This window comes from Nicotiana tomentosiformis, chromosome 8 (assembly GCF_000390325.3).
Source record: "Nicotiana tomentosiformis chromosome 8, ASM39032v3, whole genome shotgun sequence".
Lineage (NCBI taxonomy): Eukaryota > Viridiplantae > Streptophyta > Magnoliopsida > Solanales > Solanaceae > Nicotiana > Nicotiana tomentosiformis.
Window position 1 is genome coordinate 41,256,662 of NC_090819.1, and position 72,089 is coordinate 41,328,750.

Sequence of the window (72,089 nt, forward strand, 5' to 3'; positions counted from 1 at the left end):
TTTATCAACACAAACCAAGACATCTTCAATCACTCCCAAAGGTCTCTTCATAGTATGATCGGCCATTTGCAATCTCATAGAGGTGAGTCTTGGTTGCCTAATTCTCAAGGTCTTAAAAACTGAATAGGGCATCAAATTGATACTTGCCCCAAGATCACAAATTAACTTTTGCAAACTCGGCACTTCCAATTGTATAAGGAATCGTGAAAGCACCGGGATGTTCCAACTTAGGAGCCATTGAATGCACAATTACACTCACTTGATGAGTGCCTTTGATAGTTTCAAAATTCATTGATCGCTTCTTTGTCACGAGATCCTTCATAAACTTTGCATAACTGGGCATTGGCTCCAAAGCTTCACCTAATGGCACATTGATTGAGAGACTCTTCATCATTTAAATGAACTTCTTAAATTGATTCTCGCCATTTTGCTTGGCAAGTCTTTGAGGGTATGGAGGTGGAGGCTTAGGCAATGGTGCCTTAGCCTTTTGCACTATCAGCTCCGGTATGTCAATAATGTGATCCCTAGACGGCTTCACCTCCTCTTGAGTCTCTTCCACACTTTCATAAATATCAATCTGAACTTCATCATTTGATTGCACCACGGTGTTCAGGACCTCTTCTTCTTGTACCACTTGCTCATCATCCACAAGTTGCTTTTGACTTGAGGTGGGTGCATTCCTATATCTTCCACTTCTTGTAGTAACGGCCATGGCATGCCCCGTGTTGTTTCCACCCTTTGGGTTTACTACCGTGTCACTTGGTAGTGCCCCCTTAGGACAAGAATTTAGAGCTTGAGAGATTTGTCCCATTTGAACTTCTAAATTGTGGATCGATGGGTTGTGTGAGGCAAGTGGGGCATCCGAATTGGCATTCTTTTCCATCATTTGTTTGAACATGTTCTCAATACACCCCATCTCATTGTTTGAAGAACTTGGACCATGAGAAGGATAAGGAGGCGGGTTGCTCGTTTATTGATACATCGGGGGCCTTTGAAAACCCGACCCCCGATTTCCTTGATTATTGTTCCATCTACCTTGATTGTTACCCCCCCCCCCATTTCCTTGATTATTGCCACTCCAATTCCCTTGATTGTTGTTGTTATGCCAATTCCCTTGATTGTTGCCACCACTCCAATTTCCTTGGTTGTTAGAATTCCAATTGCCTTGATTGTTTTGAGGTCGCCATTGTTGTTGGTTTGGGCCTTGGAAGTTGTTTCATTGCCCTTGAAAGTTTTTCACATATTGCACCTCCTCTTCTTGTTCATTGTAAGAATCACCTTGATCAAAACCACTATCTTCTTGCACATAATTCTCCACTCGATGTTGCACTTATGGACCCTTGGTCCTTTTGTTCACCATCATGTTCACTCCTTCCATGGCATTGACTTGCTTAGGATTTTGCACTTGTTGAAGTTGAGCCTTTGCTAATTGATTCATGGTGGTAGTCAATTCAGCAATGGCTTGCCCCTGGTCATGCAACTCTTTGTGAAGGTGGATCACGTTCGGATCACCTTGTGGAACATTAGCCCGGGATTGCCACGCCGATGATGTTTCTGCCCTTTCATCTAAAATCTCACACTCCTCCGCATAAAGCATAGTCATGAAGTTTCCACCGGCAATTTGATTCACTACACATTGGTTGGTTGTGTTAATCCCACGATAGAAAGTTTGTTGAATCATATTCTCCGTCATATCGTTGTTCGGATATTTCTTAACCATTGTTCTATAACGTTCTCATATCTCGTGTAGTGGTTCATTCGGCTCTTGCTTGAATGCCAAAATCTCATCCCGAAGTGTAGCCATGTGCCCCGGAGAGAAGAACTTAGAAATAAACTTTTCCGCCAACTCATCACAAGTGTGAATGGAATGGTTCAGCAAACATTCCAATCAATCTAAAGCTTTTCCTCGTAGAGATAAGGGGAAAAGCCTTAGCCTCAATGCATCCTCGGAGACATTTGTTTGTTTGCTCCCCCAACAAGTGTCCATAAACCCCTTCAAATGTTTGTATACATTTTGACTTGGAGCACCGGTGCAGAAACCTTGTTGCTCTAGCAAAGTGAGCATCACATTGGTGATTTGAAAGTTGCCCGCCCTAATACGGGGAGGGACTATTGCACTAGCATATCCTTCATTAGGAAACACCCGGTGTGGAGCCGCTCGTGGTGGAGGTGGAGGTGGAGGGGGGACATTATCATGAGGCATTCGGCCTCTTCTATTGACTTGAGGTTCAAGAGGAACCTCATCAACTTGGTCTTCCTCGACATCTACATCCCCTAAAGGCAAATTTCGGATCTCATTGTTCGCCAGGGTTGTACCTACGATTTCTCAAATAAGTTAGTAACACGGAAGGAAAAGAAGATATTCCAAAAACACACCCAAATATATAGCTAACACCGTTTTTAACTCCCCGGCAACGACGCCAAAAATTAATCACGTCCAAAGCACACCTCAATAGAGATATGAAATGGTCGTATGCAATAATAATTACCCAACTAGGAGTCAGGGTCGAATCCACTGGGAGCTAGGATGGGAGTTATGGGTATATATTTCAGTTGAACAATTGGATTATCTAGATTGCACTTCCACAACAAGGATTTGTTTTCTATTTCTATTGTTAATATAATGATTGCAAGATAAATAAAATAGACTGGAGATAATTGTTTTTAGGGTTTTTCCAAATGGGTAAAATGCCTAGGGCTGTGACCGTAACCTAGGTGTTTGCCTAATGGGATAAAAACGTTAATGCTTGTTTTGTTGATTGGGGTGTATTATAGCTCTCAACTCTACATTACCCACTCAATACCTCTCGGTCAGAGAGTGGTCTTGCCCAATTTGGTTTTCTCAAGACCAAATGAGTATCACCCAAAACAGTTGATAAGAGCTCAAGTCGGGTTATTACTATCTCTAGGTTGAACCCTTTAATTGGGTTAATCAATCTCTCAATTGACCCAATTCCTTGTTAGCCAAGTTATCCTAGACTAGGTCCATCTTTCTCAAGTAGAGACTAAGTCAAATAGGCATGAACTAATGTTTGCAACCATTAATTCTATAATTAAAGCATGAACTAAGCTAAATAATCAACACTCAATCATAAACAAGCACTAAATTAGATACCCATAAGGTTTACATACTAGGGTTGGGTCACAACCCTAGTAAAGGTCTAGCTACTCATAATGGGATTTGAAGAAAATAAGAAAGAAAAATTAATTAAACTCATAATGGAAGCTTAAAATGATTAAATCTAATGTAAATACACCAAAGCAATGTAAAACTTCCTAAAGTAGTAAAGAAAAATGGCTATAGCAATTTCAGATGTTCAAACTTGACCTAATTTTATGAAACTCGTCTATTTATACAAGGCTGGAAATCTCGGACAAAACTTCCCCTCGAGAGGTTCTGTGATCGCACAATTCCATGTGCGGTCCACAAATTTCTTCATCTGGCAGGAACTAGAGTTCTGCGGCCGCACAAATCTGAACTTGCGGCCGTGAGGCAATCTTCTGTTGTCCGCACAATTAGGACTGCGGTTGCAAGGCCACTCTTCTGCGGCCGCACAATTCTTGTGCGGTCCGCAATTCACAGAGACTCCTGGACTTGGTCCTTTTGCATACTCTCTAATCTTCAACTCTTAGCCTAGCTTTGCGGCCCCACAATTCATGTGCGGTCCGCACTTTGCGCACATTTCTGCCAAATTCTTCCTCTTGCTTGCGGCCGCATATGGACTTCTGTGGTCCGTAATTTCTTCTGCGGACCGCACATTTATGCTTCTGTGCCCTTTATTGCCTTGTGTTTCAGACTACTCCTTTTTTAGTCGAATTTTATCTCGGGAGACCAATTTCCATCATTTCTGCAATTTTGCCCAATTTCATTAGTTTCGGGAACACAATTCAATGCTTTTGGACTAAAACAGAAGCTAAAAGGCGCTAATAAGCAGTCAGAATCCCCACTTATCACAAACCCCCACTTCGCCAATCGGAGAACATTGTAAATATCGCCTCATCACTCCAGCAATTGAAGCACTTTGTATAGATTGCACCGTCACTCTGCCACATCGGAGATTCCAAGTAGATAGTTACAAAACTCGTCGCCAACTTCGCCAATCTAAGGACAGACCGTTCAATTTCGTTGCACGTTCCGCCGATCGACGGCCGCTAATTAGTTCTGTAGTCAAGAGTATCTCTTGGGCATGCTCATTTATTTTCTTGATTTATCTTGAATGTTTTGACATTTTATTTATGCAGCTTGCGAACATTTAACATTCAAATTCAACTACTCCCATCGCGTGGAGATACTCCCATCGTGCGGAGATTTTACATTCAAAGTCAATTACTCCCATCGCGTGGAGATACTCCCATCGTGCGGAGATTTTAGATTCAAAGTCAACTACTCCCATCGCGTGGAGATACTCCCATCGTGCGAAGATTTTAAATTAAAAGTCAACTACTCCCATTGCATGGGGATACTCCCATCGCGTGGAGATTTAAATGCTCTGACAGTTGCGGAATGGTATAGCCCGGCTAACAATCAAGTCAGATTCAAAGGCCCATCCCCGGCGTCTCAAATAATGCTCCAGAGCTCTGAGACTTTAGATTCAGACATCCTATCATCCCAAGATCCCAAATAACAGCTAGCCGGCAACCAAGAATCATCATTCTTGTATATTTACATCATATCTTAACATATTTGCATTACGATATATGGGTATGTGCAGATCTTCTTTTTGCAGGTTCAAACACTACAATGTGGAACTTCTTCTAAGCAGCAAACCAAGTTACACCGCAATGGGGGACAACAAACTCATAAGCGAGCCAAGGATCCAAACTCCAGCTCAATCCGATCAGAAGGACTCCAAAATCGTCAAGTCTTTCAAATCTCATAATCAAGCTACAATCCATGAAGTCATTTGGGTTACAAAATCCTTCCATCTTGCAGTATCGTCATAATACGATACTAGAGAAATTCCTGCAAGCCCCACTCTCTCCAAATCATCACTCCATAACTACATGAGGCCTGATTCTCATTAAGCCCGAGGTATGTAGACGATTTAAAGCTAGAATTCAGCCCCTAATCTCACAACTCATGATCTTTCCCAATCCCATATGCCATCTCTGCAATACATGCCTAGAGTCGGGACAAAATTGATCTTTAAATCAATTTCTTTGCCCTCAAACTCTTTCGTCGTTTTTGGTCAAAGAGGGCAGCTGTTGACGACCAATTTTGACCCTCTCTTTTTAAAATTAAATTATTTATGCTTATTGATTAGCAATAAATGTGGTAAAATATTTTTAAATCAATAACACATATTTTTCTAAAATATAAATAATATACTATTTATAAATAATAGCAATTCGGTATTAAATCTTTATAAATTATATTACTCTAATTATTTTGAACTATTAAAATAACTTTTATATTTTAATAAACAAACTTTACAATTAATTTAATAAATTAGTCTTTAAATTTTAATTATATTGCCTTATTTACTTAATTAACCAAAATTAGTTTCACAACTCAATAAATGAAGTGGTACAATAAAGAATTAATTAATTACAGTAATTAATAATATATTTGATGGTTATATTTATATCATCTAATTAAGATTAACTAAGTCCAATTAAGTTAATTTTAAAATGGGTTAAAATCTCAAAAGCCTAAAGTTGCAATTGATTACTTAAACTCAATATGACCATGTTTTAAAACTACCCATGAGTGAAAAAGATTCAATCTTTAATGAAATTAGAAAAAGTCAACAAAAGTCAACCCCTGGCGCGCTTGGTCAAAACCCGAGATTTGGACCAAAACCAGATTACCCATTCACCTTTGAGCCCGGTTATATGATTTATTTCGAAATTCGACCTTAATTAGAGGTCTAAATCTCAAAATCCCTAATTTCTACCTAAAATCCCTAATTTCTACTATGAAATTCATAGATTAAGGTTAAAAATCAATGGGTGATTATGGAAATACATCAAAACTAGTTAAATTTTACTAAGCAATGAAGCTGAGATGAAAATCTCCTCAAAATCCTCTCTAGTCCGAGCTCTAGCTTTCAAAAATGGTGTTGAATGCATAAATTCCGACTTTTAGCTTTTAAATAGCTGGGCGTCAGGTGTTCTTCACGTTCACGAAGCACCTGGCGCGTTCGCGATGAGCACTGGCCCAAAGGCCTACGGGTTCGTGAAGTGCACATCACGTTCGCGAAGGCTTATTCCCCAGCCAGCCTTCGTGTTCGCGTCCCCTGGTCCGCATTCGCGATGAAGACCATCCTGCCTTCCCCAGCCACTCCCCAAAGCAACGCGTTCGCGTGTGGTCAGTCACATTCGTGAAGGGTAATCTCCCCAATGCTTCGCTTTCGTGACCTCCCTCTCGCGTTCGTGAAGAGCAACCAGCCCCAGCCCAAATTTTCCCCTTCGCGATCGCGAAGCACTTGACACCAGAAGCAAAACCAGCAGTTTCAACAAGTTCAAAAATGGTCTGAAACCCAGCCGAGCCCCTCGGGCTCCAAACCGAACATGCACACAAGTGTAATAACATCATATAAACTTGCTCGCTACCTCAAATCATCAAAATAACATCAAATCACAAAAATCGATCATCAAAACTCAAGATTTCAACTTGAAAACTCATTTTTCACAATCTTTCACATAATGCGCCGAAACGCGCTCGGGTCACCCCGAACCCCAACCAAACGTGCGTACAAGTCCAAATATATCATATGAACCTACCGGAATCGTCAAAATACCGATCCGAAATCGTTTACCAAGAATGTTGACCGTGGTCAACTCAAGTCCCATTTTCTTCAAATTTTTACATAAAAACTTTTTGAAAAATGACACAGACCAAGCACGTAAATCAAGAAATATCAAATGAAGCTAATAAAAGTCTCAAAACACGGAAATAAATGCTAGTACTCATAATGACCTATCGGATCGTTACATCACGACTCCTTGGTTTGGTTTATTTCATACTAGCTTTGTAAACTCTAAATCTTAGAAGCTCATGATTTGTACTACCAGTCCTTGGGGATTCTTTGTAAAAGAGTTCGAGTATATTATAATTATTTTCTCAGTAGATCTCATTTAAAATTGGATTATTGTTAAATTGGCTTACCTAACGGGTTGAGTTAGGTGCCATCACGACTAGTTGGATTTTGGATCGTGACAAAACCAAAACTAGAAAATCTACAACTGTAATTATGCATCTCAAGATGCCGGAATACCCCCGGCCCCTCAGGTCCCAAACCAAATATATATATATATATATATATATATATATATATATATATATAAGTCCAAAAATATCATACGAAGTTGTAAAAAATCTCAAATCGTACAACAACACAAATATTTAATACGAATGATTAAGTTATTACACGAACAATCCCTCAACCTTAAGAAGTACACGATATTCTTTTATCTTTTAAAGTTGATTATCTATACCCTTCCATCTTTATAGCACGTCTGGAATATACTAATGGGAAACCGAGCAAAAGAAATAATTGTCCTCATATTGGAGAAACTAGTGCAGCGATGTACATATAAACTTATTCTCGCTAATTTTGTTTTAATTCAAATTCTATAAAATGAGTTTTATTATTTTTCAAGCATAAAATCTTCACAATCTGTTTTGAGTGATCAAATCAGAAAATATGTGAGAAAAGAGAATTTAGTTTGCCTTTATTTTATTTTTCCAGCAAAAGGGGAAAATTTGATCATTTTGTTCAATCTATTGTCATAATATTTTTAAATTATAATAATATGCATAGTTACTATAAGTATGTTTGGTATGGGGAGGAACTCTTCAATTGTCCATGTTTACTTGGCCAAAATATTTTAGAAAATATTTCTCTAGAAAAAACAAGTTCCTTAAAAATTAGAAAAATGACTTCCCTCGTAGGAGTAAGAAAAATAAGTTTTATAAGTGTCTCCTTCCCACCCACCCCTAAACCCTACTTCCTAACAAACCCCAAACCCTTACGCCCATCCCACCCCACTGCCAATCCCATCCATGCTCTTACCCCCTCATCCCACCCCCACCACCACTATCACCAGCACTCCTCACCCCACCCCACCTTTTTCGCTAGGTCCAAAAGCTTCCCAAAAGATCTATTCCACAGAAATCCTATAATGAACTCAAATATATAGAGTAATAGTAACTGAACCTTTCTACTTTATTAATAAGACTGAAATGTAATTACAACTCAAATATCAACATGCAACAACTTAGTTGCAGAATTACAACAGAAATTGCAGGAAGTAAAGTAACTAGGAATAGATAGAATAAAGGGATGAGAAGCTTAGACTCAGAGAAATGGGTTGAGGGGAACAAAAATTTTTCTTCACAATACGCATAATCTCCAAAATAACTGACCACCATCCCTTTTTAACAAAACCTTTCCGCAACTACTCAACCTCGATCCCAAATCAACTTGGCCCTATTGCTTGTTTTCGGCCCAATAGCTTCTCTCAGCCCAATAGCTACTTGTGTGACATTGGGTCGGACCTGATTCATAAAAATACTCCGGTCCTCAACGAGAACCTTGTCCTCAAGATTCGAGTCAAGAATAGTGTTAGAAGCATGCCCCCACCAATTGCAACCCAACCACAATGTCCGAAGTTGCCAAAGAATCGCATGTGATCCAGTATACTTCTTGCAACAATGACCAATATGGAAACAACAATAAATATGTTCTGCTTATTATCAAACCCCTCCCAGACAAATAAGATCTTTTCCGACACAAATGGAGTGTAAATGTTAGCACCCATAGACGGTGTAGCACATGTAAAAATAGTTGCGTATTTGAAAGGAGAATATATGACCCCAATAGCAATATCAAGCCACTGATATGTGCCATGTCCCCCAAGAGAACAATTTCTTGGTTGTTACATAGCTTGCGGATACATGCATAATTATAGAGGCGAGCACAAGCACTTCCCCTAGCAACACGAATATTTGCTGTACAATTCGCATGAGGCTTTAATAAATCAGCGTACAATTGAAAGTTTGCTAGGGTTCCAGTTAACAACTGAGCATTGACTCTCCATGTGGCAAGACCAACTTTTAAAGCTTCTGAATCACGTGCTTGACTTAATCTCTCTGCCATGTCAATGTACTTGTCTCCTTCATAGTATCTTGTATTGAGATGCCCCTCACTGTATGTGATTGTCAATATTGATCTAACTACTGCCACCACCAATACTGATGTAAAATTCGTTGAAGGGATAAGCTCAAGACCCCTCCACTGCCTAGCTTTCTCAAGCTGAATAATGTCAGCACAATTTGGATCCATGTCTTCAAGTAGCGCATTCCACTGCACTATCCCTATATGTCGTACTAGACTAACAAGATTAAGTGCTAAGAGAACCTATAGAGAACTACTAAAATGATCATATGCATCAGTACTTACATATTTCAGCCCAAGGCCACAAACTTGTTCACCCCATAATGCAACTATTAAAATATAAGTAGAAGGAAAACTACTATCTGTAAACATAATCTCGTTGGCGCCATAGGGTAGAGGAATGTCATGTATACCAGGATCAAACAGAAGAGTTGAAAAGGTGAGATAAATAATGAAACTTGCTGAGGAACAAGAATAAGGTTGCAGATTCATGCTCCAAGCAGAATTGTTATTTGGCGAAAGGCTTACTAGAGTCTTTGTGAGTATATTGCACACAAAATAAGCAGGAGAACTCAGAATCATCCAGTTGTGTTGCCTTCACACATCCATCAATTGGTTTCCCAGTGTATGCTCCAAAATATCACGCATAAACTTTGCTAACACGAGAAAATTCGAGATTTTCACCTTGTCATCATCAGAATGAAGTACTTTTACTGGAAGGTCATGCTCATACTCCATAAAAAATTTATACCAGAAACATTCATGAAGATACATGGCATTGAAGGCCTCAACACCAAATTCAACTCCATATAACTGCTCCCTATAAAACAACTTTGCAAATAAACAACCCCATCTTTTTTTGTTTCTTCAAACAGAGTATGGGTACCTGATACATCACTTAAAGGAATATGAGGAAGAGATGCACAACCTGAAGCAATGTTAAGTTCCTGCCCTGTGTCGAACCACTTGACCATATAACTAGAAATCAATATTCTATTATCTCTTGCATCCTTGCTATGCTCTGAATACAGATGACAATCCTTGTTTCGTTTAGCTGTCAATAATAGTGAAACAACTTCATGCGGATCACGCCGCCCAGTAGCAAACCAATTGCAAGTGTGTAAGAAAAAGTCAAGGTAAAGTGACACCATATTTTGATTAGCCCCACCAATTTCTTCAAGGGAAGTACACAAATATGGAACTGTGTGTAACCATAGGGTACCATCAAGTGAAAAGTCTATTGCAGCAAATCGCATACTCGCATTCGACATCACAATTCCTTGATTAGCAAGAGGGACCATAAAACCAGATGTATCTCGTTGAGGAGCTTTGTCAAACACCCGAGGTACAGTAGTATCTTGTGAATTTTCCTCCTCCTCAACATCAGAGTCATTTGTATCATCTAACACCGCATTAGGTACCTTGGTTTTCAAGCTGGCATTTGCACAGAAGCTATCATCGTACACCTTGGATACTGTAGTAACAGAGTTGTCTCCCTCATGGACAATAACATTAAGATCATGAATAAGCTGGAGCTCACTGCGGCGTGTGAAATTTCGTTAAACACCATATCTTCAATAGTGATAGAAGGTTCCTGTACCAATTCCACTACCTCTACTGATTTTTCATTCCCTATTGGAGGTGCTTCTATATCTTTAGGATTTTCAATCTAAGTATTACTGTCGGTAATCAATGTCGAGGAATCTACAGTTTATACTTCACTGGCAATTTATCAAACATATGTTCCACATTCGAGTTTCCTGTATCATAGGCCGATTCAAATGCTAATGACTTCAGAAAAAGGCTTGGAGCAGGAAAGGGAGACACCATAGCTGATTGTGAAACTATAGGGCCAGTATTAATGGAGTTAAAACTAACATGTGAGGAATCAACGAGACGCCTCACCGGACATGTGTCGTTTTACTGTCGAAAATACTGAGCAAATTTCTCTTTGAAATGCGTCCAATTGAAAAATTGATTGTTCCGAAACAACCAAGTGAACCAAGCAAGAGCTTCATCATCAAAGTAGAAGGAAGGAAGAGGTAGCCAGTCCTTCTCGGAGAAGTCAAGGTGGGTGAAGTACCGCTCAGCTTGAAAAATCCAGCTCTCTAGGTTGCCGATGCCGTTAAATCGATCTAGTACCACTGCTGTCATTGGAGTCCGATGGATGAAAGCACCAAAGTAATGAACTCAAATCTAGAGTAATAGTAACTGAACCTCTCTACTCTATTAATAAGACTGAAATGTGATTACAACTCAAATATCAACATGCAACAACTTAGTAACAAAATTACAATAGAAATTGCAGGAAGTAAAGTAATTAGGGATAGATAGAAGAAGTTGATGATAAGCTTAGACTCAAAGAAATGGGTTGAGGGGAACAAATATTTTTCTTCACAATACGCATAATCTCCAAAATAATCGACCAATATCCCTTTTTAACAAAACCTTTGCGCAACTACTCAATCTGGATCCCAAATCAACTTTGCCTTATTGCTTGTTTTCGGCCCAATAGTTTTTCTCAGTCCAATAGCTACTTGTGTGACATTGGGCCGGGCCTGATTCATAACAAATCCCGCATTGAGCCTAGCGATATGCGGCACTCCCACCCCATCCGGCCATCCCAAGCCCCATTCCGATCTTATCCCATACTATTTATTTAAATTATATATAAATGCTATTGGATAATATTTTTGCTTACTTACTAAATATAAAAAAATAAGCAAAAGAGAAATTTATTTTTCAGAAAAAATATATTCAGTAAGAATATTTTTTTTACACCAAACACACCCTATGACACTATCCGATGTTTAAGGAACTACCTTGGTTCTCATGGAAAATTACCTATTTATTCGCATTAATCAAGACCTCGCTCCATTATTTACGTTGTATAATTCTACTTAGTCGAGAGGAAAGAGAAAAAAGAAAAAAGAAAGAAAAAAGAAAACGAAAATGATTAATATTGGACGGAATAACTACAATATATAATTTGTAGTTATATATTGGACGGAATATTGATTAATTATTCTTTACAGTTCATCTCACTGTCTTTTTTTCTCTCTCTTTCCTTTCACCTCCCTTTTCTTCTCTGCCGTTAGTGACAAGCACGCCTGGCAACAAATCATTCCCTCCAACCCCCCGACTTTCTCTCTCTCCCACTCCAACATATATTACCCCCCTAGTGATAACAATACTCTTTCTCTCTCCTCCCCTTTCCCTTTCTCTCTCCAAAGAAAAACAAAAACACTTTCCCTTGTTCCTGTCAGATTTTGCATTTCTGCTTAATTGTGCTGTTGGATTGGATCTGTTGATCTTAAGGCAGTGGATTTGGGTCAATTCACTCGATAAAGCTAGGTAATTTTACTTTTTTTGTTGTTATTTCTGAAATTCGCTTTTATGCGTTGTTTTGGGTCACGAAATACTTTTAGAATTATTAACTGAGAAGATATTTTTGTGTGATCTGAGAATGGAAGTTGCATTATTAACTGATGCTCGAATGTTGGAGCATCAATTTTCGGACCCTCCTTTTTTTTTTGTGGACTGTGCAATCTGAGTTTTTTTTGGTTTATTATGTCTTATTTTGTTTTGTTTTGTTTTGTTCTGTTTTGGTTAGATTTTGAATTCCCAGATCATTGGGAACGCAACACCTCTTTCCTGGGGTTGTGATTTTGGATTTGATATGATATTATTGGTCCCTCTCTTTTTTTCTTTTATTTTCATTTTCTCCTTTCTTAAGTTTGCCGCTGTTCTCTCCGAGTCCTTTTGCTTCTTTTCTCCCACTTCAAAAATTTATTGCCCCCTCCACAGAATTCTCTCTTCCTTTTTGTCTGTTCCTTGGATTCCTCTCCCCGCCCCCACTCCGATAATAGAAATGAAGGAAAAACACTGTTTTCTTTTGGATGCAATTGGGGGAGTGGGGCAGGGGTGGTGTAAGTTGTGATGCCTTCTCTTTTAATTGCTTTTTTAATTTCTCTTTTAGTTGCTTAATAAGCTTTATTGATCAAAATGGAATTAAAAAAAATGCATTCATGAAATGGGACAAGTATTGTAGGCGACGAAGAGAGGGTGGAGGATGATTTTTGAAAATCCAAATGGATGAGTCTACTTGAGAATGAAGCTAAAACCGATGAAATCGGGTTTGGTTAGTAACTGGTAGGTTATAAAAACATTTATATATCACTATGAAACAAATGGCTTCAAGATTTAAAGGGTTCAAGTAAGAATATCTTGCACGTGTTCAATTACAAAGGTGTATTCAAATGACAGTGTGATTATTTGAATCCACCACACGTCCCTTTCTTAGATGATGTGTTATATATCTTGCACGAAGATTGCTTTACCAGCTCCTTTCATGGAAGAGTCACCATTTCCTTTCGTTTTAGTGTTATCTGGAATGCGAGCAGTATCTGAAGTCATGAGAGGCTACCAGGTGATATGTGTTTTGCCTTGGTGATGTACTTTCAAGGTTTTGCACCTCCCAAGCACAAAGAAGAGAGAAAAACAAAAGCATCCTGCTAAAGTTTTTCACAAAACTAGCGAAAGCGTTCTTAAACTCACTTTAGAAGAATGTAAGATGAAAAAAAACCTCTCCCACACGTTCTTCAATCCCGCAAGATTGCAAGAAGCGTTGAATAAAGGAAGAACAATGAAATAAAAAGTAAATCACGTTTTGAAGCAAGAGCTTAGAAAAACTAATCACCAATGTTTATTTTCAGCATATTGAGCCCTTTAAATAGGCCTTACAATGAGTAAAATTGATAAGGTTAAGGAAAACTAATCCTAATTAAACTAGAATAACAATAAAGCTAAGAAAACCTATCCTAACTAAAATGGGAAAAAGAATTCTAGTAGGAATGGACTACCAACTAACAATCCTAGTTTCACTAAACTATAAATATAATCCTATTAAAACAAGAATTAAGAAATCCTAATCGTTAAGGAAAAGAAATCCTAATCTTGAATGGATTCTTGGACTTCTTTAATTTCTTGGATTCTTGGCCTTCTTGATCTTGCATCATTCTCCCCGGGTTGAAAAAGACTCGTCCTCGAGTCTAACAACTTCTATAGATGGTGCAAGATTTGCTATAATAAAGAATGGGGACCCAATACCACTAGGTTTTAAGTTACATTTTGATAACTTATCATAGAGATTTTTTACGTTGTAAGCAAACTTAGAATGTGGTCGAACCAAATCCTACTTTCTAAGTTTCAACTCTCTACCAAGCCTTCTCCATGTATTCTTTCTATGTTGACTCTCAAACTTCAACTTACGATATGAAGTTATTGGTGTAAACTTAACCAACTCCATGTCTAGCTTTGAGTTAAGCATCGAGATCGACGCTCTTCTTGGGAATGCATCAATTGCATCGCTTGTACACCAACAGTCACTTTGATGATAGCCATATATATATTTATGACGTTAAGACATTTTGTTTCTCCAATAAATGGACTCCAACTCTCCATTATCCACTCCTTTATAGGTAATCCTTCCTCTTGTTCATGCATATTTTTATGGACTTTAGGATTAATGCAATATGCAAACTTGTTTGGGATGATAGAGTCAACAATCAAGTCAATATTGTGTTGAGCATCTCTGAAAGGCGAAAAGTCAACGACACGCATGGCTGAATAATCCAATGGATCGCCATAAAACTTTGGTGGTAATAACTCAAGTTTTGGATCCAATGCATGTTTTTCATCTCTTTGATAATGGTCTTCATCAGTTTCGTCCTCTTTACTCCCTTGATTATCCAAAATTTTATCCTATTCGGCGTGGTGCCTTGGTACTCTTATGCCTAGGTCTGATTCAACCTCTTCATCATGCTCAATATATCTTGCTCTACACGGTTGTATTGATGGATATAGAAGTGGTAGCACTAGTATGTTATGTGGTGGTGGAGGTTGTAGGCGTTGTGGTGGATTTGGTAGCTGATTTTGAAGCACCAAACCTTCAACCAATTCAATAAGATGCCTCATTGATTCCGCCAAGCTATCTAGCTGCATTTTAATTTCTTCATTGTCTCGTTCAAGGGCTATAGTTCTTAATATCTGAATTTTTAATTGAAGATCCATTGAAGAGGATCACGAATTTGCTATATTCTTGTTTGGTGACACGATGAACAAGATAGCAAGTCAAGAATTCGAACCTGGAACCTGTGCTCTGATACCAAATTGATGTACTTTCAAGGTTTTGCACCTCTCAAGCACGAAGAAGAGAGAAAACAAAAGCACCCCGCTAAAGTTTTTCACAAAACTAGCGAAAGCATTCTTCAAACTCAAGTTAGAAGAATGTAAGATGAAAAGAAACCTCACCCATACGTTCTTCAATCCCGCAAGATTGCAAGAAGTGTTGAATAAAGGAAGAACAATGAAATAAAAAGTAAATCACTTTTTTTTTGATGAAGTAAGCAGGATATCATTAAAGGCATCAAGAAGATGCAAAAAGATTACAAAGCAAAGTTTATCAGCTCATTTACAATTGAAGTGCTACAAAACTAGAGAGCTGACAAAATCCAAAAATACGTCAGAGTTAGAGTTATTTACAGGAGAGAGATTAGCCCAACTAAAAAGGTTAACCAAACATCTAGCCTTCAGGTAGCCAATTGAAGTTGATACACCATCAAAGCATCTACGATTCCTCTCGGTCCAGATACACCAAAAAATGCTAGCAGGAACCATAATCCATATTCTTTTGATGGTCTTGTCAACTTTCCTTAAGCTCCAACTTACACAGGCATCTCTGACAGATGATGGCATAGTCCATTTCAATCCAAAAATATTGAGAAACAAATTCCAGATGTCTGTGGCCACCGGACAGTGCAGGAGAAGGTGGTTAATGGATTCTGAATTTGACAGACACATGAAACATCTGTTTGCTAGTTGGAAATTTCTTCTGATTAGGTTGTCTTGGGTGAGGCAGGCACCCTTTAGAGCCAACCAGCTGAAGCAGCTTACTTTAGGTGGAAGTTTTGTTTTCCAAACTAGCTTCCAGGGCCAAAGATCAATCATCAAATTGTTAGAGCAAAGATTAGCATACCCTGCCTTAACAGTGTAAAGGCCATCCTTAGAGTTGCCCCATTTCAGTTTGTCCCTTAGCTGAGAGTTGATTGAACATTTCTCCAGTGTTTTCATCATGTCAATGAACTCATCTACCTCCCAGTCATGCAAGTTCCTTCTAAGAATGGGATTCCATGTGTTGACCTCTCTATTGTGAGCAATGAGAGAGTCTGGGTTATCTTCAATAAGCAACAGATTTGGGAATGCTTCCTTTAGTGTAGTATCCCCTAGCCATTTGTCTGTCCAAAACATTATGTTGGTCCCATCTCCAACCTGGAAGTATGTGCTGCTGAAGAAATCTTCCCGTAAGCTATTTATGTGTTTCCACATAGCCCTGTGCCATGGGGTGATCTCACAGGTTTGGTGCACCAGTGGTTAAGTCTCCCATACTTAGCCGTGATAACCTCTTTCCAGAGCAGCATCATCTTGATTGAATCTCCAGTGCCATTTCATCAACATGGCCTTGCTATGCAAGGCTAGATCTTTTACACCAAGTCCACCAAGTGATTTAGGAAGTGTGACCTTGGACCATTTCACCAAGTGGATTTTTGAACTGATGCTGTTGCCATTCCATAGAAAGTTCCTTCTTAATCTGTTTAATTAGGATTAGTTTTCCTTAACCTTATCAATCTTACTCATTGTAAGGCCTATTTAAAGGGCTCAATATGCTGAAAATAAACATTGGTGATTAGTTTTTCTAAGCTCTTGCTTCAAAAACGTGATTAATGTTTATTTTCAGCATATTGAGCCCTTTAAATAGGCCTTACAATGAGTAAGATTGATAAGGTTAAGGAAAACTAATCCTAATTAAACTAGAATAAGAATAAGACTGAGAAAACTTATCCTAACTAAAATGGGAAAAAAAATTGTAGTAGGAATAGACTACCAACTAACAATCCTAGTTTGACTAGAACTATAAATATAATCCTACTCAAACAAGAATTAAGAAATCCTAATCGTTAAGGAAAAGAAATCCTAATCTTGAATGGGTTCTTCTTTAATTTCTTGGATTCTTGGCCTTCTTGATATTGCATCACTTGGTGAAGCATACATTCATTTGATTCGATGTTCGATGGATTTTTTCTGTTCTTCTATGAGTTTCTGTATAATTTGTCCTTTTTCTGCTTAATGTACAGGATTGTGGCAGCTGTTACTTATCTTTCATCTTTGTCTTCTTTTGTTAGGTAGTGCAACCTGCCTCTACCATCTTTTTTCGTCTTTTGGATAATTATGTTTTGGATTATCTTCTGAGAAGTTTATGAGGCTCTTGTGCCATGAGCCTAGTAGAAGGATTTGTTTCGAAACTTCTCCTTTTCTATTGATATTATCCCTGATTATTCATACCCTTCTCTTCAGTTGAAGTACTGAAATCAGAAAGGAACAACTATGGCTGTTTCAATGAGAGATTTGGATCCAGCTTTTCAAGGAGCAGGCCAAAAGGCGTATCCTCATTTTAGGTCATGTAGAAGTGTAACATTGTCGTGAATTGATGTGTATGTTTATTTCCAAATTTAACTTCTAATTTCATTAGCTAACGTTTTAGCTAAAGAAGTGTTCAAGTTCAAATTCCTTGACCCCATTAATAGCGGAATAGAGATCTGGCGTATTGAAAAGCTAAGTCCAGTCCCTATTCCAAAGTCATCACACGGTAAATTTTACACAGGAGACTCGTATATTGTTTTGAAGGTATGTTATTTTTGTTGATCTATTAGCTTTCATCATCTGTTTATAGATCTTACTGATGTCATTTGTTTTACTTCCATACTGTTAGACTCTGACAGGAAAACGTTGGTTGTCATTGCATAGTGTTTTACTATTATATACGTGGTATAATCTTAACTCATACAACATACCTCAAACTAGCAGTTATTAAACTGTTAAAACAAAATGAATTATTCCTTTGGCCTGCAAGATTTTTTTGAATATTTCATTCTTAATATAGTCTGGCCTATCCATAGAAGATGCTTATTGCATCCTATGGACGAGGAATAGTCTAACTAAATGAATCTATTTAGGCTATCTGTTTCTTCCTTTGAAGAAACAGTTTATGCTAGTCATTTCTGGCATGTTGTATTGTACTGCTTGATTGAAGTTTCAAATTGGAATCTAGCCGTTATTTCTAGAATGCTTTGTGCTTCCATGTCATGGTAAAGGGTAACTGTCATTGTGCTATTATGGAGCCATTTATGATGTTGGATCAGCATGAGAGTCACTTGATGAATTGGAAATCATTTGGGTCTTAACTGGTTGAAGGGACGGTAATGACCTGACTTTTGCAGCTTAATAAGTCAGAGTTGTCAGCTATAAGAGCTTTAGTCTTTCCCTCTCGTTTGGATTGTAGGAGCTTACTGTGATTGTTGGTAAACTTTGATGATACTGGAAAAGGCCTCATATATCTTATATTTCAGTTGGATTATGTGTATAGGTTGAAAGTGCTGAAAATTCAAGAATCAAGAAGACAAGAAAAAAAAAATCAATTTGGCCTAGAGAAAATTCTCAAATGTAGTCTGGAAACAGAGAATTTATGGGAGTATCCGTTGCCATTTGCTTGTAGAGACATATTTAGATCTAATCATTAAAGCAGCATTTAGTGGACTAAATAAGATGCAAAACAGTAGACTTGATATCCTTGAGAAAGTTTTCCTTTTCAAAAAATGTTATAGACTGCTGTAACTTACCAACAATTTTTTCTTTTATATTGCTTTAGTTGTTAATCTGAGGCTTTTTGTTGCTCTTTTTCAGACCAGCACATCAAAAGCTGGTGCCTTACGACATGATATTCATTATTGGCTTGGTAAAGATACTAGTCAGGTTTGTTTCTAGTTAGAAGATTATGCAGCCAGTGTTTTTTAAAATGAAATCTCATAGTTGGATCTGTTTTATTTAGGATGAAGCTGGTGCTGCTGCCATAAAAACTGTTGAATTAGATGCAGCACTTGGTGGGCGTGCGGTTCAATATCGTGAAGTGCAGGGCCATGAAACTGAGAAGTTCCTTTCCTATTTCAAACCATGTATAATCCCTCTAAAAGGTGGAATTGCATCTGGATTTAAGCATGTCGAGGAAGAAGAGTATAAGACCTGTTTGTACGTATGCCAAGGGAAGCATGTTGTCCATGTGAAGGAGGCAAGTCTGCCCAACTACTTTGCTTCTGATAATGAATGATGAGAAAACCTTTAAGCTTAAATTTTCATTACCAATTTCTACATTATTGGGACAGGTTCCTTTCGCTCGATCCTCACTTAATCATGATGACATCTTCATTCTTGATACCAAGTCAAAAATCTTCCAATTTAATGGTTCCAATTCCTCTATTCAAGAAAGGGCGAAAGCACTTGAAGTTGTTCAGTACATTAAAGATACGTACCACGACGGCAAATGTGAGGTCGCTGCAATTGGTAAGTAGTTAGTAATTTAGTTACTTAAGGCAATTATGCTGAAGTGTCTGTTGCATTAAACTGTGGTCTGATTGACATGTAGAGGATGGTAAATTGATGGCTGACGCTGAGACCGGAGAATTCTGGGGCTTTTTTGGTGGCTTTGCTCCTCTTCCAAGGAAGACTACAAGGGATGGGGCTAAAAGCATTGATACTGTTCCTACTAGATTGTATAGGTGAGTTATTCCTACATCTGATGTTGCATCTTCAGATCCCCCTTTCCACATCAATTTAGGTAATGCTATTATATATGTTGCTGCTTGATTCATCACCTTACTGATATGCTGATACCCTTTTCCCTTTAAAATCTGTTGTATTTTCCAGTACTTCAATTTTAAATTGCAGATAAAATAAGGACTATGACCTGAAGGTCTATTACATATTGCCTTGTTTCCTGGCAATTTTAAGTTTATTTTTTATTTTTTAGAGTAAAGTAATAACTAATATTACTCCCTCCGGTCCATAATAAGTGACTTTTTGGCGTTCGGCACACCCCTTAAGAAAATACTAGCTCCTAGAAAAAAAAATATTTTGACTAAATTACCCTTAATTAAAATATTGTTAACTTGACATATTGGGATATGTAAATAAGGGCAAATTTTGAAAAAATAAAGTTAATTCCTTCGCGATTATGTAAAACGACACTTATTTTGGACCAAAAATAAGAAGGCCAAAAAGTCACTTATTATGGAATAGAGGGAGTAATATACAGTACCTGGAAATATATGAAAGTCGGTGGACCTGATTTCTTTTATATGTGTACAGAATTATAAGGTCCAACCTTGCTGATAACAACACGATAGGGGTTCAAGAATGACTAAAGAAAAACAAGAAAATCAGGAAACATGCGTAAGCTAAAAGAAAGTAGAGAAACAAAAAAGAAGACATAAATTAAAGATAGATTGAATCCAAGAAAGCGTTTCTTGAATTCAAGAAGTCTATTCTTGAAGTTGAATCCTAACAACAACAATTAGCTAACGAAGAACTAATCGCCTTTGGTAGAGAATTAAAAACAAGAGATAGATTGTGAACAACAATATGCCTAAACTTATCACCTTTCTTGAATACCTAGAAGTGATCTAAGATTTCGACAAGGGTGTAATCTTACCACCTTAAGTTGAGTCTTGAAGGTTGAAGAATAAATCCAAGAGTAGCCACACACAAGAGTGCAAGAAAAATCTCACAATTTTTATTGAGATTTTTTAGAAAAATCTTTCTAAAAACAAAGGAAACACCCCTTATATAGGTAGGAGGGGGTCACGAAATTAAAGCTAAAAAATAATGAAATAAAGTCCTAATTACTTTGGACAACAAGTCCAACTACCTTAGGAAAAGGAAAAACACTAGGAAACAAAAATCAAGTCAACATAACCTTAACTACCTAGGAAAGCAATAAATCTAGTACCAAAATATATGGAAATAAGTTAAAACCAATCAGAGATAGGATCTTGAAAGTCCCAAACTAATCTTGGATAGGATCTTGGAAATCTTGAAGGCAATTTGCAAGCAACTTGGCACCAACTTGCACTCAACTTCTAGCACGCCTATTGTACCCTTCTTGGACATCAAGTAAGTCCTTTTTATGTTATAAAAACGTGGCTTTATGTTAGACTTCTTGGGCTGAAAGTCTGGACACATTTTAGGTGCCAAATAGGTCCAACATCGGCCTGATTTGGACCTTCTTCAGATGATATCTCTTGGGATCTAATCCACCTCTTCTTGGACATGAATTTGGGCCATAAAATAATTATAACACCTAGACAACTCATATCCTTTATCCTTGAGCTCTTCCTCCCAACTAACAACTTCTTTGTTCGCTCCTGAAATCCAATGACCTTGTTTTGCAACTTTTTAGCTTGAGATCTTGTTAAAGGTCCTCTTTGAGATTCCAAAGCTTCATCCTTGTCCTTGAATAGATTTGAGATTCCTAGGATGCTATCACTTGTACCCTATACCAACTTACCACATTCTTCCTACACCAATAGTATAGATTTTGAAGGCGTCTAAGCTTTATATTCTTTTTCCCCCTCAAACATCTATGATTTCTTTTCTATCTAAATCGTCCAAGATACACATAATGGAATAGTCTTCTAGCATTGTCTCTACTTCTTTCCCATTGTCCCTGCCCACTAGTGAGGCCATGCTTTAGATCACCTGGCATCACCCACTGGACTCCATATAAATTCCGAAATATTGTCCATGTTTTCCATGTTTGTCTGCAGTGTGGAAGATGTTTGACTGATTGAGTGTATTCTTCACAAAGATAGCCCCTGCTGTAAAGAGTAAAGCCTCTTCTTTGTATATTATCGAATGTTATCAAACTTTGAGCACTGTGCTCCATTCAAAATAGGCCACATTAGGAGGGGCCTTAGTTTTCCAATCATTCTGGATGGCCGGTGTTCTTCTGCACTGCTCTCATGCTTCAGCAATACTAATAGCATGACTTAACAGAGAATTTGCCGTCGTTCCTACAGTCCACTGTATGGAATCATTCAAGTTTTCTTGCCATTCTATTGTCCCTAATTTGCCTAACTGAGATTCCACAGTTAGGAATAATTCAAGTCTTCTTTTAACTCTACTGTCGTCAATTTCTCTAACCAGAGATTGACTCTTCCATTTTTTTAAATTAAAATTATTCCTTCTAAAATTAAGTTCCAAGCAGTGTAAGGAATAGTCCAAAATTGTACATTCTTACCCCGGAACTAGCACCTCTAGTGCAACATTTTTTTTTTTGCAGAATCGCCAGCAAAATGATGTCTATCCTAAAGTAGTCTCAGCAGCTTGCAAACTCTAAGAAAGTTGACTCTACCAATTCTATTAGTTTCCTCTCCTTTCAGTAATCATGTGTACCATTTGTGATGGTAGTTCCAATCTCCTGACTTCAAACGGCTTTTTTTTTCCAGCCACAAGGAGCGTATTTGTTCTCTCTCTCTCTCTCTCTCTCTCTCTCTCTCTCTCTCTCTCTCTCTCTCAAGTTTAAACAGCGAATTTGGCCTTACCTTTCTCTTTTCTGTAACCTAGGCCTACATTACCCAGTAAACTAAATCCATTATGATCACTGGAATGTTGATAATTTTGGGTTAAGAGTTCAAATCTGTTTGTCGAAAAAGAAGTTGAAGATACTGGACTTCTCCTCCCTCCTCCATTGTGAAGTAAGCTAAAGACATTTGGAGCATGTTCCTAAGAGTTTTTGGGGTACACTTGATGATGCCCTATAGTGCCAGAGATGCTTACGCAAGCTGGGGACTTTGGAGAGTTAGAAAGCCTATTAAAAAGATCTGGCTAATGGTTTCTGCCTGCATTTTTTTGGTGTGTATGGACAGAAAGAGATTGCAGATGCTTTAATGAAGTTTTAACTCCCATTCACTCTCTGAAAGCTAGGTGTTTGACTTTCCCTTTTTTGCTGGTGCAATTTGCACAATGTAAATAGCATCGTACAGATCATTGATTTTGTTAGCTCCATGAATCTTATTTGAAACTTGAATGCTCAAAGTATATGTACTGGAGCTAATCTTACATTATAGTTTGCTTGCATCCTCTGGATGCTTATGAACAATGTTTACTTTAACAGAAAAGAATTGAAATCTGTTTGCTGGAATCCTAGAGAGGGAGACTCCCTGTTAGAAATACTGACATTAGTCCTAGGAGGCATACAGAAGTTCGCCTTTGGGACTAAAATAAGACTCAAGCATTAAAAGTTTATGTTTAGTGATCTTCTATTACCTTCATATTTTGGAGGTATAAAGTTCATGTTTTCCAGTTTATTTCTGCTATGCTCAGGTACTTTTGGAGTGTTTCAGACTTTAATAACAGACCAGAGTAAATAAAAAGCAAAATGATGTTTATCCAAAAGTTGCACAATTATAGGTAAATGTGCAATGTTTATACTTGATAAGCATTTGCCACTAAAGAAGGATTTCTTGTTCAGATACGTTTCAAGATGTTAGAAGTGTAATTTTTTTTCCTTTTTCTTATGATCACCTTTATAGCCTCTACATCTCAATTCTGGTGGTATTTGTTTATTTTTACAGAGTTCAGAAAGGGCAAGCAGAACCTCTTGAGATTGAGTCTTTGACAAGGGAGTTGCTAGATACAAATGGTTGCTATATAGTTGATTGTGGGATAGAAGTTTTTGTGTGGATGGGAAGAAACACTTCTCTTGATGATAGGAAAACTGCAAGTGGGGCTGCAGATGTAATATTTCACTTGTCGGTTTGGATTATTAAATCTGTATCTCAACTTCTATTTACCCTATCCTTATCTCATTTCACTATCACCTTATAGGAATTACTCTGTGGCCTTGATAGACCAAAGTGCCATGTAATTCGTGTAATTGAAGGGTTCGAGACTGTCATGTTCCGCTCAAAGTTCGACTCTTGGCCTCAATCAACTAATGTGGCAGTGACGGAGGATGGTAGAGGCAAAGTTGCTGGTTAGTCACTTTACTGGTGGATTTCTGCTAATTCCTAGAACTAAAAAGCAACATATTTTTGTTTCTTCATTCAATTTCTCCTATTGATGATAGTACTGATGTTCTCCTTTCCTCGTGGTTCTCCAGCGCTTCTAAAGCGTCAAGGGCTTAATGTGAGGGGCCTAATGAAAGCAGCTCCTCCAAAGGAAGAACCTCAACCATATATTGACTGCACAGGCAATTTACAGGTGTCTAACTTCTGTCTATTTCCATATTGATCTACAAAGATTTTCTGGTGATTTCCATTTTAAAGTAGAAGTTATTTGTGAAGCAAATTACGAGAAGCGTGTGAAGTAATATATTGGACAAATATCTTCTATGGAACATTACATTGCTGTAAGTATTTGATTCATCGTTTCAATGTTCAGGTGTGGCGTGTGAATGGCCAGCAGAAGACTCTTCTTCAAGCATCAGATCAATCAAAATTTTATAGTGGAGACTGCTATATATTCCAATATTCTTACCCTGGAGAAGATAAGGAGGAACATCTCATTGGCACCTGGTTTGGGAAGCAAAGTGTTGAGGTAAAATCGTCAGCATTATCATTCTCTGTTCTGTTCCCGGAAAATTTTATGTGTGTCACGACGTGAATGCCACTAGGATCGTAATGGCACCTAACCCAACCCGCTAGGCGAACCAACACTCATATTCAACCATAACAAGACAATATAAATAAAGTCTTCACTGTATTATCATAAATAAGATATGTAATAAGTCTGAAACAATGCGGAAATAACCAAAATACCTTTAGTAACTGGTGTCATGACTGTAAAGAGTATCATAAATACATAACCCTGGATAATACTTTACTGTTTGATACAAAGAAACAGTAACAAAAGAGGAAAGTGGCTTCAAAGCAGAGTAGTCAAAAGTGAAAATTGCAAAAGAGCTCTAAAGTCTGTTGAAGCGTTAAGGCAAAGCGCAATTAAAGCGTGGGCCTTGGCAAAGAAAAGAGCCAAGGGGAAAAATATAAAAACATAAATGCATTGCAAGAAAATGTAACTTTAAACACAAATATAATTATTTGGACAAAAGAATGGAAAAACTATATTTAAGCTCTATATATGATGCTGTGCCCTTAACGACATAACCCATTGGTGAGGTGCTGTCACACCCCAACCTTGGGAGGTGCGACCGGCACACGATGCTCGAAGGCCCGTGCGAACCAACATCTGTTCTTACCTTCTTTTTATTCACAAAATCGGGCCATTGAGGCCTCCAAGTATTAGCACCAGAATTAACATGTGAATAACTGATTAGCAAAAGAAACATTGGCATTTTATACATCATCATCATTGTCACTAGCATAGCCATACCCGACCATTACATGCAATCAAACACTAACACTAGTCTGCAAGCCTCTAAGAGTACCAAAAAAGATAGATATATATATTACACAACTTGGTCGAGACAGGGCCCCACCATACCCAAAACGTTTATGACATCTGCTTTAGTACCTATTGACTTCTGAACAGCTACTCCGAAGGAGTGGAGAGCAACAACCTATCAACATGAACAACACCCTACTGGGGAGGGACGTCACCGGGTCTATCTGCACCTGTGGGCATGAACACGGCGCCCAAAAGAAAGGGGCGTCAGTACGGAAAATGTACTGAGTATGTAAAGCTAAGAAAGCATATAAATCAGAGTCATAGTATAAGAAACATGGTTTGGTTTCAGGAAGTAGAGTGGGGATGTGTAGTTTTGAAAGGTTCCCTTGTGCTTGTGTCAAAACAAATTCTAAACGGCTATTAAACATTTAGAGATAGCATTACTTATGCTAATAAAAATCTTTACTTCATCAAAAAAAAAAAAAAGAAGAGAAGATAGCATTACTTATGCTGCTTTCTTGTTATGGAACATAGGGAGATAGAGTTTCAGCAATTTCTCAAGCAGGCAAGATAAGTGAGTCACTGAAGTTCTCAGCTACTCAGGTAATTCACTGGCATGATAATAGTTCAAAATTGAATATTGATCATTAACCTAGAGTTGCTGCTGAATTTTGGTTAATATGGAAAACTTCCAGGCTCGCATTTATGAAGGATATGAACCACTCCAGTTCTTTGTCATCTTTCAGAGCTTTATTGTATTTAAGGTTTGTGGAAGTGCAGAAAGTGTCTGACTGAGGCTATTGTTTCGTCCTTTCTAAAATCATTTTGAACATTTATTGTAAACTTATTTATACTAAAATTACCAGGGTGGTCTTAGTGAAGGATACAAAAAACACCTAGTAGAGAAGGAGCTTGCTGATGATACATATAAAGAGGATGGAATTGCATTATTCCGAATTCAGGGTACTGGACCTGATAATATGCAATCAATTCAAGTAGAACCTGTAAGTCCATCCTGCCAGTTCATGATATACATGCACACATATTGGTACTGGAGGTGTCATAAATGTGTCTAGTTGGAATGTGAATCGATGTAGAATGTTTTCCCATTTCCAAATGATATACAAAAGGATGCTACAAGGGGGAGAAGGGTGCGAGTGGGGTGGTTTATTCGGCATGGTTGACTTAAAAGTCCTCTCATTCTTCCTAATATCTCTGGCCTCAAATCCTCCTTAAAACGGTTTTATTTGTGCTGGTTCCTGTTTAAGTGAGATTAGAAATTCAGATTCAAAAGTGAATGGCGTAACTCATGACAGCTGAATCTTCAGCATTTGATAATTAGGAATCTTCTCCACTCTGTCTAACTGACTGGGGATGAAAAGGGGGCTGGGGTTGGGGAATTACCATTTATCATATACTGCTCAGATTGCAGTACATATTACTCCCTCTATCCCAATTTATGGCACACTTTTTCAACCTACCCGAGGTAAGGAAGTAAACACTTTACTTTTTAGTCTGTCCCAAAAAGTGTCACCTTTCTATATTTAGAAACGATTTGATTTTAAAATTCTCATTTAATCCTTAATGACATGATTTACAGTCACACAAATATCTGAGGTTTGTTTTAGACCACAAGTTTCAAAAGTCTTCCTTTCTTTCTTAAACTCCGTAACTTAGTCAAATGGTGCCACATAAATTGGGGAGGGAGTATTCTTTTTTAATATCTTGGTATCGTGCGTAGATTAGGATCTCTACTATATTTTTTCCCTAGTTATTTTAGGATCTCTGTTCTCTTGCTTTGTTTTCTTTCCATTTTAGCTGTTCTTCGTCACTGGTGATTAAGAATTCTAGTTTAGGATTCCAGTTTTTCCATTATTTAAACACTTTTCTCATTATTTTATATGGACATTGAAAGTAGTTTTATTTATTTTTGATAAATTAATACTGTTTTAGTTTTATTACTAGTTTCTCTTGGTTTTTATGATGTCAATTATCACATTTTCTTATTTGTTGCTTCCCCGTCACCAGGGTGTGTCAGGGAACAAACAGGCATAGATCATCAATTAAGAAGTTGCTCACTCTAGATTCTATCTAGCTAGCCCAGCCTACTACTCTTCAAATGCTACTGAGAGGACTGCAGTCTTCTCTGATTCTGAGATTTCTTTTGGAAAGGAAAATGCTTCCAGATGAAAGTTTTAATCTTGTTACACCACAACCGTATCTGTATCTGGACCTTAGTGTCCAACTAAGCGACCCTCACAGAAATGTCATCCTGCAGATGACATAGTAGCTTGACAAATCTTTCCTTAAAGAGCTTGTTGTGGTCCAAATTCTTTTGTTGCCCTCAGTCCCATTTTATCCGTGTTTAACTTGTTGCAGAGATTAAAAGATAGTTTGACTAATGTAATGTACTTGCAGAAGTAAAATAATGCATTTTACTTGGTTTTTTGTTTTCACAAAAGAAGGATTACTTTATTAAAAAAACATCGACTACTTGAGTTGGAATGCTTGAAAGCTCTTTGAAGAGCTGAAGTAACAACGTTGGAAACCAAGCTTCGAATCCTAGATGTGGCAACATTAGGTGAATTCTTCCTTATCTACTTAATGCTTTAACAGGCAGAATTACCCAATACCTGTGTTGGTGGAGGTAGTATGTATTCGGTGGAACATCACAGCTATGGAAAAAAGGAGCTGTTCTTATAATTGAGATGTTTTTCAATTACTGTAAGATGTCCCAATTTGGAATTTGGAAAGTTTTTAACATGAAATGATTGGAATAATTAATAAATCATTGAGTGGATGAGGTACACCATATATTATTCCTGAAAACGTCATGCTTGTGTATGGCAAATCCTGATTTTAAACATCTTCCTACGTAGTTCTTCAGCAAAATGATTTTTGGATTTTGAAGTAGGTTTTGCAAGTTGTTGCACTTTTCTTTTTCGTAGATCTTAATAGAAACGAAACTAATATTAGATAGGCAGTCCAATTACTAAAAATTGAGTGGTCATTGGTTTTCGGAAAATTTATTTTACCTGAATTTGTGTCTGTTGTGCTTGTTACCTGGCTTGTTGAGAGCTACATGTATACACTTATGTTATTCTGCACTCTGCCTACGTAGTGTTTGGCTAACAAATCACAATTTTCTTTTTACCATTTTAACGGGATCAGGTGGCTTCATCTTTGAACTCCTCATATTGCTACATATTACACAGTGGCTCCTCTGTCTTCACATGGACCGGAAATCTTACCACCTCTGAGGACCAGGAACTTGTTGAGAGGCAGCTGGATCTTATCAAGGCAAGTTGTCATGGAATGCTTTCCCATAGTGAACATGTATTACTTGACCTTTATCTGCAAGCTACTAAGGAATAATGCTTGGTAGTCTTTACATTTACTGTTTATTTGTTGAAACCTGCGTAACTCGTTAACTTGCGACTATGTTTTCTGGACTCGGTTGTGGGTACTTGATACGAGTGCATATATAGAGGTCGGATACTTCATCACATGAATTTAGGATCAGGGATATGGGTCCGAGTGCGGATATAGGTGCTGGGATACGACCAATAAATGTAAATTACGACATATATAAGTATAATGCGATTAATTAAAGTTATTTAACTAAAATAATAAAATTTAGTTCTTTATAAACACTTGATATTCTATTCATAAGATATCTCGTGTAATATAGCAAAGCGTTCAGATACTTCATATAACTTTATATATATGACATGAACCAAACTCAAACCAAATACCCAATCAATCTATACTTCTTGGTCATAGATGTAGTCAAAGCACCCAAAGTAACTTGACCAATCCAGTGTGGATCCCACACCCACACCCAAATCATGTCAGGTCGACACAAATGCCACAGGGATTGTGAAGGGTCTGAGCATTGAACCAGTTTTGTGCTCTCACTGAAGCATCTTGGTTCTCTTCGTCAAAAAAAAAAAAAAAACTGAAGCATCTTGGTTCTATTAATTATGCTATATCCTTGTCTTATTTGTCACACGCAATGTGCAGCCTGATATGCAGTCGAAATTGCAAAAAGAAGGGGCAGAATCTGAGCAATTTTGGGAGATATTGAGTGGAAAATCTGAATATCCTAGTGAGAAGATTGGACGGGATGCTGAAAGCGATCCTCATTTGTTCTCGTGCACCTTCTCAAAAGGTAAGGATTCTCACTTTCTTTTTGTTTTTATTTTCGGAATCTTTTACTTAAAGAATAGATCAACATTTTTGCACTAATATGGTTCTTTGCTTTTAATAGTTCAACTAATTTAATTTTCTTCACTTCTCCATTTCTTGGCTACTGGAATTTGACTTGATCTCCAGGGGATCTAAAGGTGAGTGTTCGGATGGACTGTTCTTTTTATCCCTCAAATCTTCTTAGACTTTTGCAGTTTGTTGTTTTGCCTAATTACCTCTTGAGAGAGGAGGGGAAGTGATAAAATACAAAGGTCACAAGATACACACTGTATCCTATAACAAGTAGCTTGTGTATATAGTAGATAGTTATTAGACACCTGAAGTGACGAAGTGTGGATGCCCACTTATCATCAAGTCAACACTAACGGAAAAATTCTAGACTTCATTTTGACTTGATTCTCTTATAACTTGTCCAATGTGACAACTTACCTCTGTATTACAGGTGACAGAGATCTACAATTTCAACCAAGATGATTTGATGACAGAAGATATTTTTATCCTTGATTGTCATTCGGATATTTATGTTTGGGTTGGCCAGCTGGTAGAGTACAAGAATAAAATGCAGGCTTTATCCATTGGTGAGGTATGCCTTCAACATTTTATCAAGGAAGTTCTTTCATTAGTAAGGTGATTATGAACTACTAAATATTAACTTCCGCATTTATTTGTTGGCGAGGTTTACTTTAGGTTGTTAATCTGAGTCTTCAGAAAATTGGATTGAGCATATTATAGGATTATCCTGGTATGTGCTATGCAGATAGGGCAGGCCTTGTTTGAATTCCTTGAATGACTGGAATCTTTAAGGGATAAAGAACAACACTTTTCCGGCGTAATCTAGTTTTTCCGACGTCCTTTTTAGAGTCTTTAATTTTAATCATCCTCCAGTGATTAATCTTAAAAACTTTTCTAGTTCATTATGGGTGATAATAGGATTTATTTTACAGCCGGGCTCAAATCGTATGACATTACAAGGCTTGAATCAAGAGCAGAAACTTGGTTCGAATGGGTGGAAAGGAGCCGTAATCTCATGCGTAGATCAACCTTCAGCTGGAAAACTATGGAATGGTTGTGCTTTGTCTATCAAGAAGCCTCAAAAGATGCTGGCACGTTTGTAAGGAAATGGCAGCTAAAGGAGCAATACTCAACGTTTTACAGCTCCAGGAAATACAACAAGTTCGGAAGATTTATTAGCATTGTTACTGTTCAAGGTGACAACAGAGTAGTAACCATTATTCCAGAAGCTACATTTAATGCGGGATGGAATGAAATCGCATTCAAGATCAAGAACTTCATTAATGCTAATAAAAGGTCATTTATTACAAATGGTCCCAAGAAGGCAGACCCAAAAATTCCCTATGCTTCCTCTGTTAAAGTCAGCAAATGGCAGTCAAGGGAGTGCGATGATGTCCACGCTACACATGGTCCCAACAATAGAATATTAATCTCCGATGGTGAGGTCAACACAGATGAGGGGTTGCTGAGCAGGTGCATTGTTGGAAGTTTTGACGAGGGCTTGGATGAAAAACCAACGCTTGCCGACATCCGGCGATGGTCAGTGAACACTTGGAAGAAAGCTTTTGGTGTCGATGTATACGAAATGGCCGGACACAATTTTCTCTTTCAATTTCCCAACAAATACATGGCAGAACACATCCTTAAAGGGAATGGAGGTGGAAGCGAGCAAAAATTCAGCTGGAATGGTGGTCGCCGATGGCCGGCTGCTGCTCAACCAACCCAAAAAGGGATTGGACATGGATTAAAGCTATGGGTCTCCCAATGCATTTCTGGACTGAGAAAATCTTCAAAGCCATTGGAGATCTTTGTGGAGGTTGGCTAGAAACTGAGGAAGAAACTTCCTTAAAGAATCATCTCAAATGGGCAAGGATTAAAATTAGAGGTGATGGGGAGAAGGCACCGAAGGAAGTGGTAATAGTTGACAAAGGAATAAGCTTCACTATTCCGATCTGGTGTGAATCTCCGACGAGGGTGGCTACTGGATAAGACGATGATGTGAGAAGAAAGCTGTGTAATGACCGCTGGTCATTAAAACCCTATCATGAAAAGGCGTGCAGGGGTTTTAATGACAGGGTCGGTCACGTGGGTACATCAAATAATGTGCCAATTTCAAAATATGATAAAGTGGAAGGGCCAAGTGTAGAGGCCCAAAACCTACTTTTCAGAAGAGGACTCTGCGCTCTTTTTTAAATGAGGCCCAATTTCTTTTTTCGGCCCAGATTACTACACCTCACTGGAAAATAGCAGACCCATTAGTCGATGAAATAGAGGCAATCTCTCTCTCCCCTCTTAACAGTGCTCTATCTTCTGAAGTAAAAAAGAACGAAGAAAGAGAAATCCCTCTCACTCACACAGGAGGCTGAGCAACAGGCACATCACGAAGATGGTGATAATTATGAGGATGCCATGACTAATATTGACGGCGAGGGTATTCTAATTGATGGGGTGGGAGGCAGCAACGACATGCAAGTGACAGTGCAAATTGAACCTGAAAACTGGGCAATCGAGGAAGCTGAACCTCTCAAGATGCAATTGCAAAGTGACGATTTAGAAGGGGAGATGGACGCAACCTTATGGGTTCATCAGAATGTAATTAAGCTCAGCAAACAATTTGGGGTTGATTTCCAGGGATGCGAAGAGGATGCCTTTGCTTTATTCAAGAAGATTGACAGATGCAGGCAAGCGAAGAGGCAAGAACCAGAACCAGTAAATACGGTGACTCCTAAAAAGAAAGGCAGCCAGGAGTTAAAGGGCCTGGTATTTGACATGAAGTTCAAAAGTTCTGGGACAAGGAATAGGGGGAAAGAAATCTCAATCATTGATCAATGAATGTGAAAATCATTTCATGGAACGTGAAGGGACTGAATCACAGGAATAAGAGAAGGGTGATCAGAAGCTTGATCCTTAACTGAAAAGCTGATGTATTCTGTTTTCAAGAAACGAATATAGAAGGGGATATAAAAGGGATTGTCAAAGAAATTTGGGGGGTCAGGGGTAGTAAATACGGGCAATTGGAGGCTAGTGGCACTAGAGGTGGTATTCTAATGTTATGGGATAGTAAAGTTTGGAAAGGGGAGGTAGTAACCATGGGTGCTCATTCATTGACTTGCGAAGTTGAGTTGCATTCTCAAGACTTTAATTGGCACATGACAGGAGTTTATGCTCTTAATTGCATCAGAGAAAGAAGGGAAGTGTGGTGGGAAATAGGGGGTACTAGAGGTCTGTTCACAGGGCCTTGGGTAGTTGCCGGTGATTTTAACACAGTCAGATTTCCCTCTGAAAAGAGGAATTGCAGCAGAATAACCAAAGCTATGACTGAGTTTTTTAATTTCATTGAAGACATGGACTTGGTTGATCTTCCATTAGAAGGGGGCATCTATACATGGGCTAGAGGGAACAGTGGAGACCATCTCAAAAATTGACAGGATCCTGGTATCGATGGAGTGGAATGAGTATTTTAAAAACATCAAACAAGAAACTCTTCCTAGAGTTTGTTCTGATCACACACCCTTAATGTTACAGTGTGGCATCTGGGATCACAGTAAATCCTACTTCAAGTTCGAAAACTGGTGGTTGGAGACTGAAGGTTTTTCTGACAGAGTCCAGAATTGGTGGACATCCTTCATCTTTGAAGGAAGACCGGATTACATCCTTGCTTGCAAACTAAAAGCCTTAAAAAGTAAATTGAGAGAATGGAGCTTGAATAGCTATGGCAACCTGGAGAGGGGGAAAAATCTCATACTGACCCAAATAGCTGAGTTGGATGCTATCCAACAACAGAGGAACCTTAATGAGGAGGTGATGGCCAGGAGAACAAATCTCTCCATCGAATTTGAAGAATTTGCTACAAAGGAGGAAATTGCTTGGAGGCAAAGATCAAGGGTTTTATGGCTCAAACAAGGAGACAGGAACACCAAGTTCTTCCAAAGAACTGCCAATGCACATAAAAGATTCAACAACATCAGCAAATTAAAGGTAAATGGGGAGAGTATTGAAGAACGAGCTGAGATAAAAAGGGAGATTATCGACTTCTATCAGAAACTGTACTCTGAAACAGAAGTATGGAGACCTACCTGTAATATGAACAATTGCCCATCTATTTCTGAAGCTGAAGTACAGACATTGCAAAATGTTTTCGAGGAGAATGAAGTTTTAGAATGCTTAAAGACTTGTGCAATAGACAAAGCTCCGGGACCGGATGGGTACACTATGGGTTTTTTCATCAAATGCTGGGACGTGGTGAAATCAGACATAATGGCTACTATTCAAAACTTTCCCAGGAGTTCTTTGAAAAGAGCTTCAATGCCACTTATGTGGCATTGATACCTAAGAAGTGTGGTGCCAATGAGCTAAGGGACTTTAGGCCTATCAGCCTCATAGGCAGCATTTATAAACTGATCTCCAGGTTACTCACTGAAAGATTGAAAAGGGTGATGCACAAGTTGGTAGACTCACAGCAAATGGCATTTATAAAAGGGAGACAAATCACAGATGCAGTTTTGATCGCAAATGAATGTGTAGATTCCAGACTCAAGGAGAAGAGGCCAGGAATTATGTGCAAGTTAGATATTGAAAAGGTATTTGACCATGTCAACTGGGAATTTTTGCTAGGAACTCTCCAGAAGATGGGTTTTGGTAGGAAATGGGTCAACTGGATCAGATTCTGTATAAGCACTGTCAAGTTCTCCATCCTGATCAATGGAGCCCCTGAAGGCTTTTTTCCTTCGGAAAGGGGATTGAGACAGGGAGATCCCTTATCCCCTTTCTTGTTCATTCTTCCTATGGAAGGGCTAAACAATATGTTAAGAACAGCACAGGGCAATGGATGGATTAAGGGCTTCAATGTGGCAAGAAACCAAATTGACAGACTGGAGGTTACTCACCTTCAATATGCAGATGATACCCTCATTTTTTGTGATGCTGATGCGACCCAAGTAAAGTATCTAAGAGTGATCCTCATAATTTTCGAAGCCATCTCTGGGCTCCATATCAACTGGAGGAAAAGCCATATTTTTCCAGTCAATGAGATCTAATATTCAGCTGCTGACAGGAATTCTGGGAGGTGAAATTGGTTTTATCCCAACCATTTATTTGGGGATGCCTTTGGGTGCTAAAAGCAAATTCAAGGATATGTGGAATGGAGTCCTGGAAAAATGTGAGAAAAAGCTAGCAAGATGGAAATCTAACTACATTTCTTAGAGTGATAGATTGGTCCTCATTAACTCTGTGCTAGATGCCCTTCCCACATATGCTGTCCCTTTTTCCTATACCTGCCAATGTAGAGAAAAGACCGGACACCTTGAAAAGAAACTTCCTCTGACATGGAAACAAAGAGAAGAAGGGCTTTCACCTAGTCAAATGGAAAACATTGACCCTCAACAAAAAGAAGGGAGGTCTGGGGGTCAGGAACTTGGGGGTCAGGAACTTGAGATTGCAGAATAAAAGCCTTTTGATGAAGTGGCTTTGGAGGTTTACCAGGGAGGATCAAGCTTTGTGGAGCAAGGTAATAAAGGCTAAATATGAAAAGGAACGATTCTGGATGACTAAGCAGGTAAACAATGCTTATGGTACCAGCTTGTGGAGAACTATAAGGAACTTGTGGACAAATTTTGCTGTCAAGCTTCAATTCAAAGTAAGAGATGGAAGGAAAACTCTTTTTTGGGAAGATAACTGGTTAGGAATTGGTTGTCTTATGAATCTTTTTCCAGACATTTATGCCCTGAATCAACAACATAGAGCTACAGTACATGAACTCCGGGGTACACAGACATGGAATCTCACCTTCAGAAGACCTTTACATGATTGGGAGTTGCCCAGAATTACAGATTTCTTTAACACTCTGGAGCTATGTAATGGACTGCAGGAGGGAGATGATACACTTAGTTGGAGCCAAAACAGCAGTGGGGTGTACACAGTCAGTTCAGCCTATAAGTACCTAAACCAAGATGGTGGACAAGTCAATCTATGGCCTTGGAAACACATATGGAGGGTAAAGATACCATACAAAGTGGCATGTTTTTCTTGGCTGGTAGTTAGAGAAGCAGTTTTAACACATGATAACCTGAGGAGAAGGGGAATGTCAATCTGCTCGAGGTGTTACTTATGTGGCCAAGAGGTAGAGACAATCAGCCACCTGTTTCTACATTGTAGAGTGACTAGTCAGTTGTGGGACTTATTCATCAACCTCAGAGGCATTTGATGGTCAATGCCAGGAAGAACATCTGAACTATTGTCAAGCTGGAATGAAGGGGGGAAGTGCACTGTTTCCAACAAAGACAGATGGAAAATTGTCCCTGCAACTATTTGGTGGACAATATGGAAGGAGAGGAACGCAAGATGTTTTGAGGATTCAACTAGTTCTATTCAGAAAATTAAAATGAATTGTATTCTTCTTTTTTGTTTTTGGTGTAAAGCAGAATATAGTGACGACTTAGAGTCAATTCTACAGGTCCTAGATTCCTTGTAAGAAGAGCAAGGATTGTAATAGGGAGCTTTGTAGGCTTTTGTAAACTCTCTCTTTTGGCTTCCAACATTTCCTTTGTGCTGAAGATTGATTAATACAAATATACATGTTACATTGTAAAAAAAAAACCTCAGTTAGTTCTGATGGAGTACCAAAATTAAGTTTTGTTCTTTGTTGCAATTTAAGAAGAATGTCGAGGGAGCTTAGATGATGAAACTCTCTGCTGTTGAAGAGTCCATGAGTTGTAATTTCGCAATGCATCGTAGCAAGATAAATTTGCAATTCAAATGATTTTTTTTAATTCAAAATAATAAAAGCAAATTAGCTAAGGGATTTGTGACAGGATATATGGAAGTCAAGAAAATGGTTCAATAGCAAAAGTAACCTATAATCGTTTGATCTAACAAGAGAGGATGAGCGTAGTAAGAAAACAAACTTTCATCACTCGACACTGCTTCTTTGAGTAAACAAAAGAGAAAAAAGGGAGCCTCAAGGAAAATATTTTAGTGATTGAATCGTGGTAGTAAATAGCAACTGAAAGTGCAGAATTGAGACAAACTACTTTTTTTTGATAAGGTAAGATTTTATTGATAAAGTAGTACCAAGATGGTACAAACTAGTACATCACTCATACAGAAGCCAAAAAGAAGCAAACTACTACATCCTTCTTCCTAATAATTCCAGAAAATTCATATACTGACCAAGATACACTAGCAGGCTGCTTTTACACCAAAAGTAAAGATTACGTAAACATCTATTTTTAGATCTAGAAATATGTTCCTTTCCCCCTCAAAGCATGCCATGTTCCTCTCTAGCCAAATAGTCCGAAAGATACAAAGAGGAATAGTCTTCTGTATCAGCTTGATCTCTCTAGGTATCACTTGATACTGCGGACTTAGCATTAGATCCTTAACAGACTTTGGCATCACCCATGAGACACCAAAAATGTTTGAAAACAAATTCCAACATTGTCTTGAAAATCTAAAAACCCTTAGCATAAAGATTATTTTAAGGGTAAAAGATAGTTACGAGACCCCCAAAAAAAAAGCAAAACGAAAACCCAGACTTGTGGTAGTTACAAGGACCCAATAATATTCCACTATAGACTCTACATCCTCTACAAGAGCTTCTTTACACCAAAAGTGAAACAAAAATATACAATTCGTCTTGATCTTCTGTTCAGTGTTAGCTCTATCTTCAAAGCACCTTGAATTTCTCTCCAACCATATTGACCACCAAATACATGCTGGGATCAACCTCCACCATTGCTTCTGCCTCAGTAGAATACCCGAGTCATTCCAGCAAGCTAACATATCTGCAGTTGTCCTAGGTATTGCGCATTTCACACCTTTCATATTCATGAATAGATACCACAGCCTGCTGGTTACTTTGCAATGTAAAAAGAGGTGACTGTTTGTTTCAATCTCTTTTCCACACAAGAAACATTTGGAACACATAGGCATTCCTCTACTCATTAAACAGTCATGAGTTAGGACAACCTCTTTGACGACAAGCCAACAAAAGCAAGCCACTTTAAAAGGGATTTTCACCTTCCAGCTGTGCTTCCAGTGTCATGTCCCATTGTTCATGTGACCAGAACTATTCAAGATTCCATATGCTGACTTTACAACATATACTCCTCCGCTGTTTCTTTACCATATAAGTCTGTCCTATTCTTCTGTGATGCCCTTAAAACCATCCAACAATTTGTAGAATTCAATCACTCTGGTAACCTCCCAGTCATTGAAGAACCTTCTGAAAGTAACATTCTTTCCACCCCTGCATACTCCATACCTCAGCCACAGTAGCTTGGGGTTGCTGTACTTAAGTGAACAAATCTGGAAAAACCTCTTTAAGAGATCCATTTCCAATCCAATCATCGTTCCAGAAAGAAGTTTTATTGCCATTGCCCACTTTGATACTGACATTGCTGATAAATCCTGACCATAAATTTCTAATTGACTTCCATACACTTACACCATAGGATCCAGAAGCTCCTGCTGTACGCCACCTCCCATCTGTCCCATATTTTTTACTGATAACCTTCCTCCATAAAGCTTGATCCTCCAGAGAAAATCTCCATAGCCACTTCATAAGTAAACTCTTGTTATGTTGTCTCAAATTTCTGATGCCCAAACCTCCATCCCTCTTGCTTTTAAGCAAAGTGCTCCATTTTACCAAATTGTAGGCCTTCTTCTCCTTGTTCCCTTGCCATATGAATTTCCTCCTTAAAGCATCCACCCTTTTCTCAATTTTTATAGGAAGTGGGAAAAGAGACATCATGTAAGTAGGAAGAGCATCTAGCACGCTATTGACTAAAGTAATCCTCCCTCCCAAAGAAATATAATTTCCTTTCCATGTAGCAAGTTTCTTTTCACACCTCTCCAGCACCTCATTCCATAACTCCTGAGATCTATTTTTTGCTCCCAATGGCATCCCCAGATATGTAGTTGGGAGATTTCCCACTTGACAACCTAGAACCCCCGCCAATCTTTGAAGGTTGGTGACCTCATTAACTTTGTACACCAGTGACTTACTCCAGCTGACATGTAACCCTGAGACAGCTTCAAAGACAGATAAGTTCACAGAACACCAAAGAATCATAAGCATAAAGCAGATGAGTAATCTCCAGATTGCTACCGACATTATTCACTACTTTGAAACTCCTTATCCACCCCTCCTTGTTTGCCTTCTTAATCATACTATTCAGTCCTTCCATTACAATTATAAAAAGGAAAGGAGACAAAGGGTCTCCTTGCCTTAGCTCTCTATGTGGAGAAAAGAAACCCTCTGGAGAACCATTAACTAGAATAGAAAACTTTACAATGCTGATGCAAAAACCTATCCACTTGCTTCCAAAGCCCATATTCTTCAGAGTTTTCAGCAGATAGTTCCAATTAGTATGGTCATATGCCTTCTCAATATCCAATTTGCCAAGGATTCCAGGGATCTTACCCTTTTTTTTTTTTTTTGGATAATGACCAGGGATCTTACTTTTAACCCTGGAATCAACACATTCGTTTGCTATTAGAGCTGCATCCTCTCTTTTGTAAATTGTTTTGAGTTAAACATGCCTCCCAGGTTGCAATCCATCCAAAGCAAGCTACCTTGAAAGGAGCTTTTGTCCTCCAAATCATCTTCCATGGCCAATTATCATCCCTTTGACCTGTTTGCTTAGTCAATACACTGTAGCAATTACTTACTGATTATATTTTATATTTACTAGCTGTCCAAACCAGAGAGTCCCTCTTACTTTGATCAATGTTAGCTGATCCCAGTTGCTGAAGTAGTTGACTGAACTCCTCTACCTCCCGATCATTCAAGTTCCTTCTGAACTCAATTTGCCAACCTGAATCTGAACGGGAACCAACAACATTACCATCCTTATTGATTGAGCAGTTAAACAGACTAGGTAATCTAGTCTTCAGACACTCTTCCCCAACCCATACCTCTGTCCACAATCTGATATTTCTCCATTTTCCAGCTCCAGTTTAATGTATTGATTAAATTCTTCCCATAATCTACTTATGCCCTTCCTGCGGTTAGCCCTTCCAAACTTCCCCTCTTGAATTCCTCCGGACTAAAGGTATTCTTAAACCATCATTCTTGCCATAAATAGCATTGATAAGTATCTTCTAAGCTTCAGTTCCATCTAAGTTATATCTCCAAATCCATTTGAAAAGCATGCCCTTGTTGTGAAGCTTCAGATTTCTCACTCCCAGTCCACCATCCTTCTTTTCCTTTAGAACCACCTGCCAGTTAACCAGATGTATTTTCCTTTTTGCTTTCATTACCCTCCCATAAAAACTGATTTCTCAAAGAGTTCATTTTCTTCTCCACTGCTGCAGGCATAACAAACAAGGACATCAAATACATAGGCATTCCATCTAGCACACTATTTATAAGAGTAAGTCTTCCTCCAAAAGAAAGAACTGCTTCTTCCATGAAACAAGTTTCTTAGCACACCTATCCAGTACCCCTTGCCAGGTTTTTTGATCATTTCTTCTTGCCCCAAGTGGAAGCCCAGGGTATACAGTAGGAAATTTCTCCACCTTACATCCCAGAATATCAGCTAACTCCTCAATGCATTCATCTACATTAATACTGAAGATACTGCTCTTTGCCAAATTGAATTTGAGGCCTGTGACCAGGGGCGTATTTATGAATTGTAGCATGGGGCACGTGAACCCATGCTCCTTTCTCTATACTAGATATAATAATGTTATATTTCTTAAAAATTTCTTAAACATACATGTGTGCACCCAAGCTCAAAGAGTCATATGGTTTAATGATTATTTGGTGCACCTTTTCAAGTGAAGTTAGAGAGGTTCAAATCTCAATTTGTAGGCACGTCTAGTGCCCCTTCTTGTGTTTTAATTAGGTATTTTTTTTCTTTCTTTTTTATATTTGGTTTATTCATTCAAAATCCTCAAATCTAATACATAGAAATCCTTAAATCTTCCTTTATCGTCGCAAAATTTTATATAATTAAAATTAATACCAGTGGATGATGTAGCATGGTTAAATGATTCCATCATTTTCCATCATTTTTTGTATGAAGTATAGGTATATATGTTAAAAATCACTAAAATTGCAAGAAAAAATTTAATCTTAACCTATAATTTCTGAATAATAACGAATTCACGGTAAGATTCTAAAGGTTGAACCCGTCAAATATATTCTAGATTCACCTTTTGTAATAGTGCACCCATCTTCATGGAATCCTGGATCCACCCCTGCCTGTGACTGCTTCAAAAGACAAAAGAACCGTTCTAAGATAAAGCAGTTGCTGCTTTTCTGCCTCACATAAAAGAAGAGTGTCATCTGCATATAGAATATGAGATATTGTCACACTTTCATCTTCATTTCTTCCAAATTTCATTGCCTTTATCCACCCCAGACTCTCTGCTTCCTTATCATCAAGCTAAGAGCTTCCATTATTTTACCAAAGTAAACAGATAAGGAGATAGAGGATCACCTTGTCTCAATCCTCTTTGAGACTTAAAGAAACCTTGTGGACTAACCATTAATCAAAAACAGAAAATCTGACTGTGGACAAACAATATTTGTTCCAGTCAATCCACTTGTCCCCAAAATTCATATGTTTCAGGATGTTTAACAAGCATGACCACTTGACATGGTAATATGCCTTCTCAAGGTCAAGCTTGCGGACAACTCTTTTCTTCAACTTTACCAGCCGCTCAACACTTCCATTTGCAGTCAGGGATGCATCTACTATTTGTCTTCCTCTAATAAATGCATTCTGGTTGGCTGAAATTAGTTTATAAATTACTAGCTTGAGCCTCTCAGCTAACAGCTTAGCAATAATTTTATAAACATTTCCCAACAAGCTAATGGGCATGAAATCTTTCATCTCGACTGCTCCCTTCTTTTTTGGAGTTAATGCAATAAAAATAGCATTTAGGCTTTTAACAAAGGTACCTCTATGATGAAATGGTTCCGGTCTTCCAAACATCATTCTTCACAATATTCCAACATTTCTGAAAGAAGTTATAGATTAAAACCATCTGGGCCAGGATTAGGGTTTATTCCCTTTCAGTTTTTTCATGTTAAGGTAAACAACTGCTGCTTCTGGTTATAGTTCAGCCCTAGCAGAAATCAGAGTTGCATATTTGTGGTGGTAAATCAAGAAGACAAAAAATGGACAAAAGCATGTTAGGTGATTTGGATAATCTTCTTGAAGCAGACAAGCTTAAAATGGCTTCTATGATTGACCAACTCCAAATCCGTGACAGGTGATTTTGCTGCTTTGAATCCACAGAGAGTCTCAGAGCTGAGAGAGACGAGTCATGAGTACTTTGTTTTTAGGTATTTCAAAGTTTTTGTACTCAAAAGAATGATTAATAGAAGAAATTTTTCTTTTTTTTCTTAGCCATCTTCGAATCTGTCCTTGGTCTTTCCGACGACTTTTGCCACCGGAGAAACTGAGTTTTTTCCCGATCATCTCCTGTGATCGAGTACAAACTAGTTTACAATAGCATTATAGAGAACATAATTTATTTCAGGGCGGGGGACACAACATACGACATCACAGAGAATCAAACAGCATCAGAAACTTGGTTTGAATGGGTGGAGAGAAGAAACCAGCTGCTTAGAAGAATGACCTTAAGTGGGAAGGCACTTTCATGAGTTAGTGAAGTGCTGCAGAAAGCGTCAAGGAGAAGGGGAAACACGTACAACAGATGGAACATCAGAGACAATATCACCACCTTTTATTGCACACAAAAATACAACATATATGGCAGATTTATCAGCCTTATAGCAGTGCATGGAACTAACCGATCAGTCATTATTATCCCAGAAAAAGGCCTTTAATGTGGGATGGGGAGAGCTAGCTATTAAAATAAAGAATTTCATGAATAGAAGAGCAGTTATTACAGATCCACAGTTGCCTTTATTACAAAACACCTATGCTCATACAACTCGTGAATGCAAATGGTCCAAAATGAATGGGGCCTAGATGATCAATCAAACTAAGCAGGGCATTATTAAAATACACGAGACAAAAATCTCGGATGATAATCTCTTGAGCAGGTGTGTGGTTGGTAGATTCTCCAAGGAGCTTGACGAAATTCCCACTAGAAACGAAGTCCGAAAATGGATCAGCAACAAGTGGATCAATGCTATTGGGGTATACGAGTTGAATGGATGTCAGTTCCTGTTCGAGTTTCCAACCAGATGAATGGCAGAACAAGTATTAGAAGGCACATGGAGATGGGGGAAAACAATATTGAATCTAAAATGGTGGACTCCAATGACGGCTTATGTTCCTGCAGAAATTAAGCCTGCTTGGGTTTGGGTCAGGATACTTGGCCTTCCTCTACATCTCTGGTCTGCTGACACCATGAAAGCCATTGGTAACAAATGCGGAGGTTGGATCGAGACAGAAGAGGAAACAGAACTAAAAAACCACCTCCGTTGGGCTCGTATCAAAGTCAAAGGGCCACCAGCCGAAGGAAGTCGAGGTGGAGAACGATGGCTTAATCTTCCAATTGCCGTTGTGGAGCGAACATCCGGTGGCAGTTAAAACCCAGCGGATATCGATGAATGATGTTGATGGCACAAAGACCTTAAAAGGTCACTCTAGGTCTGCTGTAGGCCTGTAGCTGGGACTGACAGGGCAGAGCACATGCAGGCCAAAAAGTCTCCTATAATTCAAAAAAAGGACAGCTGTATCACTCCATCTGTTGAAGCGGGGCAAACTTCTGGGCTTGGAGGAAATAAGTAAAAGGAGAGCAAACTATTGGGCCTCCCTCAAGGGGCCCAAATATTAAAAGAGTTGATAGTCCAGTAACTCTTGATATTATTCCACTTGCTTTTGTGGAAGACCCAAAATATTTTGATAACATTTTATATGCATCTGATGAAGGCCCATCTCCAGCTGGACCAAGACCTGATCCACTAGGTCTTGAAATTGAAGCGAACTCATCGCTCTTATCAATCTGTTCGATGACTTCAAAGTTAACGCCCGCTGAATACGTATCTAAGGGGGAAAGCTCATCACAACCTGTCCAAATTCAGAGCTCTATTCATGGGACACAACTCGATGATTATGTTACTAACCGGGAAGAGGAATTATGTTTGGAGAATCAACTGGTACAAGTACATAATCAATACCAGCCTCTACTGTATGATGGCACACATTGTTGGGAGAGAGAAGAGGTCATACCTTTAGACATACAAAATTAGATGGCGGAAGAAGATGGATCCTTATGGGTACATAAGAATGTTATCAAGATGAGCAAACAATATCATGAAATTGACAAAAGAAAACTGGAGAACAGAGTAGAGGAGACACTTACAATCTGTGATACACCAAAGCCAAAAATCAATAGAGAAGTTAAGAACCTGGAAATTGAGATGAAGTTCAAGGAGAGTGGATCGAGGAGGGGTTGGGGGGGGGGGACAACATCACTGTTATCCAATGAAGGTCAAAATTATATCGTGGAATGTTAGGGGATTGAATAAGAGGAGAAAAAAAAGGGTTGTGAAAGCACTTGTTCATAAATGGAATGCTGATGTCTATTGCTTACAAGAAACAAAGCTGGAAAGGGACATGACGAGGGAAGTTAAACAATTATGGGGGAGAAGATGGATCGATTGGGTTTGTCTAGAGTCTAACGAGAGAAGTGGGGGGATTTTACTACTGTGGGACAAGAGGGTTTGGGAAGGGTCAGTAGAAGGTTACGGGACACAGAGCATATCTTGCAAACTATCCTCTGTTTCTCAAAACTTTACATGGTTTATCACAGGGGTGTACGGATCAAATAGCAGAAAAGAAAGGCAAGATCTTTGGTGGGAATTAGTAGCTTTCAGGGGGTTATGCGAGGGTCCATGGGTGGTTTGTGGCGATTTAACACCACCGGATACACACAAGAAAGGAGAAGTAGGGGGAGATATAATAGTGCTATGTAGGAGTTCTCGGACTTAATAGGGGAACTGGAACTGATTGATCTTCCACTGGCAGGAGGTATTTATACATGGTACAAAGGAAATAATCATATTGCAGCGTCAAGAAAATAGACAGATTCTTGGTATCAATTGAATGAGATGAAGAATTTAGCAACATCAAGCAGTCCTTATTGCCTAGGCTAGACTTTGATCATCTACCTGTCCTGCTGCAATGTGGAGAACGGGAGAAGAAAAAATCTTACTTCAAATTCGAAAACTGGTGGCTGGAAGTAGAAGGTTTCTATGAGATGGTTAATGGGTGGTGGAGCTCTTTTGATGTCACAGGTGCACCAGACTACATTTTAGCTGTTAAGCTAAAAATGTTGAAAGGGAAACTAAAAGAGTGGAATCTTAACAACTATGACAGTTTGGAGAACCGGAAAACAGAAATTTTGAATGAAGTTCAAAACCTAGATAGGTCACAGGAGCAGAGGAACTTGACTAAAGATGAACTTGTTCTCAAGACAAGCTTAGAGATGGAGTTTGAGGAGATGTCAAAGTTTGAGGAGATTGCTTGGAGGCAAAGGTCCAGAATACTATGGCTAAAAGAGGGAGATAGGAACACAAGATTCTTTCACAGAATGGAAAATTCACATAAGAGAGCCAACAACTTGGACGAACTTGAGATCAATGGAGAGCAGGTTTCTGACCCTGAGGTCATCAAAGATGAAATTCTGCAGTATTACACCAACCTCTATACTGAAACTGAGACATGGAGACCAGGTTTCAACTATCTTGACTGCCCAAAATTGACTGATGAGGAGGCTATATGTTTACAAAGACCTTTTGAGGAAGAGGAAGTTGTGGCTGCTATTAGAATTTGTGCCTATTAGAATTTGTGCCTCTGACAAGGTACCAGGGCATGATGGCTACTCTATGGGATTCTTTCAGAATTTCTGGGCAATAGTGAAGGAAGACATCATGAAAGCTATTGAGAATTTTCATTCAAAGGAATTCTTTTCAAAGGAATTCTTTCAAAAAAGCATTAATGCAACTTACATTGCACTTATTCCAAAGAAGGAGCCAAGGAACTGAAAGACTTCAGACCTATCAACAAATGGCATTTATCATGGGAAGATAGATTGTAGATGTAGCTCTAATAGCAAATGAATGTGTGGATTCTAGACAGAAGGGGCAAAAACCTGGAATCCTATGTAAACTTGATTTAGAGAAGGCTTTTGATCATGTCAATTGGAACTTTCTAATCAAAATAATGAAGGACATGGCATTCGGGAGCAAATGGCTAAAATGGATATTGTTCTGCATTAGCTCTGTCAGGTTTTCTATTTTGATTAATGGCTCACCTGAAGGTTTCTTTCCCTCGCACAGAGGCCTTAGGCAAGGTGACCCTCTCTCTCCCTTTTTGTTTATCTCAGTCATGGAAGGTCTAAATTGTATGATAAAAAGGGCAAAGACAAATGGTTGGATTAAGGGATTCAAGGTATCCAACAAACCTGACTGTGCGATGGATATTTCCCATTCGCTATACGCAGATGACTCTTGATTTTGTGTGACGCTGAGGTTGATCAACTGAGGCACATCAGACTGATCTTAACTGTGTTTGAAGCAACTTCTGGACTCCATGTCAATTGGACGAAAAGTCAGTTTTTCCCCATTAATGTGGTGCCTAATATGCACATATTAGTTGGAACTCTGGCTTGTGAAATTGACAGCCTGCCAACTACCTACCTAGGTATGACTTTGGGGGCTAAACATAAAGCATTGGAGATATGGGATGGGGTAATTGAAAGAAGTGAAAAGAGATTGGCCAAGTGGAAAACTCAATATCTTTCGCTTGGTGGCAGAGTGGTGCTAGTAACAGTGTGTTAGACTCTATACCAACATATGTGATGTCTCTGTTCCCTTTACTAGCTAAGGTGGAAAAGAGAATGGATACTATCAGAAGAAATTTTATCTGGCAAGGTAACAAGGAAACAAAAGCTTTTCACCTAGTGAAGTGGAAGAATGTCATCTCAAGCAAAGTTAATGGTGGCTTGGGCATCAGAAATCTGAGACTACATAATAGAAGCTTACTATTTAAGTGGCTCTGGAGATACAACCATGAGCAGCAGGCTTTGTGGAGAAAAGTAATAGAAGCCAAATATGGTCAAGACTCCCAATGGTACACGAAGAGAGTTACTTCCTCCTATGGGGTTAGTAACTGGAAGGCAATTAGGAATCTGTGGCCTAGTTTCTTCCAGAACACTGAAGTCAAGCTAGGAAATGGTAGGAAGGCTGCTTTTTGGGATGACAACTGGATAGGACATGGTCCTCTAAAAGACCAATATCATGATCTATATTTGTTAGCTTCAAATCCTCATGCCAAGGTGGAAGAAATAAGGGGACAACAGGGCTGTAATTTGAACTTTCGAAGACTGTTGAATGATTGGGAAGTGGATAGAGTTGCTACATTGATAAACCAAATTGACCAACTGCAAGGTCTCTCAGATTGTGAGGACTCTTTGGTATGGAAGGGGTCAAGCACCAGATATTTCTCGGTGAATTATGCTTACAAAAGCCTAATGGGCAATGCTCATTCTCATAGGAGTTGGCCTTGGAAACAAATTTGGAAGGTAAATGCACCCACAAAGGTGCTATGCTTTGTATGGTTGGTGGCCAGAAAAGCTTGCTTGACTGATGAAAAACTTGAGAGAAGGGGATATCAACTGACCTCCAGATGCTATCTCTGTGGAAGGGAAGCAAAAGACAACTCCCACCTGTTTCTTCACTGTGTTGTTACCTCTCAACTGTGGCACATGTTTCTAAGTATTGTCAGAATGAACTGGGTCATGCCAAAAGATACATCCGACCTCTTGAGATGTTGGGCTGGTGTGACAGGTGGAGTCAGACAGAAGAAATGGTGGCAGAAGATCCCAGCCTGCATTTGGTGGTCAGTCTGGAACGAGAGGAACTCCAGATGTTTTGAGGATGTTAGCAACTCCATTCAGAAAATCAAAATGAACTGTTTAGTACTTTTTCTTTTTTGGTGTAAAGAATGCCCTGTGAATGATAGCGACTCCATACTAGCATTTTCAACTCGTAAAAGGAGCTCCATTAGCTTTTCTTCAACATCAACTTATTTTATCCCAAGTTGCTTGCTGACTTTTAGCATGTTCCTTTTCGCCCACCTTGAAGCTTCAATTTGATTGAGTGGAAGAAATAAGGCCTTTACAAGTATAAAGTTGGGCATCTTGAAAAAGATAGAATGTGAATTGAGAAATAGCTGGAGAATGTGACATTGAAAGAGCTCTTCCCAGATTTGTTCAGCCTTGTCTTTTATAAAAAATACACTATGGCAGACTGCTACCCACACTCTGAATGGTTAAATGATCCGGAGGACCGAGCGCTTCCAAAGTAGCTTGTTTTGGTTGGACTGCAGCACATGGTGCTTGTCTGAAACAAGATAGTATGTGGAAAAAAAGCCAAAAAGAGAAGAAAAAAGAGAAAAGAAAAAGATTAGGCCTCAAAATCTGCAGTTGATGTTTTCTTTGTGAAGATTCCACTGGATCAATCGGCCACCTCCTATTATATTGCATGCAGAATTGGTAAATTTGAATAACATTTTTCATATGTTTGGAGTTCAGTTGGTGATGTCAGAAGACTTGATGTACTCAACAAGTGGTTGGGAGAAGAATTAGCTATGATTTAGAGACAAATCTGGAAATGATTTTGTTATGTATCATTTGGAAAATTTGGATAGAAAAGAAATAGCAAGTGTTTTGAGGGGAAAAAGGACTACATTTCTTTTGTGCAGTTTAGATGTCTTTGAAATTTTAGGCTTTTGCTTTAGGATGAATGAGGTAAATGATATAGCACATATTATGGACTCCTTAGATTCTTTCAATCTATAAGACAGGTCAAGTCCACACTAATCTTTTAGCATACCCTTGGGTACTTATTGCCAAAAAAGTACATCGTGGAAAGAAAAGAAAGAAGACTGGCTGTTCAGTCTCATGTATCGTTTAAATAAAACTTGTCAAAGAAATTTCATGTGTGATAACTAAGTGTTATCTGTTCCTTTAAATGTGTGCTTTGCAATTTAAACATTGATTAAGAAAAGAGCAGGAAAGAGAGTCGTGTCAAGAGCTACTTCCTTGAATGATTGCAGGGAGCCCCGACGTGAGGACTTCCAAATAGAGAACTGGAACATAGTTTCTAGTTTGGGACCATTTGGTTCAAGGACTAGGTATTTAGGGATTGAAATACGGAACTGGTTGTTTGGTTAATGATAATTTTGAGATTGTTATGTGATGAAATATTTACAAGGACTGTTGTGCAGTTGTACTACCGAAGTCAAGAATTAACTGTCACAGTATTGCTGATACACGTCTTATTCCATGTCTATCGAGTATAAAGTAAAACATAGATTCCCGTATACGTTATACAGGAGATCAAGCACTAAATTATTAATGCAGTGTGCTAGTAATCCAAAGTTTATACCAGAAATCAAACAATGCATAATGCTGAGTTTTATACGTAGATTACTTTTTATAGTGCAATCAAGTGAGCCCTTAGTGTCTAGCAGGGTGACATGATGGTCCCAAAAGGGTAAGAGAAATATCAAAGCTCAAAAGACTTTTGCGGAAAGGCCAAAACTAGGTGGATGTCTAAAACATGTTCGAGTGTCCAAGTAGTGTCACACGAGCATTCGTGTAGGATTTTAGTAAGAACCAAACGCCCATCTTAAATTTTGGTAATCTGGATCCTAGGTTGTTCTTTACTCTTCTTATGTAAGTAGCTTATTAGTATACAAAACAAAGGATGTACTGATATTCCAATGTAATTGTGACATCATCACCTGTTCAACATATTTTTCCAGTAGTTGCTATAGGCATTTTTCTCATGTATAGGGTCAGATTTTATATTTTTAAATATTAAGGATGAACCCCTTTCCATTCTCCTTGATAGAGATGTGTAAAGTGAAGTTACATGCTTAGCTATTTCGTTTAGAACATGTAACCCATGTTCAAGAATAGGTTTTTTTTTGTTTTGATAGCTAACCCTTGTTACTGAAATTCCTTGACATTTAAACAGCAGAGTGATTCACTAAATAACTCACAAAACCCCCATCATCGCCAGCATTCTTCATCTATGCTTTCTTTCTACACCAAAAGAGTTAATTATCTCTTACTTTTGTGGACTCCCTCTTGCCTCAGCACCCAAGTTCCAATCTTTCAAGACATGTAGTCTTCTTTTTCTTGAATTCCTCTGTGAATACAAGATTAACTGGATAATGCCGTTTCCCTGGGAAGTATAAGATACCAATTCTTCAGAAACCTAAACACTATGAAGTGCTAAAGCATAAAGTTTATAGCTGCACAGTTTAACAAAACCAAAATTGAAGTTGTGATCTCATGGTTTGTTAATTTTTTTTTCTAATATGACATTATCTTTGATCAATTCCATCAGAAATTCCTGGAATATGATTTTCTTATGGAGAAACTATCTCACCAAGCTCCAATATATATTGTTATGGAAGGGAGTGAACCGTCTTTCTTCACTCGTCATTTCAGTTGGGACTCCATTAAATCTGCTGTAAGTGCCTTCATGATGTTTGCATATGATTTCTGACACTAATTTTTACTAATAGAGAACACTTGGCAGATGCATGGGAACTCATTCCAAAGAAAGCTCACACTAGTGAAGAATGGGGGCCCTCCACCAATGGATGTAAGTCTTCCTATGTACTTGCTGTCTTTCATTTCCTGGAACTACAGAGGTAATGGATTACTATACGTTTGATTGTCCATGTTTGTTTTATTTTCTTCTTTTACCATCTGGCACTTTGTTCGTTCAATATGACACTTTGTTCGTTGATTTATCCTTTCAAATTTGTTGTTGGGATTGCAAAAGTCAAAGCTGTTTTATCATTCTTATAAGATACGACTTATAGAATACAAACTTTATTTCAAAGTCTACTTGAAGAGATGGCCTTTTCCCTTTATATACATATATTTCTGGAAATAGAATCATCTTGCTCTTAGGCGCTTCCATGTGATTTTGGTGTCTTGTTTCTTCCCTGTATAGACTGCTGTCCCTTTCTAACTTTTAGCTTTTGGGTGAGTTCTTTGAGTTGTTGTTGCCCTTCATGTAATGACTCCTCTATCTTCGTACTGATTTTTCTAACTTTGCATGCATTGCTTTATCAGAAACCTAAAAGGAGAACACCTGTGTCATATGGTGGAAGGTCTGCTGCCCCTGAGAAGTCACAGCGATCGAGGAGCGTATCTTTCAGCCCTGACCGAGTTCGTGTTAGGGGCAGGTCTCCTGCTTTTAACGCACTGGCAGCTACTTTTGAGAACCCAAATGCTAGAAATCTATCTACGCCTCCACCAATGGTGAGAAAGCTTTATCCAAAATCTGTGACTCCAGATTCAGCAAAATTGGCACCCAGATCAGCAGCTATTGCAGCATTAACAGCAAGTTTTGATAAACCTTTACCCGCCAAGGACGTCATAATACCTCGCTCCATCAAAGGTACAGTCTCTTCATCTTGGAACTAACAGCTTCGGTTCTCCATATGAGAAAACTAAAACTCTTCAAATGATGAAGGGATCCCTGAGGCACCAAAATTGAACACTGAAACCCTCAAATCAAGTCCTCAGGCCAACTCAAAGGAGAACTCAGTTAATAGTACAACAGAGGAGGCTCCTAAACCTAAACCAGAAACAATTCAGGAAGATGTGAAAGAGGGTGAAACTGAAGATGAGGAAGGACTTCCGATCTATCCTTATGACCGGCTTAAAACAACAGCAGCAGATCCTGTTACTGAAATTGATGTAACTAAGCGAGAGGTGCGTCTTCAGAAAGCTCCATTTGGAGGATAGTACATGATGCTTTTTTTGATTTTACTATGATCCCCTTTTTTTTTTCCTTCCCTGCAGACTTACTTGTCTTCAGAAGAGTTCAGAGAGAAATTTGGGATGGCTAAGGATGCTTTCTACAAGTTACCCAAGTGGAAACAGAATAAGCTAAAAATGGCACTCCAGTTGTTCTGAGTGCATCCAGGCCTACTCTCTCCCAGGTTGCTGCAGCATAGACTGCGGATAGAAGAAAACATACTTAGAGAATTTTACAACCCTTCTCTATCAATTTTCGCCCATTCCAATTGCTTCCAGTTTTCTATAATTGACTCATACAGCAACAAGGGACCAATTTCAACAGTGTTGAGGGACAGCGCCAGTGTACTTTTAGCTGCTACTGGTCCTATGTTTCGGAAATGAACAGGACTGAGGATCCCTTCTTTACTTCCAGTGATATTTTTGGGGGTTTCTTCCTGCTAATTTATTACAAGTTAGTTGCTTGATTCTTTTTTTTTTGTTGTGAGTTTACATTTTTTCACGCATCCTATTTCTTTTTCAATTTTTTTTTTGTGTTGGTTTTAGCCATCATTGATTTAATAGAAAACCTGGAGGTTTGCAAATGAAAACTCATTAGGCTGTGACGCGAGGTTGTGTACAGTGTGTAACCACTCCACTTGTTATTTGTTTAGTAAATGGAAGTCTTGATTGGTTTTCCCTATTTCCTAGTTTCTCTGCAGTGTTGGACTTCTTTAATTTCTGCAAGTCTGGCTGTTGATTCTTTTTCCCATTTAATAACAATCAAATCTTCACTCTGTTAAAATTTTGTGAATTTCATCAATAAGTATATAATAGTGGTAGATGCGAACTGTCTCAAATTGACAGAGAAAAAACAAGGACAACCAGCTGAAGGAAACAGAAAAATTTAATGTTAAACTAAGTTCTTCAAAAGCATATCTTTTCGCTTGCTATTCATTTTTAAATTTTACACAAGGCAAAAGGCTACATTAAATCAATCATAAGAATCTCAGCTAGGTTCACAGCAGCTTGTGAGGAGCACAACAGCTTCTCCAAGTTTTTCTCCGTGGCTATTCACCTGCATTATTTGTATCTGATAATATTCCTCTTGTGCTTATAAAAGAACAAAAAATGTCTTTCTTTTTTATATATCAAATATACCACTAGACACTGCCTAGTGGCTAATATTATTAATAACATCAAAATCCAAATAATGTCTTACACTTTATAAAAAATAAATAGAACTTGCGAAAATAACTAAGGCTAGTATCAATTTCGAGCTACTACGTAACTCAAACTTGACATTACAGCTATCTAAGCTTAACTAACTTTGAAAACATAAATCTGCAGAAACTCAAAACTGGTACTCCTTTGCCATTTGCACTGGACGTCCCCAACCTATCCATAGTAATCCACTCATGAATAAGCTTCCTTCCGTATCTGACGATAGAATTGTAACAAGTGCTATAGTAAACTGTCATGACATAAAACAGTATAGAGCTCATCCTGCAATAATCCTTCTTGTTTTGATTATGAAGTTTGGGACCTGAGCCTTGTCCAGGTTCAAGATTTTGCGAGCTTGGGATGGAAGTCCTGCAAAAGAATGGAATTGCACCAGTCCATCAACTTCAAATGCATGATTAGCCAAGAAATCTGCCAATGCATTACCTTCCCTATAACAATGAATATGCTGCAGCTGACATAGTTGCATATTCATGTGAATATCTTCCACAGTAGAAGCTATAGACCATGGCGTTGTTTACTCGTAAAACGGTACAATTGAATTTGTAACGTCGTTTATAAACACGTGAATTAATTTGATCCAAGAATATAAAATAACTAAGAACAGAAATAAATTGAATAAAGGAACTTGAAGAAAATACAAGCCTGACTGTGAGACGAGCTTCCCCAGAAGCAAGAATAAAGACAATATGTAGAACAAAAAAGAGAGAATATTGTTAATAAAATAAGAGCAATTTTAGTTTTTTTGCGTACAGATGTTTCGTGTCCTATAATGAATACAAGTTCTTCTATTTATAGCTCAATTCAACGAGATAAGATCCCCAAATCAAGCTCTTCTTTAATATGAATAAAACCCCTCTTGATGACTGCATAACGGTTGAGTATAAATACAACGATTCTTGGTAACGGCTGCTCATTGAATGCTGCCCTTTCTAACCGATATCTTCCTTTCAGACTTTCACCCCCGGTTCCAACGTCTTCGGAACTCACTCAGCACCGGTCACATGTTCGTAACCGGTGCCAGCTATTTGCTAACTCATATCTTATTTGTCTTCACTGTCACGTGTCAACTTGACGAGCATCTAACTTGTCATTTATCAATTTTACCCATACACATAGTCCCCCTACTTTCCGGTGACTAAACTTTATGTTACTGGGAAGTAGATAAGACCTCTTTTCTTGGTGGGAAAATTCCTGAACGTTTCTGACACCTGAAAGGACGCATGTCTCGTTACATTTAATGAGCCGAACACGTGTTATCCCGTAATTCGGTAAATAATTTTGCCAGTTTCCTAGGTAATGATGACCATGAATTCTACCGCCTATAAAATTCTTCACTTCTCAACATTTTTACCTTTCACTTTTACAAACTCTTCTTCTTCGAATTTTCTTAAAGCTTTTCTGCAGACCTATCTTTCTCAGTAAAATTTTCTTACTTAGATTTTCCATCGTCATGTCTTCTACTACCTCTTCCCCCGGTAACTCAGGTATTTACATCGGTGGTGGCCCTTATAAGAAGAACAAAACCAAGGAAGCCGATGCTGGTCTTCCTACTACCAACATAATCATCCCCTCTCAATTAAATTCTAAGACGGATCTTCAAGTACAAAAAGAACCACCTAACCCTAAAAATGGCAGAAATTGGCCAATCAGTAGATATCTTTCTTCTATTTGTCCTGTTAGTATCCCTTTTGTGAAGGAAGAGTACGACTAGAAAAATATTAAAGTTTTAGCCCCTAATGAAGTGGAAAGGGTCACCTTCAGCAAACCAGGGTTCATGTACATTTACACATACCTTTTCACTTTAAGAATGTGCCGAGAAATTGATCCTCTTATTTTAGAGTTTTGCCATAACTACCAAGTCTGTTTGGCTCAGGTAGGTACGTCAATATGGCAAACTGTAGCTTGCCTTCGGGTACTGTGCTCCCGGGACGGTGAAACCCTCACTCTTGCTCATCTGATCAACCTCTACTCCCCAAATATTTTCCGAGAAGGTATGATCAAACTTAGTAAATGCGGTCACCATGCCATCGTCACCAGTGTAGATGATAATAATGACTGTGGTTGGATGAAGAGGTTCGTTATCATTGCTACCGGGGATATTCTATCGGCAACAACACATCCTATCCATGAATCCTCAAACTTTACTCCTAAGTTTTTTCAAATATCCTTCTTCTAATGCATTAAAGAAAATTCTCTCCTTTGCTAATTTTCCATTCTTCCATTTCAGCTATACGTTGGGTTCCTCTAACGGTTCACAGCCTAACCCAATGGGTACAACAAATCTTGGATGTTTCCACAACGGACTCCAGTAAATAGAAAGAAATTTCACCCAAATTCAGTTGGAAGGCCAAGAACCATGGTAAGTAAAACATCTCTTTTTCCTTTTCAATCTCCATCATGACATAGTACAAATTTATTGACTCCCTTTCATTCCGAAGGGGTCTTCTGTCTGCCCTGCTTTTGAGGTTTCCCATGACCCAATAGTGGCTCATCAACAAATTCGAGCAGCCATTGACCGGAAGAGGGCTTGCGATGCTACTCTTGCTTCAGGTGAAGGCCCATCTTTGCCCAGTCCCCAGCCCAAGGAGAAAAAATAAAAAATAAGACGTACCTCGAATGTTGAGACTCAGGAGAAGCCTCCAACAAAAGAAACCCAACTGGACCAACCACAGTGGTCCTTGATAAACACGAAACCGAGGATGATGATGAAATGATTTCTCTGAAAAAAGAAGAAGAAAAACTTTCCTTGCTCAACTAGAAGAAATTCGAGGACTCTTTACTGAAATGGAAATAGTTGAAAATGCAGAATCTCATTTCCAGGCTCCAGTTGTTGCTTCTGATGAGAGGAGTTCCACCTCTGATATTCCTCCACCTCCTACTTCAACTACAACTTCAACACCATCAACTCCTGCATCACCACCGACCCCAATTGAACAAATGGAAGATGTTCGTTCCCCTCAATCATTTGATCATGGGAACATTAAGAACACTTTCTCGGCATCCATCCGAAACCCAATGGTAAACGTAGTGTCACTCTTTCATTTTTGAATGAGTGCCACTTACTCTCCAAGACAATGAGAGTTGAAAACTACTTGAAGTCTTTAGCTTCGAACAAAGACCGAAGGAAGATGGAGGCTCTTTCTGCGGAGTGTCTGATCAATAACAACATGTACTTTGCTGCTCAGGTATCATATTACTCTTCTTTCTTCCCTTTCCTTTTGCTAAAAATTAACCTCAATAATTTTAATCTTTGACTTTTCAGGCTAACCTCATTGCCTCTGAGGGCTTGCAAAAGATGATCCAAGTTAAAGAAGAACTTGTTGCCGAGCGGGATCAAATTGCTACCGAACGAGATTAACTTGCTTAGCGCCTACCGGTTGTAGAAGCTAGACTTGCTCAAATGGGTAAACTCGAAGCCCAATTGGAGCAATCTTAGTAACAAAAAGCGATTCATAGCCAAGAGGCAACTTAGTTGCATACACAACTTGCTGAGTTGAAAGTCAAGTGGGTTGAGCTGCAGGATGCTGTAACTGCGGCAGCCGAACGTGAATCTGCTTCCATGAAACAAATCAATAACCTGTAAGCAAACATACATTCCAAAACTGACGAGGCTTTTGTGGCCGAGGAGAAGAGATCTAGGATGGAGGAAAGGTTCAAAAGGGCCATGGAGCAAAATAGCGAACACGCGATGACAAATACTGACCTTTGCCGGACCTATGACATCGTGAGATCTGAAAATGACTAGATGCAGTCCAAAATCAAAAATATCAAAGCTAAACTCCTGGACCAAGAAGATTATTTCCTCCTTAACAAAACTCATGCGATTTATCACATGAGGAGGAAAACTTTGAAGGAAGCCAAGGAAGGCATTTCAAATATGGACGACTGCATTGTTAAGGCTCTTGAATTGGAGACAACTGCCTTCGAGAATATTCCTGCTCGGCCCACTGCTTCAAGCTCCTCGAGCACTTGTTCTGATCCTCGAAAACCGAGGAGCAAGCTGAAGAAGAGGATAAAGATAAGGATGAAGGTATTGAACTGGATGTGGACCATCCTTTATCTTCAAAAGATGCAACATAGACTTATCATCCTTCAGACTTTGCTGATAAAACCAACTGATGTAATTTTTTGTTGTTGTGACTATGCCGAAACTTCTATTGAGTTTGGCATTTTAAGAAATAAAAGAGATTTTTTGCTTAATTTCTGTGCAAAAATATAGTTTTCCGTTGGATAAAGTTCGAAAATATTTTTACATCAGATAACTTTAATTTCAGGCATTCATACTTCCGTTTTCTACCCTTTAACTATGAGGGTTACATAAGAGAGGGCCCTTATGTTTATGGTGCTCTTAAAGAGGACGTCTCATGTTCATTCTGGCACAAGCATTTGAAAGTTAATTTATTCCTTCCATTTCTAAAAGTACATTTACATGAGCAAAAATTCGCTTAAGCAAATAAATTTGGCAATACCTATGGCTAACTTGTACTACTTATTTCTACGGGGTAGATCATGCAGTCCCCGATCCTGATAAGATATAGCTTCCAGTTCTAATAGTCCCCAGTCTTAATGAAACTTTTAGTGCTCTGATATATAATAGTTTCCCCAGTGTTCAGATGCTAAGTATGAGAATTCGAACACTGGAGTTCTTGATGTTGTCGATGATCCTTCTTCGTAGTATGCTTCACGTTGCTGTCTCATTACAAACCTTGCCAGAAAAATCCAATTGGGACAAAAATTGGATGAAGGAAAAAAGAGTGCGGAACATTATTTCAGTATCATCATGGATCTTCAACAGTAATACCTTTTAAGGCGAGTCACATTCTAATTGCTTGGCAATTTTACTCCATCTTGATTTTTCAACTGATATGAACCTTTACCGGTTACAGCTAAAATTTGGTAAGGTCCTTCCCATGTTGGTCCTAGCTTTCAAGAATTAACTTCTCGGGGTACTTTGAGTCATTTTCCGCAAAACTATATCTCTGACTTTAGAATCTTCAGGAAATTTTCAATGCCTTAAATATTCTATAAACTTGTTTCTCCAATCCTAGATTATATTAGTTGAGTAAACTTCGCAATACCCATCCACGTCCAGGATTGAATGCAACAGCTGAACAACTGTAGCGGAATCAACTCCTTTTATTTCCGTGGACGACCCTAAATTGGCCAACGCGTCCGCCTCCATGTTCTCTTCCGTTGGGATGTGAATTACCAACCACTCCCTGAACCGAAAAAGTAAAACTTAAACTTTATTCAAGTACTGCTACATGCACTCTTCTTTTGTGTCAAAGACTCCATTTATCTAATTCACTACCATCTGGGAGTCGCACTTTATTCAATCACCTTAGAGCCTAGTCCCCAGGCTAATTCAAGTCCTGCAACCAAAGCCTCATACTCGGCTTCATTGTTAGTAAAAGGAATAGTTCTAATTGCCTGTCTTAGGGTCTCTCCCGATGGAGTGATTAGTACTATCCCAAGACTAAACCCTTTTAAATTGGAAGCTCCGTCCGTAAACAAGGTCCACAAATCAGAGATGGTTCCTAATACTAGAACTACTTATTTAGCAACTAAAGGCATCTTTCCCAGACTAAAATCAGCCACAAAGTCGGCCAAAACTTGAGACTTAATCACAGTCCGAGTTTTATATTCTATAACAAATTCACTAATTTCAACTTCCCATTTAGCCAATCGACCCGATTATTCAGGCTTACATTCCTCAAGGGAAAAGTCATCACAACGACTATTGGGTGACATTGAAAGTAGGGTCTAAGCTTTCAAGAGGCAACTACGAGAGCTAGAGCCAACCTTTCCCAGGTGCGGATAACGTGTCTCCACTCCCGATAGTATTTTACTAACATAATAAATAGGAAACTACATACCTCCTTCCTCCCGGACCAGGACTGCACTCACCCCAACTTTTGAGACCGCTAAATAAATTAATAATTGTTCCCCCTCCTTCGGTTTAGATATTAATGGAGGACTAGACAAGTACTTTTTCAGGTCTCTCAATGCTTACTTACATTTCAGTTTCCACGAAAAATCATTCTTCTTTTACAAAAGTGAATTAAAATAATGACATTTTTCCGATGACCTTTATATGAATCAGCTAAGGGCCGCTAGCCTGCCGGTAAACCTTGCCACTTCTTTCACCCTTTTCAGTTGGTTGGGGATATCTTCAATGGCCTTAATCTTGTCGAGATTCACTTCAATTCCTCTTTGACAAACCGAGAATCCAAGAAACTTTCCTAACCCAACTCCAAAAGCTCATTTTTCTGTGTTGAGCTTCATGTTGTATTTTCTCAAAACATCAGATGTCTCTTGTAGATGAGTCTAATGATTTTTTGCACTAAGAGACTTAACCAACATGTCATCAATATAATGGTTTTACCAATTTGACATTCAAATATTTTATTAACGAGCCTCTGATAAGTGGCCCCGACATTCTTAAGCCCAAAATGCATCACATTATAGCATTAAGTGCCAAAATTTGTGATAAATGAGGTTTTTTATTGATCTTCGGGGTGCATCCTAATTTTATTATACCCAGAATTTGCATCAAGAAAACTCATCAATTCATGCCCGGCCGTAGCATCGATCATTTGATCAATGTTCTCAATGGGAAAGAATCTTTAGGACATGCCTTATTTAAATCTTTATAATCTATACACATTATAAACTTATTATTATTTTTAGGAAAAACCACTACCTTAGCTAACCAATCAGGATAATTTACTTATTTAGCAAACCTGTTCATGACTTCCGCTATTGGCCGTTTCTTTTGCTTCATCCGCAGGAAATTCGGGTCCAAACTTAACTTGTGGATAGCCACATCTAGTGGAATACCTGTCATATCATAATGAGACCATGCGGAGCGATCAAAGTTAACTTTTAAAAGCTCAATAATTTTAAGCCTGAGTTCGGGACTCAACCCCATTCCCAGGTAAACCTTTTTATTTTGGAACTTTGTGAATAAAGCAATTTGTTCTAGTTCCTCTGTAGTCGACTTTGTGGCATCAGTTTCTTTTGATACCTAAAAGGATCTAGGCACCGCATAATAATCCGATGTCTCCTCCTCTCCAACACTTGCGACCGAATCTGGAAGGACAATAAACATCGGTTCCTGTAGTTGCTATTTTCTCGTTCCTCCCGCCTTGCTGCTGGATAAGGTGACTACATTCATTTCTCTCACAGCAGGTTGATCACCTCTAATCTTCTTGATCCCATCCGGCACAGGGAACTTCAGCAATTGATGATAAGTCGATGGAACAACCTTCATTTGATGAATCCATGGCCTACTAAGGATCATGTTGTAGCCCATATCGCCATACACTACCTCGAACAAAGTAGTCTTCATTACGCCTTTGACATATGTGGGCAATAAAATCTCCCCTCGAGTTATTACACTCGTTAGGTTGAACCCGACCAAAAGCTTTGTTGACGGAACTATGTTTTTAGTTAACTTTGCTTGTTACAAAACTCTCAGTTGGATGATATATGCTGAACTACCTGGATCAACCAACACACGTTTAATTTTGAAATCTAAAACATTAAGTAATATTACCAGAGCATCATTATGCGGTAAAGGATCTCACGGATAGAACAAGGCTAGATAACTATACAGTACAACAAAATTAATCGATTCATAATTACCATGGTGCACGCCCACACGCCCATCACCTAGCATGTGCGTCATCTCAACACAACCATATAACACGTTTTTCGGGGATTTATACCCTCACTACCAAGTTTAGAAACGTTACTTACCTCAAAGGGTGCAACTCAATGCTCCAACAAACCCTTGCCTCGCAAATCGGCCTTCGAATGACTCAAATCTAGTCACACACAACTTAATAAAATCAATACAAGCTATAGGAATCAATTACATACATTAAAGCTAAGTTCTTTAACCGAATTCAAAAAGTCAACCCGGGCCCACGCCTCGAAACCCGACAAAATTTACGAATTCTGAACACCCATTCAATAACGAGTCTAACCATACCAAAATCATATAATTCCGAACACAAATCGAATCTCAAATCCCCAAATCTTACTCTCCAATACATAGATCACAAATTGATGACGTCCAAATCCACTACTAAAAAGTAAATGGACACGGTCGCATGCAATATAATTTACCCAACTATGAGTCGGGGTCGAATCCTACAGAGAATAATATGTAGGCAATTAGGCGTATAAGAGAATTATCACTTATTATGCCAAGCCAAACACTTAGAAGGTGATTGAGAAAATATTTATAACTAATTGCGAAAATGTAAACTAACCTAGAAAGCAAGTAAAATGATCAATGGCTACAAGCATGGGTGCATTTGGAATTACACTCAAGTAACAATCCAATGGATTTCACGAGTTTACAAATATGAGCGAGTTTATGTTAATTAGCCTCGGGTAATAATTATATATTAGCTTCTTCCGAAGACTAACAAGACTTCCTTATTGAATTATCCCTAAAACAATTAAGAGATTAAGCACACCCGAATATGGCTACAAATAGTTCAATCCTATCCTTAGGTAGAATCTACAAAGTGAGGGTTAACGCCTCAAGTTCTTGTTAATTAATCTTTTCCAGCCGCAAATAATCTTTCCCAAAATTAATTCGAAGTTAATGGGTGAGTCCTAGGGTTATCTAATCCCTTTGGAAATATTAAAGAACAAGAATAATTAAAGAAATAATAACTCACTTCATAATAAATAAAAATCGTTCAATACATAAGCACAACAAGATATTTAATCCACACTTTAAATATGAATATTCCCATAAACAAGATTCAAGTATTGAAAAAAATACTACACACTTAGATATACAATACAAAGCAAGGAAATGAAGAAATGAACATAAATGGGTAAGAAATTCTCAACCAAAAGCTCCAAATCTTCAAGAACTAAGTGCGTGTGCAAGAACCCTAGCTCCAAAACTTGTCTTCTCTAGTCAAGAGATATTAAAGATGTGCAGAGACTTGCCAAAGATGCGAAAGATATCTTTCCAATAAGTTAGCACGTGTATTAAATGGTTTGGGGGTCAAAGACGTAAAATTCCAGAACTGCCCAATATTTCCGCCCATTTCTTCTTCACGTTCGCGATCATACCTTCGCGTTCGCGAAGGTTTGTTTTCTGCAACTCGTGTTCGCGATTTCTCCTTCGCGTTCGCGAAGGGTTGGCTTCCTGCTGCTTCGCGTTCACATTACACCTTCGCGTTCGCGAAGGGTAATTCACTGGGCAGATTTCCATTGTTCATTTTAGCTCCTTTTTGACTCGTTTTCACTTGGTTTCTTCATGATCACTTCTAAATCACATAAAACCTGTAAAATAGAAGTATGACATTAAACACATGATTTTATCAACCAAACATAGCATAAATCTAAGATTAAAGACGAGATAAGTTGGTAAAATACCCACTTATCAAACTCCCAAACTTAAAATATTGCTTGTCCTCAAGCAATAAAAGCACAAAATCTCCTTCCAAGTATTTAACTCAATAGTGCGTCAATATCATACCAAGTCAAAAAGTCTACTTTAAGAACAAACACATAACTTTAATTGGTACCAACAATTAATCCAAGGCATATGAATCACCAATAACGTCTTAAGAATATCATTTCATTTCAAGTGCTCAAACGCCAAGTTAGTCAAAGTAGCAATCAAGTCATGGCACTAAAGCTTCAAAATTTGTCTCTTCGTCATAAAATGAATTTTCTTTTGTTCATTCTTTTCAATTGGAAAATGGAACAAATTAACAACTCAAATCTCAATGTGCCCTCACAAGCAAGAGAGAATCCCACACTCATAAATTATAATCAAAACATAAATGGAATATCAAATGGAAAGAATTAACTCTTTCTCACAAAGATGTTCAAATGCACCCAAGTAGTACCATAGGCTTTCCCATCATGTATTTCTCCATTAATATAGACACACTTAATTCAAAATCAATTAGGACTTAAAGGGTTGTAGTGTAGGCTTTTGGTTAAGGTAGGGCACACTTTTGGTTAGAGTGACTCAAAACCTCCCTAAGCACTATAAGTTTTCAACAATCAAAGTACACTTCCTTCGATAACTTTTCCACCCTTACTTCATTTTTCATTTCATCACCTAGTCTTCCATTTATTCATAATTCCTTATTTTCCCTTCCTTTTTCTTCTTTCTTGTATCTTTTGTTTCTTCAAAAGATAAGGAAGGTTCCACTATGTGTGTGTGTGTGTGTGTGTATATATATATATATATATATATATTTCATTTTATCCTTTCACCTTATAAACTACTTCCACATCACAACTTTTCCAACCGTCACCCCCAAACTTAGCCTTTTAGCCTATGTTCACATATTCAAAGCACTTAGGGAGGTGGGATTCCAAAAGATAGATCAATAAATAGCAAAAGGTCAAAGCTTGTAACATGGTTGCAAAAAAAAAGTTAAAGGCTCAGAAGAGGTTGACTAGGGAAAGTATTTAAGGGTAGGAAATTTAAGGCAGAAAACGGTCCAAGGAAGGCCTAACATCATTTTTCAAACCAAGTTAGTCTAGGATTTTACCTTGAAGCACATTCCGGGCAAGTTTTAGACTACAAATCATGCAAAATAACTCACAACAACCCTCACCACATACGGCACATGCGAATTCGAGTGAAATATGTATCCAAAACCCAATTAAAACAAATGAACTCAAAACAAATCAATCATAGCCTAAAGAGACTATTTAATGAATCAAAGAGCTAAAAATTGAGTCTAAAAGTCATGACAATGATCCTTACTTCAATCATTTTTCTTTTTCAAAGATCAAAAATTCATATGCCAAAGTTTAAATCATGTTGGTATCAAGCAAGCCACAACTTTGTTTATGGACAAAAAGATCACACCCAATAACCAATTTATTCACTACTAGCTACTAAACTAACTAACAAAAAATTTAACTAAAAAAAAGAAAAACTAAATAAGACTAATCCCTTAAGAAAGTTGTCACGACATCCATCATAGGGAAAAGTCACCCGGTTCAACATAAAAATATTCCTCGAGAAAGAACCGTAGCATAAAGAAAACCCAAGGAGATCTATTGAAAATTATATTGCTACTAAAGAGATAAATATAATATAAACTAAAAACTACTAAAGGAATAAAAATAAAATAACTAAAAACTACTAAATAAAATAAAATAATAAAAGCAACTAATCCACAACTATATTAATCACAACACAAGCCCGACAAGGGCACACAATATCCATACAAATTCATAAGCCGGACAAGGGCATAAGTGAAGCATAAATATATAAATAAAGTGTGCCACCTCCCAGCTAAAATCATTGCAGTGTCCTCACTGCACAATATCAAAACAAAAAGCATAATAGTTAGAGGGGCTCCCTGAATCGGCCTCAGTCAGAGCTGGAGGTGGAAGGAAATTTGAGCTCCTCCTCCTCATCATCAGAGTCATTTGAACTGCAGAACGACCTCAACTTATCCATCATTTTGTTCGGGCGTTTGCTATTTTTCTTTTCGTGCTCCCTGAACTTTCTCTGCCACTTTTCAATCTTCCCTTGCCGGCGGCTCATATTTTCCAACCTGTTGTTCATGGTCTCCATCTTGCCCGTTATTGCCTTTTGCTCTTTGACCACATCATCCAAGGATGGTGGGGCAGCAGTGCCAGTAGATGTGCGAGCCTTAGATGGGCCAGTAGGAAGGCCAACTATAAGCTGCCTAATGTGTGCATCTACTCCATGTATCTGACTGGATAGGTGACGCATAATGTGAGGGCCTGACTGGAGTGGTACCATGAGGTCAAATGACCCTGGTGCAGGTGCAAAGGGTCCGACGGGATCAGTGGTGGCCTCAGAGAACTGCCCAAATGGAGAGGATGAAACATCAATCCTCCTCTTTTTCTGCTTGTCAGTGGGTCCCCTTTTCAGCAATGGGTGGATCATCGGCTTTCCCGGATTTTTCTCTTCATCATTTGGGCGTTTTAACACCCCAACATCATAGCATATCCGAGTAATCAATGATGGGAAGAATAGGCTCTTGGACCTCCCATGGGTGACTTCCTTGATTTCTCTGACAATGTGTTCCCCCACGTTCACGGGTAGTCCATCCATGATAGTAGCAATTATCAGTGCCCTCTCTGGTGTCACAACAATGTCATTTGTAGAAGGCAAGATCCTCACACAGATAATGGAGAGCCAAGTCTTTGCCTCCGCAGTGAAGTCATGAGAATCAACTCCCTTGTGTAATGTCAACCACTTAGGGGTCACCCCGTCATGCAATTTGTCCACCAACCATTGGTTTCCTCCTTCTTTTGCTCTGTCTCTGTAAACCTCATTATCGGTATTGGGAAGGCCATAAATTTCGTCGATTATCTCAAGGTTGAAGTTGATTTGCACACCCCGCACAGTAGTAACTAAGGCTCCTTGGAAGTCGGTCCACAAGGCATTTGCACGGAATTCTAACACCACTGTGTAGTTGGCATCATTTGCTTGAGGGGAAATCAAATCCACCTGCTTTCTACCAATCTTGTGTAGAAGCCCGACATTTTATTCACAAGTTTGGACAAAAGTACGTACGCTTACTTCTCAAACAACGTAAATACGCCAAATTATTCCCCGGCAATAATGCCAATTTTGATGACGTCCAAATCCACTACTAGAATGTAAATGGACATGATCGCATGCAATATAATTTACCCAACTATGAGTCGGGGTCGAATCCCACAGAGAACAATATCTAGGCGATTAGGCGTGTAAGAGAATTATCACTTATTATGCCAAGCCAAACACTTAAAAGATGATTGAGAAAATATTTATAACTAATTGAGAAAATGTAACCTAACCTAGAAAGCAAGTAAAATGATCAATGGCTACAAGCATGGATGCATTGGGAATTACACTCAAGTAACGATCCAATGTATTTCACGATTTTATAAATATGAGCAAGTTTATGTTTATTAGCCTCGGGTAATAATTCTATATTAGCTTCTTCCGAAGACTAACAAGACTTCCTAATTGAATTATCCCTAAAATAATTAAGAGATTAAGCACACCCGAATATGGCTACTGTCATGACCCAAATGGATGGGTAGCGACGGGCACCCGGTGCCTTACTCAACCGAGTACCAATGTAACGTATCTTTCTTATTACATTATCATATACACGTGAAATATGGGCCTAATAAGCCAACATGATCATTAATAAACTCAAAACATAGGCCGATAAGGCCGTATAATTTTTCATATACATGACATCTGTCTACAAGCCTCTAAGAATATATAACTGTCATAAAGGTCGGGACAGAGCCCCGCCATATCAAACGATATACATCTAAATCATACTGACCAAACAAGCAACTTCGGAGCAAATGGAGTGCACCAATATCTTCTACTGAGCTGATCGCCTACTTGGAGGACTCTCGATCTGTCTATCGAGACCTGCGGGCATGAAACGCAGCGTCCCCAGGCAAAAAGGGACGTCAGTAAAAATAATGTACCGAGTATGTAAGGAATGAAAATCAGTAAATAATAAACATGAGAGAAACATGGAGTAAAAGACTCGACATGTACGTCTGCATAGCTCTGTGAATCATTTTATTTTTATAACGTCATGCATATGCGTATAAATGTCATACCATGCATAGGTATATGTGTTCATAACATTATCAAGCCTCTGAGGGCATCCCATCATATCATTTCGGCCACTGTGGGCAAATCATCAACGTATACTAGCTGATCAGGTGGTGGTGCGTATATAATGCCATAACCTTTTCTCATATCCCATATACATATAATATACACGTATATAACGCCATCTGGTCATAGGTCAATGTACATGTATAAATGAATGAAATGCATAAGAAATACGTTAATAATATTTTCTCGAATGTTATAAAAATAATATGCCTTAAGAAATACGTTAATAAGATTTTTCGGAATGTCATAAAAATCAATATGCCTTTCGGATAAACTTTATCAAATACGTATTTTTCTAAGACCCATGAACAGAAGATATAATAGTAATTCACATGGGGAATCAAGAATATAGACACCCCTAATATATCTATGAATAGAGTCATTTATGAAAGTTACGTATTTTTGCTTGTTTCATTTGTATTATTTGGATCATGCCAAAAGGAAAGAAGGGATAGTCTTAACATACCTGAACCGATTCTCTTTTGCGAAAACATGTAACGGAGGATCGAAGTAGGGAAGAACCCGTATGATATTCTTGAGAAAGATTGTACCGTGCTCCCTTAGAGTTTGTAATTCATGTTGCAATAGCTTTGTAAAGGTTCACATGAATTCTTTGTAAAGCTTTGTAATTCACGTTGCAATAGCTCTCTGTGGAGTCATCACCTTAATGCAAACATTTTCCATTCTCTTTAATGATGTAGGGAGTTATTTTGCTCTTTGACGAATTCATTTCGACCAGCCACTCTTTTGTTCTTTATCTTTTGATATTAGGAAATGAAATATAACACTAGTGTAGGAAAGCTTTTATAGTGGGTGTGGCCCACTTATTTGATGAGTAATGTCACATAATCTACTGAACTGTTGCCACCTCCTTTAATGACTTAAGAGTCATTTGGTTAAAGAGTGGCTTGCTTCTACGTTGGTCTTTCCCATCATTATCCAAACAATTCATTAATTAAGTGGGTAATATCCCATTACTCAAGAATTAACCAATTACCCGCATAATTAAGAATTGTCTCAACTTACTTAAAATACTACTTACTTTTAATACTCTTTGTACACCTTACTATTATAGCCATGTGGTACCTTGTATGGTACTAGTCCATAAATACTGGGTATTTTAGCTCGAGCCATATTTTATCCCAAAATGACAAACTTGGACGAAAATTTATATTCTTTGACTTGCTTCCCCTCTCGCCTTCACGAATTTACTCATCACTTATTTAAAATAGCATAATGCTTATAATCTCAAAATAATCCCATTTTCGAACTTACGTCGATTAACTTACGACGAAACTTTAACATACGAAAATGCGGGATGTAACAGCTACAAGTAGCTCAATCCTATTCCTAGGTAGAATCTATAAAGTGAGGTTTAACGCCTCAAGTTCTTGTTAATTAATCTTTCTCAACCCCAAATTATCTTTCCCAAAATCAATTCGAAGTTAATGGGCGAGTCCTAGGGTTAGCTAATCCCTTTGAAAACATTAAAGAACAAGAATAATTAAAGAAACAATAACTCACTTCATAATAAATAAAAATTGTTCAATACATAAGCATAACAAGATATTTAATCCACACTTTAAATATGAATATTCTCATAAACAAGATTCAAGTGTTGGAACAAATACTACACACTTAGATATACAATACAAAGCAAGGAAATGAAGAAATGAACATAAATGGGTAAAAAATTCTCAACCAAAAGCTCCAAATCTTCAAGACCTAAGTGTGTGTACAAGAACCCTAGCTCCAAAACTTGTCTTCTCTAGTCAAGAGATGTTAAAGATGTGCAGACACTGGCCAAAGATGCCAAAGATGTCTTTCTAATAAGCTAGGTCGTGTATTAAATGGTTTGGGGGTCAAAAACGTGAAATTCCAGAACTGCTCAGTTTTTTCGCCCATTTTTTCTTCGCGTTCGCGATCATACCTTCACGTCCGTGAAGGTTTGTTTTCTGCAGCTTCGCGTTCGCGATCTCTTCTTCGTGTTCGTGAAGGGTTGGCTTCCTGCTGCTTCGCGTTCGCATTACACCTTCGCATTCGCAAAGGGTAATTCATTGGGCAGATTTCCATTGTTCATTTTAGCTCCTTTTTGACTTGTTTTCACTTGGTTTCTTCACGATCACTTCTAAATCACATAAAACCTGTAAAATAGAAGTAAATGACATTAAACACAAGATTTTATCAATCAAACATAGCAAAAGTTTAAGATTAAAGACGAGATAAGTTGGTAAAATACCCACTTATCACAAATCCCCCAAATTTCACCTCAAACACACATAATCTGGGTGTAAATTCAATGGGTATTTAATATTAATGGACAAAAGTGATCAAAAGTCGCTTACCTCTTGAATTGTAGAGAAATCCCTCTCTAAAATTGCTTCTAGCCGAGCTCCACAAGTCCAAAAATGAAGAGAAGGATCAAACCCTCGACTATAACATTCTGCCCAGCGTTTCTCGCTTCTGCGGGCTCATCACCCGCACCTGCGGCTCCTCTTTGTGGAAAATACTTCGCTTCTGCAAAGACCACTCAAAACCCGGCCTGCCGCTTCTGCGGGTCCCCTTCTGTGGATCTCCTCCGCTTCTGCGACCCAGCTTCCCCTAACCAAAATCCACATTTGCGGCTTATTCTCCGCATCTGCGAGCCACTGCCCAGCCTAGCCAAATCCCGCATCTGTGCCTTCCTGGCTGCTTCTGCGGCTCCGCACCTATGGCCAATTCCTCGTAGGTGCGGTCACATCAGAACTAAAGCTAACAGAAAATTCTTAAGTCCAAAACTCAATTCGATTTCAATCCGAATCACCCTCGAGGCCCCCGGGACCCCATCCAAACATACAACACATCCTAAAATACAATGCAAACTTAGTTAAAGCCTCAAACACATCAAATAACATCAAAAACATGAATCACACCCCAATTCAAGCCTATTGAAACTAATGGATTTCCAACTTCTAAAATCGATGCCGAAACCTATCAAACCAACTCCGATTGACCTCAAAGTTTTGCACACAAGTCATAAATGACCCAACGGACCTAATCCAACTCTCGAAACCAAAATCCGAGCCCGGTATCAACAAAGTCAACTCTCGGTCAAATGTCTCAACCTTCTAAACCTTCAACTTTTTAACTTTATCTAATTCAAGCAAAAATGACCTACGGACCTCCAAATCAATATTCGGATATCCCCCTAAGTCCAGAATCACCACACGAAGCTATCAGAACCATCAAAACTCCATTCGAGATCGTTTAATCATAAGTCAACATCCAATCAACTCTTTCAATTTAAGCTTCCAACCTTGGGATTAAGTGTCCCAATTCATTCCGAAATATCCCCGAGACCAAACCAACCACCCTGGAAAGTCACGAAACCACAATTGAACATAGAATAAGCAATAAATGGGGGAACGAGGCTACCATACTCAAAATGATCAGCCAGGTCGTTACATATGATCTCTCGTGATCCTGGAGCACAATTGACTAGTGCCTCTATGCGGTTGTGGCTCGATCCATGCGACTGCGAATACCATCCATTCGACCCCCTACTAGCTCTACGTGAATGCGAAAACATCCATGTGAACGTGATGCTCATACACCTGCTGACCTATGCGATTGCGACACCTCTGCCTATTAACACGATTCCCAATATAGCTAGCACACGAAGATCGCAACCCAACTCTTGCGATCGCGAAGAAAAACCAGCCTGCCAAGAATCCTTCTCCATGATCACGAGTCTTTGCTCTGTAATCGTGAAGGATTATAGCACACCAACAAATTAGCTCTGCAAATTCAACATAAATGATATGAAACCACCCCGAATCACACCCGAGCATCCCAACACCCCGTCCAGTCATTCCAATAAGTCTATATACTTCATAACAACTTTTTCCAAGGCTTGAAACATCAAAAAACATAACAAAACCAAGAATCAACGATCAAATCCTTCTCTTAACCTCCTAACTCTCCAACTTCGCCAAATGTGTCCGAATCAGACTTAAACATTCCAGAACATAACCAAACTTTGTACACTAGTTCATTTCAACCATTAGGACATATCTAAGGTCTCAAAACCACAATCAAAACTTATTACCCAAAAGTCAACTATCAGTCAAACCTATGAACTCTTAAATCCTTCAAATTGCCAACTTTCGGCAATTAGAGCCAAAACTTTCTAGGAACCTCCAAATCCAAATCCGAACATATGACCAAATCCAAAATCAATATACAAAACTATTGAAAACATCAAATCACTGATTTGAAGTTTTTTACGTAAAAGTCGAACCTTGGTCAACTCTTATAGTTTAAGCTTCTAAAAATAGAATTAAGTGTTTCAACTCACTTCCAAGTCTTCCCTAAACCTAACCAACCATCCCCGCAAGTAACAACACATAAAAAGAAACAACGGGAAGCATCAAATAGGGGAGCATATCTCTAATACTTAAAACAACTGGCCAGGTCATTACGTACTAAGATCCTATTAGTATGTCTATGTCATAAGACTGTAATAATCAACCGGGTCGATGCTGAAGCATTCCCTATTTTGTTTTGCATTCCAAGCAAGTTTTTTTATTATATGAAATTTTTTCAAGTGTAGTCCTTAGAAGCATAAGACTTTTTACATGTCCATCTCTCTAGCCAATTAAAATCTACAACACTACCTCTATTATCCTAAAGGATGTAGGGCACCCGCTCAATTCCTGAGCAACTAACTGTGAACACTTAGCTATCAGGTAGGTCATCATATCATCTCTCCTATCTTTAGGTACATATTAGACTAATGAGTCCTAAATCACACCCTAAATCAAGTGAATCTCTCCGAGCCTAAGTTGTGGTCGATGATTGGCGATATATCCTCCAGATTGGCCTACCCCCATATCACGGGAAAAGTATCTCGAACCTCATCTTCATCATCATCACAAGTCATCGATACCCAAATAGAGAATGTGTTCTCACCAACGTATAGGAAGGACAAGAAAAAAATGTCAGAATCCAACTCCAGGCCTATAGCACGAAGAGTGAATGAAAGAAGGGAACACTTTCCTAAATGTCTTTGTAGCCTCTCGCTTATATATATTGATATTTACATATCCATAAACAAGACTCTACTAAGACACTACTTATGACTCGTAAGACCTGTGAACATAGAGCTCTAATACCACTTTCGCGTGACCAAAATATAATCAGGCCGTGATGGCACCTAACCCAGCTTGCTAGGCGAATCAACCAACATAAGCCTAACCAATAACATAAAATAATCACATAAAAGAAGCAAAAATATGGAATTTCAATAACTAATCAAGAACGAATGTCAAAAGTTATGAGCAACTAAGAATGGGAATACAATTTTGATATGAGAAAATACATCATCTATTTGAATATACATAACAGAAATATGATCTCCTAGACTATGAATAAATGGAAGCTAATCACTGGAATGATGATAAGACCCAATCACTGGAATGATGAGTACAACTGACCCCGTGTACTTAGTAAGTTTCATGACTAACCTCCACAAAATAGTGCAGAGGTTTTAGTCAAAGATATTCACTTCATATAACTTGCACAATTCATAACATATACAATAACAAAAACAAGTAAGAAACAACGAATATCAATAATAAGGTGCACAATTAAAAAAAGATAATAAACATGTTGTAACGACCCAACCGGTTATTTTGGATTATAGGACCTCATTTCCCTATTTGAAACTTCTTGTAGGTTCATTTGAATTTTTATGACTTGCGAGTATAGGTGGTTCAAGTCCCTAGAGGTTTATGAGT

General features: G+C 38.4%; 1 protein-coding gene across 4 annotated transcripts; it reads left to right on the forward strand.

Annotated features, from left to right (window-relative positions):
- The first annotated feature begins 12,016 nt into the window (after positions 1-12,016).
- On the forward strand, positions 12,017-52,095 carry LOC104115316 (villin-4). Of its 4 annotated transcripts, XM_009625911.4 has the most exons (24): positions 12,017-12,476; positions 17,315-17,362; positions 17,535-17,620; positions 17,765-17,864; positions 18,921-18,989; positions 19,066-19,302; positions 19,397-19,574; positions 19,657-19,789; positions 23,645-23,807; positions 23,898-24,045; positions 24,172-24,272; positions 24,453-24,608; positions 25,950-26,018; positions 26,111-26,179; positions 26,282-26,419; positions 28,587-28,715; positions 29,439-29,586; positions 29,751-29,761; positions 30,067-30,207; positions 49,984-50,109; positions 50,179-50,244; positions 50,724-51,051; positions 51,127-51,368; positions 51,459-52,095. In XM_009625911.4, the coding sequence occupies exons 3-24, from the start codon at positions 17,565-17,567 to the stop codon at positions 51,570-51,572; spliced, it is 2,922 nt and encodes a 973-aa protein (XP_009624206.1). In that variant the 5' UTR covers positions 12,017-12,476; positions 17,315-17,362; positions 17,535-17,564; the 3' UTR covers positions 51,573-52,095. The 4 variants fall into 4 exon arrangements, with proteins under 4 accessions (XP_009624206.1, XP_009624205.1, XP_009624207.1 ...); XM_009625910.4 differs by lacking the exon at positions 17,315-17,362; XM_009625912.4 differs by lacking the exon at positions 17,315-17,362 and having other exon boundaries at positions 17,541-17,620.
- The last annotated feature ends 19,994 nt before the right edge of the window (positions 52,096-72,089 follow it).

Coding starts and splice junctions, on each gene's coding strand:
- LOC104115316 (XM_009625911.4), top strand. CDS start 17,565: ATGGCTGTTTCAATGAGAGATTTGGATCCAGCTTTTCAAGGAGCAGGC. Junction 28,716..29,438: donor GGCAGCTGGATCTTATCAAG/GCAAGTTGTCAT, acceptor CGCAATGTGCAG/CCTGATATGCAGTCGAAATT. Junction 51,369..51,458: donor TTGATGTAACTAAGCGAGAG/GTGCGTCTTCAG, acceptor CCTTCCCTGCAG/ACTTACTTGTCTTCAGAAGA.